This window comes from Mya arenaria, chromosome 12, assembly GCF_026914265.1.
Source record: "Mya arenaria isolate MELC-2E11 chromosome 12, ASM2691426v1".
NCBI classification, from domain to species: Eukaryota; Metazoa; Mollusca; class Bivalvia; order Myida; family Myidae; genus Mya; species Mya arenaria.
Genome location: NC_069133.1, coordinates 40,537,301 through 40,592,643, shown reverse-complemented (window position 1 = coordinate 40,592,643; position 55,343 = coordinate 40,537,301). Strand labels below are relative to the sequence as shown.

General features: G+C 36.3%; 3 protein-coding genes across 8 annotated transcripts; 2 read left to right on the top strand and 1 right to left on the bottom strand.

Annotated features, from left to right (window-relative positions):
• Window positions 1–15,820: 15,820 nt before the first annotated feature.
• Window positions 15,821–38,933, bottom strand: LOC128211935 (polycomb group RING finger protein 1-like). Of its 2 annotated transcripts, XM_052917085.1 has the most exons (8): window positions 38,811–38,933; window positions 36,511–36,613; window positions 35,390–35,542; window positions 34,522–34,587; window positions 33,905–34,007; window positions 29,084–29,225; window positions 28,364–28,444; window positions 15,821–16,888 (listed from the first exon to the last, which is right to left on the bottom strand). In XM_052917085.1, the coding sequence occupies exons 1-8, from the start codon at window positions 38,850–38,852 to the stop codon at window positions 16,844–16,846; spliced, it is 735 nt and encodes a 244-aa protein (XP_052773045.1). In that variant the 5' UTR covers window positions 38,853–38,933; the 3' UTR covers window positions 15,821–16,843. The 2 variants fall into 2 exon arrangements, with proteins under 2 accessions (XP_052773045.1, XP_052773046.1); XM_052917086.1 differs by lacking the exon at window positions 28,364–28,444.
• Window positions 19,745–23,208, top strand: LOC128211933 (uncharacterized). 5 transcript variants are annotated; one of them, XM_052917081.1, is made up of 3 exons: window positions 20,280–20,731; window positions 20,957–21,031; window positions 21,247–23,208. In XM_052917081.1, the coding sequence occupies exon 3, from the start codon at window positions 21,261–21,263 to the stop codon at window positions 22,602–22,604; it is 1,344 nt and encodes a 447-aa protein (XP_052773041.1). In that variant the 5' UTR covers window positions 20,280–20,731; window positions 20,957–21,031; window positions 21,247–21,260; the 3' UTR covers window positions 22,605–23,208. The 5 variants fall into 5 exon arrangements, with proteins under 5 accessions (XP_052773040.1, XP_052773043.1, XP_052773041.1 ...); XM_052917080.1 differs by lacking the exons at window positions 20,280–20,731; window positions 20,957–21,031 and adding an exon at window positions 19,745–19,852; XM_052917083.1 differs by lacking the exon at window positions 20,957–21,031 and having other exon boundaries at window positions 20,279–20,731.
• A 37-nt stretch (window positions 38,934–38,970) lies between the features above and the next one.
• On the top strand, window positions 38,971–54,316 carry LOC128210235 (exonuclease 3'-5' domain-containing protein 2-like). Its single transcript, XM_052914449.1, has 12 exons — window positions 38,971–39,107; window positions 39,631–39,797; window positions 41,123–41,277; window positions 41,961–42,083; window positions 42,548–42,659; window positions 43,180–43,339; window positions 43,928–44,031; window positions 45,032–45,209; window positions 45,580–45,745; window positions 50,526–50,723; window positions 52,200–52,331; window positions 53,054–54,316. The coding sequence occupies exons 1-12, from the start codon at window positions 39,047–39,049 to the stop codon at window positions 53,274–53,276; spliced, it is 1,779 nt and encodes a 592-aa protein (XP_052770409.1). The 5' UTR covers window positions 38,971–39,046; the 3' UTR covers window positions 53,277–54,316.
• The last annotated feature ends 1,027 nt before the right edge of the window (window positions 54,317–55,343 follow it).

Below are 55,343 nucleotides of genomic sequence, written 5' to 3'. Positions count from 1 at the left end.
CGAAGCAAGGGCTTGAACCTTACACTCATAAGGTGATTATCAAAGCAAGGGCTTGAACCTTACACTCATAAGGTGATTATCAAAGCAAGGGCTTGAACCTTACACTCATAAGGTGATTATCAAAGCAAGTGCTTGAACCTTACACTCATAAGGTGATTATCAAAGCAAGGGCTTGAACCTTACACTCATGAAGTGATTATCGAAGCAAGGGCTTGAACCTTACACTCATGAAGTGATTATCGAAGCAAGGGCTTGAACCTTACACTCATGAAGTGATTATCGAAGCAAGGGCTTGAACCTTACAATCATGAAGTGATTATCAAAGCAAGTGCTTGAACCTTACACTAATAAGGTGATTATCAAAGCAAGTGCTTGAACCTTACACTCATAAGGTGATTATCAAAGCAGGGGCTTGAACCTTACACTCATGAAGTGATTATCAAAGCAAGTGCTTGAACCTTACACTCATGAAGTGATTATCAAAGCAAGGGCTTGAACCTCAGACTCATAAGGTGATTATCGAAGCAAGGGCTTGAACCTTACACTCATGAAGTGATTATCGAAGCAAGGGCTTGAACCTTACACTCATAAGGTGATTATCGAAGCAAGGGCTTGAACCTTACACTCATGAAGTGATTATCGAAGCAAGGGCTTGAACCTTACACTCATGAAGTGATTATCGAAGCAAGGGCTTGAACCTTACACTCATAAGGTGATTATCGAAGCAAGTGCTTGAACCTTACACTCATGAAGTGATTATCGAAGCAAGGGCTTGAACCTTACACTCATGAAGTGATTATCAAAGCAAGTGCTTGAACCTTACACTCATGAAGTGATTATCAAAGCAAGTGCTTGAACCTTACACTCATAAGGTGATTATCGAAGCAAGGGCTTGAACCTTACACTCATGAAGTGATTATCGAAGCAAGGGCTTGAACCTTACACTCATGAAGTGATTATCGAAGCAAGGGCTTGAACCTTACACTCATGAAGTGATTATCGAAGCAAGGGCTTGAACCTTACACTCATGAAGTGATTATCGAAGCAAGGGCTTGAACCTTACACTCATGAAGTGATTATCGAAGCAAGGGCTTGAACCTTACACTCATAAGGTGTTTATCAAAGCAAGTGCTTGAACCTTACACTCATGAAGTGATTATCAAAGCAAGGGCTTGAACCTTACAATCATGAAGTGATTATCAAAGCAAGTGCTTGAACCTCAGACTCATAAGGTGATTATCAAAGCAAGGGCTTGAACCTTACACTCATGAAGTGATTATCAAAGCAAGGGCTTGAACCTTACACTCATAAGGTGATTATCAAAGCAAGGGCTTGAACCTTACACTCATAAGGTGATTATCAAAGCAAGGGCTTGAACCTTACACTCATGAAGTGATTATCAAAGCAAGGGCTTGAACCTTACACTCATAAGGTGATTAACAAAGCAAGGGCTTGAACCTTACACTCATAAGGTGATTATCGAAGCAAGGGCTTGAACCTTACACTCATGAAGTGATTATCAAAGCAAGGGCTTGAACCTTACACTCATAAGGTGATTATCGAAGCAAGGGCTTGAACCTTACACTCATAAGGTGATTATCAAAGCAAGGGCTTGAACCTTACACTCATAAGGTGATTATCGAAGCAAGGGCTTGAACCTTACACTCATAAGGTGATTATCGAAGCAAGTGCTTGAACCTTAGACTCATGAAGTGATTATCGAAGCAAGGGCTTGAACCTTACACTCATAAGGTGATTAACAAAGCAAGTGCTTGAACCTTACACTCATAAGGTGATTATCAAAGCAAGGGCTTGAACCTTACACTCATGAGGTGATTATCAAAGCAAGTGCTTGAACCTTACACTCATAAGGTGATTATCAAAGCAAGGGCTTGAACCTTACACTCATAAGGTGATTATCAAAGCAAGTGCTTGAACCTTACACTCATGAAGTGATTATCAAAGCAAGTGCTTGAACCTTACACTCATAAGGTGATTATCGAAGCAAGGGCTTGAACCTTACACTCATAAGGTGATTATCAAAGCAAGGGCTTGAACCTTACACTCATGAAGTGATTATCAAAGCAAGGGCTTGAACCTTACACTCATAAGGTGATTATCGAAGCAAGGGCTTGAACCTTACACTCATAAGGTGATTATCGAAGCAAGGGCTTGAACCTTACACTCATAAGGTGATTATCAAAGCAAGGGCTTGAACCTTACACTCATAAGGTGATTATCGAAGCAAGTGCTTGAACCTTACACTCATAAGGTGATTATCGAAGCAAGGGCTTGAACCTTACACTCATAAGGTGATTATCAAAGCAAGGGCTTGAACCTTACACTCATAAGGTGATTATCAAAGCAAGGGCTTGAACCTTACACTCATAAGGTGATTATCAAAGCAAGTGCTTGAACCTTACACTCATAAGGTGATTATCAAAGCAAGGGCTTGAACCTTACACTCATGAAGTGATTATCAAAGCAAGGGCTTGAACCTTACACTCATGAAGTGATTATCGAAGCAAGGGCTTGAACCTTACACTCATGAAGTGATTATCGAAGCAAGGGCTTGAACCTTACACTCATGAAGTGATTATCAAAGCAAGTGCTTGAACCTTACACTCATAAGGTGATTATCAAAGCAAGTGCTTGAACCTTACACTCATAAGGTGATTATCAAAGCAGGGGCTTGAACCTTACACTCATGAAGTGATTATCAAAGCAAGTGCTTGAACCTTACACTCATGAAGTGATTATCAAAGCAAGGGCTTGAACCTCAGACTCATAAGGTGATTATCGAAGCAAGGGCTTGAACCTTACACTCATGAAGTGATTATCAAAGCAAGTGCTTGAACCTTACACTCATAAGGTGATTATCGAAGCAAGGGCTTGAACCTTACACTCATAAAGTGATTATCAAAGCAAGGGCTTGAACCTTACACTCATGAAGTGATTATCGAAGCAAGGGCTTGAACCTTACACTCATGAAGTGATTATCGAAGCAAGGGCTTGAACCTTACACTCATGAAGTGATTATCAAAGCAAGGGCTTGAACCTTACACTCATAAGGTGATTATCGAAGCAAGGGCTTGAACCTTACACTCATGAAGTGATTATCGAAGCAAGGGCTTGAACCTTACACTCATGAAGTGATTATGGAAGCAAGGGCTTGAACCTTACACTCATGAAGTGATTATCGAAGCAAGGGCTTGAACCTTACACTCATGAAGTGATTATCAAAGCAAGTGCTTGAACCTTACACTCATGAAGTGATTATCGAAGCAAGGGCTTGAACCTTACACTCATAAGGTGATTATCAAAGCAAGTGCTTGAACCTTACACTCATGAAGTGATTATCAAAGCAAGGGCTTGAACCTTACAATCATGAAGTGATTATCAAAGCAAGTGCTTGAACCTCAGACTCATAAGGTGATTATCAAAGCAAGGGCTTGAACCTCAGACTCATAAGGTGATTATCGAAGCAAGTGCTTGAACCTTACACTCATAAGGTGATTATCGAAGCAAGTGCTTGAACCTTACACTCATAAGGTGATTATCGAAGCAAGTGCTTGAACCTTACACTCATAAGGTGATTATCAAAGCAAGTGCTTGAACCTTACACTCATAAGGTGATTATCGAAGCAAGGGCTTGAAACTTACACTCATAAGGTGATTATCGAAGCAAGTCCTTGAACCTTACACTCATGAAGTGATTATCAAAGCAAGGGCTTGAACCTTACACTCATAAGGTGATTAACAAAGCAAGTGCTTGAACCTTACACTCATAAGGTGATTATCAAAGCAAGGGCTTGAACCTTACACTCATGAGGTGATTATCAAAGCAAGTGCTTGAACCTTACACTCATAAGGTGATTATCAAAGCAAGGGCTTGAACCTTACACTCATAAGGTGATTATCAAAGCAAGTGCTTGAACCTTACACTCATGAAGTGATTATCAAAGCAAGTGCTTGAACCTTACACTCATAAGGTGATTATCGAAGCAAGGGCTTGAACCTTACACTCATAAGGTGATTATCAAAGCAAGGGCTTGAACCTTACACTCATGAAGTGATTATCAAAGCAAGTGCTTGAACCTTACACTCATAAGGTGATTATCGAAGCAAGGGCTTGAACCTTACACTCATGAAGTGATTATCGAAGCAAGTGCTTGAACCTTACACTCATAAGGTGATTATCAAAGCAAGGGCTTGAACCTTACACTCATAAGGTGATTATCGAAGCAAGTGCTTGAACCTTACACTCATAAGGTGATTATCGAAGCAAGGGCTTGAACCTTACACTCATAAGGTGATTATCAAAGCAAGTGCTTGAACCTTACACTCATAAGGTGATTATCAAAGCAAGTGCTTGAACCTTACACTCATAAGGTGATTATCAAAGCAAGTGCTTGAACCTTACACTCATAAGGTGATTATCAAAGCAAGGGCTTGAACCTTACACTCATGAAGTGATTATCAAAGCAAGGGCTTGAACCTTACACTCATGAAGTGATTATCGAAGCAAGGGCTTGAACCTTACACTCATGAAGTGATTATCGAAGCAAGGGCTTGAACCTTACACTCATGAAGTGATTATCAAAGCAAGTGCTTGAACCTTACACTCATAAGGTGATTATCAAAGCAAGTGCTTGAACCTTACACTCATAAGGTGATTATCAAAGCAGGGGCTTGAACCTTACACTCATGAAGTGATTATCAAAGCAAGTGCTTGAACCTTACACTCATGAAGTGATTATCAAAGCAAGGGCTTGAACCTCAGACTCATAAGGTGATTATCGAAGCAAGGGCTTGAACCTTACACTCATGAAGTGATTATCAAAGCAAGTGCTTGAACCTTACACTCATAAGGTGATTATCGAAGCAAGGGCTTGAACCTTACACTCATAAAGTGATTATCAAAGCAAGGGCTTGAACCTTACACTCATGAAGTGATTATCGAAGCAAGGGCTTGAACCTTACACTCATAAGGTGATTATCGAAGCAAGGGCTTGAACCTTACACTCATGAAGTGATTATCAAAGCAAGGGCTTGAACCTTACACTCATAAGGTGATTATCGAAGCAAGGGCTTGAACCTTACACTCATGAAGTGATTATCGAAGCAAGGGCTTGAACCTTACACTCATGAAGTGATTATGGAAGCAAGGGCTTGAACCTTACACTCATGAAGTGATTATCGAAGCAAGGGCTTGAACCTTACACTCATGAAGTGATTATCAAAGCAAGTGCTTGAACCTTACACTCATGAAGTGATTATCGAAGCAAGGGCTTGAACCTTACACTCATAAGGTGATTATCAAAGCAAGTGCTTGAACCTTACACTCATGAAGTGATTATCAAAGCAAGGGCTTGAACCTTACAATCATGAAGTGATTATCAAAGCAAGTGCTTGAACCTCAGACTCATAAGGTGATTATCAAAGCAAGGGCTTGAACCTCAGACTCATAAGGTGATTATCGAAGCAAGTGCTTGAACCTTACACTCATAAGGTGATTATCGAAGCAAGTGCTTGAACCTTACACTCATAAGGTGATTATCGAAGCAAGTGCTTGAACCTTACACTCATAAGGTGATTATCAAAGCAAGTGCTTGAACCTTACACTCATAAGGTGATTATCGAAGCAAGGGCTTGAAACTTACACTCATAAGGTGATTATCGAAGCAAGTCCTTGAACCTTACACTCATGAAGTGATTATCAAAGCAAGGGCTTGAACCTTACACTCATAAGGTGATTAACAAAGCAAGTGCTTGAACCTTACACTCATAAGGTGATTATCAAAGCAAGGGCTTGAACCTTACACTCATGAAGTGATTATCGAAGCAAGGGCTTGAACCTTACACTCATAAGGTGATTATCAAAGCAAGGGCTTGAACCTTACACTCATAAGGTGATTATCAAAGCAAGTGCTTGAACCTTACACTCATGAAGTGATTATCGAAGCAAGTGCTTGAACCTTACACTCATAAGGTGATTATCGAAGCAAGGGCTTGAACCTTACACTCATAAGGTGATTATCAAAGCAAGGGCTTGAACCTTACACTCATGAAGTGATTATCAAAGCAAGTGCTTGAACCTTACACTCATAAGGTGATTATCGAAGCAAGGGCTTGAACCTTACACTCATGAAGTGATTATCGAAGCAAGTGCTTGAACCTTACACTCATAAGGTGATTATCAAAGCAAGGGCTTGAACCTTACACTCATAAGGTGATTATCGAAGCAAGTGCTTGAACCTTACACTCATAAGGTGATTATCGAAGCAAGGGCTTGAACCTTACACTCATAAGGTGATTATCAAAGCAAGTGCTTGAACCTTACACTCATAAGGTGATTATCAAAGCAAGTGCTTGAACCTTACACTCATAAGGTGATTATCAAAGCAAGTGCTTGAACCTTACACTCATAAGGTGATTATCAAAGCAAGGGCTTGAACCTTACACTCATGAAGTGATTATCAAAGCAAGGGCTTGAACCTTACACTCATGAAGTGATTATCGAAGCAAGGGCTTGAACCTTACACTCATGAAGTGATTATCGAAGCAAGGGCTTGAACCTTACACTCATGAAGTGATTATCAAAGCAAGTGCTTGAACCTTACACTCATAAGGTGATTATCAAAGCAAGTGCTTGAACCTTACACTCATAAGGTGATTATCAAAGCAGGGGCTTGAACCTTACACTCATGAAGTGATTATCAAAGCAAGTGCTTGAACCTTACACTCATGAAGTGATTATCAAAGCAAGGGCTTGAACCTCAGACTCATAAGGTGATTATCGAAGCAAGGGCTTGAACCTTACACTCATGAAGTGATTATCAAAGCAAGTGCTTGAACCTTACACTCATAAGGTGATTATCGAAGCAAGGGCTTGAACCTTACACTCATAAAGTGATTATCAAAGCAAGGGCTTGAACCTTACACTCATGAAGTGATTATCGAAGCAAGGGCTTGAACCTTACACTCATGAAGTGATTATCGAAGCAAGGGCTTGAACCTTACACTCATAAGGTGATTATCAAAGCAAGGGCTTGAACCTTACACTCATAAGGTGATTATCGAAGCAAGGGCTTGAACCTTACACTCATGAAGTGATTATCGAAGCAAGGGCTTGAACCTTACACTCATGAAGTGATTATCGAAGCAAGGGCTTGAACCTTACACTCATGAAGTGATTATCGAAGCAAGGGCTTGAACCTTACACTCATGAGGTGATTATCGAAGCAAGGGCTTGAACCTTACACTCATGAAGTGATTATCGAAGCAAGGGCTTGAACCTTACACTCATAAGGTGATTATCAAAGCAAGGGCTTGAACCTTACACTCATGAAGTGATTATCAAAGCAAGGGCTTGAACCTTACAATCATGAAGTGATTATCAAAGCAAGTGCTTGAACCTCAGACTCATAAGGTGATTATCAAAGCAAGGGCTTGAACCTCAGACTCATAAGGTGATTATCGAAGCAAGTGCTTGAACCTTACACTCATAAGGTGATTATCGAAGCAAGTGCTTGAACCTTACACTCATAAGGTGATTATCGAAGCAAGTGCTTGAACCTTACACTCATAAGGTGATTATCAAAGCAAGTGCTTGAACCTTACACTCATAAGGTGATTATCGAAGCAAGGGCTTGAAACTTACACTCATAAGGTGATTATCGAAGCAAGTGCTTGAACCTTACACTCATGAAGTGATTATCAAAGCAAGGGCTTGAACCTTACACTCATAAGGTGATTAACAAAGCAAGGGCTTGAACCTTACACTCATGAAGTGATTATCAAAGCAAGGGCTTGAACCTTACACTCATAAGGTGATTATCGAAGCAAGGGCTTGAACCTTACACTCATAAGGTGATTATCAAAGCAAGGGCTTGAACCTTACACTCATGAAGTGATTATCAAAGCAAGGGCTTGAACCTTACACTCATAAGGTGATTATCGAAGCAAGGGCTTGAACCTTACACTCATGAAGTGATTATCGAAGCAAGGGCTTGAACCTTACACTCATAAGGTGATTATCAAAGCAAGGGCTTGAACCTTACACTCATAAGGTGATTATCGAAGCAAGGGCTTGAACCTTACACTCATAAGGTGATTATCGAAGCAAGGGCTTGAACCTTACACTCATAAGGTGATTATCAAAGCAAGTGCTTGAACCTTACACTCATAAGGTGATTATCAAAGCAAGGGCTTGAACCTTACACTCATAAGGTGATTATCAAAGCAAGGGCTTGAACCTTACACTCATAAGGTGATTATCAAAGCAAGGGCTTGAACCTTACACTCATGAAGTGATTATCAAAGCAAGGGCTTGAACCTTACACTCATGAAGTGATTATCGAAGCAAGGGCTTGAACCTTACACTCATGAAGTGATTATCGAAGCAAGGGCTTGAACCTTACACTCATGAAGTGATTATCAAAGCAAGTGCTTGAACCTTACACTCATAAGGTGATTATCAAAGCAAGTGCTTGAACCTTACACTCATAAGGTGATTATCAAAGCAGGGGCTTGAACCTTACACTCATGAAGTGATTATCAAAGCAAGTGCTTGAACCTTACACTCATGAAGTGATTATCAAAGCAAGGGCTTGAACCTTACACTTATAAGGTGATTATCGAAGCAAGGGCTTGAACCTTACACTCATGAAGTGATTATCGAAGCAAGTGCTTGAACCTTACACTCATAAGGTGATTATCGAAGCAAGGGCTTGAACCTTACACTCATAAGGTGATTATCAAAGCAAGGGCTTGAACCTTACACTCATGAAGTGATTATCGAAGCAAGGGCTTGAACCTTACACTCATGAAGTGATTATCGAAGCAAGGGCTTGAACCTTACACTCATGAAGTGATTATCAAAGCAAGGGCTTGAACCTTACACTCATAAGGTGATTATCGAAGCAAGGGCTTGAACCTTACACTCATGAAGTGATTATCGAAGCAAGGGCTTGAACCTTACACTCATGAAGTGATTATCGAAGCAAGGGCTTGAACCTTACACTCATGAAGTGATTATCGAAGCAAGGGCTTGAACCTTACACTCATGAAGTGATTATCGAAGCAAGGGCTTGAACCTTACACTCATGAAGTGATTATCGAAGCAAGGGCTTGAACCTTACACTCATAAGGTGATTATCAAAGCAAGTGCTTGAACCTTACACTCATGAAGTGATTATCAAAGCAAGGGCTTGAACCTTACAATCATGAAGTGATTATCAAAGCAAGTGCTTGAACCTCAGACTCATAAGGTGATTATCAAAGCAAGGGCTTGAACCTCAGACTCATAAGGTGATTATCGAAGCAAGTGCTTGAACCTTACACTCATAAGGTGATTATCGAAGCAAGTGCTTGAACCTTACACTCATAAGGTGATTATCAAAGCAAGTGCTTGAACCTTACACTCATAAGGTGATTATCAAAGCAAGTGCTTGAACCTTACACTCATAAGGTGATTATCAAAGCAAGTGCTTGAACCTTACACTCATAAGGTGATTATCAAAGCAAGTGCTTGAGCCTTACACTCATAAGGTGATTATCGAAGCAAGGGCTTGAACCTTACACTCATAAGGTGATTATCAAAGCAAGGGCTTGAACCTCAGACTCATAAGGTGATTATCAAAGCAAGGGCTTGAACCTCAGACTCATGAAGTGATTATCGAAGCAAGGGCTTGAACCTTACACTCATAAGGTGATTATCGAAGCAAGGGCTTGAACCTTACACTCATAAGGTGATTATCGAAGCAAGGGCTTGAACCTTACACTCATGAAGTGATTATCAAAGCAAGGGCTTGAACCTTACACTCATAAGGTGATTATCAAAGCAAGGGCTTGAACCTTACACTCATAAGGTGATTATCAAAGCAAGTGCTTGAACCTTACACTCATAAGGTGATTATCGAAGCAAGTGCTTGAACCTTACACTCATGAAGTGATTATCGAAGCAAGTGCTTGAACCTTACACTCATAAGGTGATTATCAAAGCAAGTGCTTGAACCTTACACTCATAAGGTGATTATCAAAGCAAGGGCTTGAACCTTACACTCATAAGGTGATTATCAAAGCAAGGGCTTGAACCTTACACTCATGAAGTGATTATCGAAGCAAGGGCTTGAACCTTACACTCATGAAGTGATTATCGAAGCAAGGGCTTGAACCTTACACTCATAAGGTGATTATCAAAGCAAGTGCTTGAACCTTACACTCATAAGGTGATTATCAAAGCAAGTGCTTGAACCTTACACTCATAAGGTGATTATCAAAGCAAGGGCTTGAACCTTACACTCATAAGGTGATTATCAAAGCAAGGGCTTGAACCTTAGACTCATGAAGTGATTATCAAAGCAAGTGCTTGAACCTTACACTCATGAAGTGATTATCGAAGCAAGTGCTTGAACCTTACACTCATAAGGTGATTATCAAAGCAAGGGCTTGAACCTTACACTCATAAGGTGATTATCGAAGCAAGGGCTTGAACCTTACACTCATGAAGTGATTATCAAAGCAAGGACTAAATTCTTGCACTCTTGAGGTGATTATAAAAAGGAAGAACTTAATTCTTGGGCTCCTGACTTGATAATGAAAACAAGGACTTAATTCTTTACAACTCGCAACATAGTCATGCAATCCAGTCCATTATTCGTTATTCTTCCGATATATCTGCATTATTATTTATTAGCCAGAAAGTATTTGTCGAGAAGTGCCTACATAATTATGATCAATAACTCAATATGTATCTTCAAGTTCTTCTGAATTATTCATACCATGCTGCACTATATATATATATATATATTGACTTGGCATTACTTTCAACACAATGCCAGATTAAGTTTATCAAACCTTTCTGCTACAAATCTGTCTTAAATGGTAGGTGACCTGCTGGAACTGACCTCTCTTACTTATCTGAAGGTTGGTTTAAAGTGGTTGGATTGAGTTTCATGTAGTATAATGAGTACTTGGTCTGACATATAATGGTTTTCTTTCACCATAAGGAAGCCAATGCACATGTCATGACATGTTATGTCATGGCTGATAATTTTCTGATGAGTATCAACTTCTACACAGTGGTTAGTTCCCATTCAGTCCTACAGTATATGCAGCTTCTGAGCATCAAGCTGATGCTGGGCTTATCAGTGGAACTAACCTGCCAAAGCTGTAAACTGACCACTTGACCCCGTCCCTGCAGAGAGCTGTTTGCTGACTAATTTGAGCAATTCTTGTCTTGAGATTTGTGTAATTTTATTCACTTGCTTGATAGAGTGGGTAGTATTGCTCTACAGTAACACATATGATGTGATGATGATCGATACCACGTTTCATGACCCTGTTCAAAACCATGAAGAATTCATTTAGGTCAAATACATTTTATCCTTAGATATAAAATAGTAATTTGGTTAGTTCTAAACAAAACAATACGGCACTGATTAAGAAACAGGAGATGTTAGTAAAAAATATTAGAAAAATATATGTTGAAAAATACCACACTTAATAATTTTTTAAAGTTAGTTTCCTGTGAGACCTCTCAAAGCAGTGAATTAGTTAAACCAATAATATAAATAATATTTATAAAGAATATGGGCAATGCATCTAGATAAACAGATATACAAAAAGATAAAGGTCAACTGAAGTGAATACCAATATGTTTTTGATAATATGACAATGGGTAAGTAATGGCAACTTTCAAGCAAGCCTTTATAGTTATTGATCCTTATATTTTTAATAGAAATCAGACTTTCTGTCCATCGGTACCAATGATTTCTGATCAATAAAATAAGAACACATGGGCTCAGAGACCTCAAACTTGGAAGGCAGGTTGAAAATGACCAGCTTACGAACCCTATTGACTTTGGGGTCAGTGGGTCAAAGTTTAGGTTGCAGTGACCTCAAGCAGAATATCAGTAGTGATCATTATCTGTAGAAACTATGGACTGGGGACTTCAAACTTCATAGGCAGGTTGGTGTGACCTGCAAATTCTATTGACTTTAACATCAGTGGTCAAGTTTGTGGTGACCTCGAGCTGAAAATTTGAGAACTAAAGAATGCTTAGAATGAATTAGATACCTCAAACTTGGTAGGCCCAAATACTAATATCTATCTGTCCAATGAGGCCTTGGGGGGCATTTGTCACGATCCTGTGACAGCTTTAATGTTTAAACAATTTATCCTTTTTTATAAGTTATCAATCAGAAAAAGCTTTTTGATAACAAGGTCACCATAACTGTAACCTTTGACCTACTAAACTCAAAATCAAAAAGGGTCATCTGCTGGTCATGACCAACCTTGCTACCAAGTTTGAGGAACAGACCAAAGCCTACTCAAGACCTCAACCTGACAATCTTGTTGTGTACAAGGTCACCTCTGACAAACTGATGTCAAAATTCATATGGGTCATCTGCTGATCATGACCAACCAACCTACCAAGTTTAAGGACCTTAGGCCCAATCATTTTCTAGATATCAATCAGACAATATTTTGTCGACCAACAAGTCTACCAATAAGTATAAAGCAGTATCCTCCCACTGCTTCAAATTGGGGTTATAATAAATTCCTTTAAAAGTCCAAATCCAGTTATTTTTCGTTTGTAGTGGCATTGAGCTTTACTGCTCGTCATAGGAGACTGATGCAGGATGATCAAGTCCCATCCTTCTATAATTTATACAACTTTTTGTAGCATGATACAGCCTTGATTTTCTGCATTTGTTTAAATAATTGGATATTTGCGCTACTGATACATTTGGATCCAAAACCCTGAAATCATTTCAGAACCTGCCATACAAGAACTATATATAATCTTTCTGAAAAACATGTTATATGATATCTCTGCTTATATATGCCAAATAATTTTCCCAAACATTTACATATTGATTGTTGAAAAATCATTAACTGTTTGAATGCAATTTCATCACCTTTTCAGACCGAGCAGAAAAATATCTTAAAAATATTGTAAAACACCCACAGACTGATTGCTGAGAAAAGAATGTCTGACATACATACTTTATTCTTGACATGCACTTATAATATACGTCAACTGAAATAAACACTACCTTGAGCTATGAAATTGCATCATTACTTTTGCCTGTGAATTCGGTGTAAACAAACAGTCCTTGAAAATAGTGTATTCGGAAAAACAGGAAAAACAGCCAAGTTTTAATTAGAAGAACATAATAATTACGAAAAAACTCAATGAATCAGAAGGGTGGGACACCAATTTATCTTATGATTTGAACGAGGCGGTACTTATTTATTATTCAAGGAAATTAGGCATTTTTATGTTTGTGGTAAAACATGGTTTAATGTTTTTTGAATACAATTTAAAACTTCTTCAGTTTTTAAGTGCTATAAAGTCAATGTGCGACCATGACCTTGAAACAACATCTTGAACATTCATTGCACACCATGTTTCAGTGTGGTACATTGAAGGTATTTGAGGTACAATAAAGCTTGTCTTTTCAACAATCCATTGGCAATTATGCCGAATTCGGATGCTTGGTGACTCTGTATAATATTGGTATATGTGCAAGGGTTATTGCTTGCTAGTAATGAAAAATAAAAAAGGCAATTTTTCACTATTAAAGTTGAAAATTGTTACTAAGATGCTTATTGAATATGGCCCCAGTTCCATTGAACTCTTTTTTCAGGGACTGTTCCAAGGCGGTAATCCGATCATTTAACAATACGGCAATTTTGGTGAGGGGGTGGTTAGTTTGTTGTGTTTGTATTTGTGTATGTGGTGTGATTTATTGTTTTTGTCTTTATATATGTGTGGGTATGTGATGTTAATACACTATGTTTGCGTCTATAGTTCATTGTCATTTGGGCCCTTGCCTTGTGCCCCAAAACAGGGTTTATTTTTTAATTATCGACTACTGGGCTTGTCCCTGTATTTTTCATTGTATTATTGAGGCTGTTTGTAATCCTGCTCCCAGGCATCCAATATTCTCATCATTGTTCATTGGAAACCTTTAATAATACAATGAGTAATGGCCCTATGGTATTTCTATTTCCTTGTGCACTTAATGTTATTGTGCAGTCATGAAAAGTACACTTTTGAATCTTTGATGCAACATTGAGAGTGATCATGCCATTCGCATGCTTCTTGATTTTAAAGCTGCACTCTCACAGATTTACTGTTTTTACAACTGTTGAATTTTGTTTGTCTTAGAATGAGCCATTTTTTGCGTAAATATCTGCAAACCAGTGATATAAGGCTGCTGACAAAAGGTCAGATCGCAGATTTTCATAATTCCATTCGAAAATTAATATTTTATTGCCAAAAGCGTTATAAACGGTTCTAAGAAAAATGCATTAAACATTATTTTAAACTTTATATTATTATATTTTAACTTAAACATTAAAATCTGTGATCTGATTTTTTGTCAGCAGTCTTATATTACTGGTTTCCATACATTTTCGCCTAAATTGGCTCGTCCCAAGACAAAAAACTAAATAGTTGTCAAAATGTTCAATCTGTGAGTGTGTAGCTTTAAATAGAACAAATTGAATTGAAAGGTATCTGGGACACAATACCAATAATTTCAGATGCCAGGTGACCTATATTTGAATGTGTTTAATGTGTATACAAAGAGTTTGTATCAATTAAACAGAAAATTGCATTAAAAACAATTGTATTAAAAACAATCTATTTTTGCCTGGAAAGATTGTAAAATTTGTCTTTACGCATCTGATTTCAGTTGAAATAAAGTACAAACATCCAAATGCGATCACCTTATTGATGCTGTATTGTCGGTCATTTATTTAACATATTTATTTAAACATTATTTACTTATAAAGGATTGTGAAGAGAGTTACATTAACTCATGCAAAGTCACTCTCATTGGCACGATGTTGTGCAAGAGTGTGGTCTTGTGTTGTGGGGGAAAGCGTAGTACCTGGAGGAAACTCACTTGTCCAGCTTGATGAACACAAACCAAACATGCGCCCAAGCTGGGAATTGAACCCAGGTCACCTTGGTGAGAAGTGAGTGCGCTAACCACTGCACTAACATGAATGGACAACCTAATACATATCAGTATTCTGCAACTTGCAATACCCTTTTAAATGATGACAATACTTTAAATAAATGGGACTTCTGGCCATCAATATTTCACAATATTGCCATTGGTTCAATAAAATGGCAAGTTTATTAAATTTGTTCATGTTTGATTACTTGAATTTGATAATTAAAAGAAAGAAAATGAGTTACATAACAAATATGACCTTTGTCGTATTTTTTGCTTTCGTGTATTTATGTACTTGTATAATGGGCCTGTGGGCTGTTTCTACTAATAAAAAAATGGAATTAAAACTAGAAATGTGTCCATAGGACACGGATGCCCCCACTTCGGTTTTTTGTCACAGAAAATAAGCCATAATGATTTTTGAAGTATTTTTGGCAAAAAAGGGCCGTAACTCCTAAATGACTAAAGCGATTTCCATGACTATCGAACTTGATCAAGATATTATGGTCACAAACATGTGTTTAAAGTTTGGTGAGGATTGGACAAACAGTTTTCAAGAATTAGATCGGAAACAATCTTCGGGACGTATTTTTCAAGTCTTTTTTTGCAAATAAAGGGCCGTAACTCCTAAATGACAAAAGCGATTTCCATGGCTAAGGAACTTGATCAAGATATTATGGTCACAAACATGTGTTTAAAGTTTGGTGAGGATTGGACAAACGGTTTTCAAGAATTAGATCGGAAACAATCTTTGGGACGTACGTACGTACAGACAGACAGACGTACGTACGGACAAGGGCAACCCTATATGCCGCCACTTTGTGGGGGCATAAAAATGGCACACATGCAAAGTTGTTTATTAATAAACAAATAAATAGACTTAAAATCAAAACAATACTTTAGAAATATCTTGAACACTGAAGAGCTGAGACAATAGCTCACATTCTAAAGTATCAACATTTATAAACAACAAACAACAGCAATAACAATAATTATGATCTTGGCAAACAACACTTTGCATACATTTCTGAACTTCTTCTGACGAGAATTAATCATGACAGACATATATTGTGGCAACACTTTTCCAGATATTGTGAATGAGCCTTACTTTTTTTCTTTCTAAAAACCAATTGTTCAATTCTTAGAATCCAAAAGAATCACCCTAATAGACACTTTGACATCTTTACAAAGAGACATTAATGCATCACTTGAGTGACTGATAGCTTTAACTGAATTAAGTTTCTTGGTATCCAAAGAAACTCCTTCATAGACACTTTCATATTGGTCCATCTTCACAAAGAGAAATAAATGTGTCAGTTGAGTGTCTTAAAGCTTGAAATGAATTAAATTCTCTAAATAATTTAAAAGAGGGGAAGTTGTTCTTCCTATTACACATACAATGTATGATAGCACCTGGATGAACAATTTGGTAGAAGGCCACTAAGTCAATAATAAAAATAATATGCCCACCTTCGGGGGCATAATAAAATTATTCTGGCAAGTGTTCAGAAATTTACTCCTGAAAATGTAACATATGTACTTCAAATTTATCAGAATGTTAAGTCCCTATAAGGATCCATTTAATGGTTACTGTTTTAATGCAATGATACACTACCTGTATAAACTGATAACTATGGCAGAAACACAGTATTATGAAATTTGAGCAGTTTTCGGTTCTCTGTAACCATGACGATTTGTTTACAAAAACGAAGTTTTGGTTTCCATGAGAAAACATCCTGGTTTCATTGGCAACATATCTTGGTTCCCATGACAACACATCCTGGTTTCCATGGCAACACATCCTGGTTTCCATGGCAACACATCCTGGTTTCAATGGCAACACATTTTGGTTTCCATGGAAACCTCATCCTGGCACTGACAATCGGTAGAAGAGCACCATGGGGCTGGGCTGTAAAATAAGAAAACAGGTAAGCTTATAAAAAGAAATAATGACCTAAGGCAGGGTAAAGATAAAATACCCATAGAAAAAAAAACAGTACCTCTCCCTCAACTTCTGAATAGGCAGAAATATTCAAATCCATCCAAGGCGTATTTTGTCTTACACCATGTCCAGATAATTCATGTAAGGATAGAGTAAAACAAAGTAAGGTTGATGTAATATGAATGTCTGATTAAAACAAGAGCTGTCACATACATGATGTAAATTTGATAAGATCTGACATGGATCTGATGTTGGATAACTATCAAAATATACATTTTTGTATCTTGAGACACATGCTGTGATAGAATTACTAGTTAAGACACAAATTATTACCATGAAATTCCTCTAAGGCCCGTATGACCTCTAAGCATGAACTTGACCTTTGAAGCAAGAGTGAGTATGCTATACATGGCACACTTTCCAATGCTGCTGTTTAATCTAAATCTAATTGAAAGTGACAAGGTTACAGCTTATTATTATGAAACCCCTATCAGGTCCCAATGACCACTCAGAGTGACCTTGACCTTTAAGATAAGAGCATGCATGCTATTTACGACACACCCTCCCATGCTGCAGTACAAAACTGTTCAAGTTTGATTGAAATTCCACTGAAGCTCAGTGTGATTTTTGCCTTAGAGTTGAGAGCTTGAATACTCAGTGTGACACACCTTCTCATGTTGTTGCAAATTCCATGAAGTTTGATCAAGATTGTAACATACATGCCATATCCCCCGGAATTTCGATCCATCCCCCGATCTCTCGGCGGGAGATTAAAATCCCCCGGAATTTAATTTTTTTTTTTTTTTTTTTAAATTTTACATCAGGCAATAATGACAAAGTGAAACCAGAGTATGTAAGTGAAACTCTCAAAAAGAAAACTTTTACAACAAGTGATCAATTAATTTGTAGTAATTATCAAAGGCAAAGAAATATTACTCTTTTGGAAGGAAGAAATTAATAATATTTATTCTATTCTCTTATTGTCTGAAAGTCATCAAAGCTGATAGAATTAAGCACAATTTTTTTAAAGACTTTGGAGGAAGGTAAATTTAATTTAATTGTCTCGAAAACATATTTTTCCAACGACGTATTTTGTTCTGCAAGTGCATTACAGTATGACATGACAGTGTATCATAAAAATATGATAAATCATGACATAAAATAATTCTGTATAATGAAAAAGTTAAGAGGTTTTCAAAGCAAACTATATGTGAATACATTTTTTCATACTTGCGTCTAAAAATACTTTAAAATTTCGCCAACTTAGACCTGCTAAAAAAATCCCCCTGAATACAACCAAAATCCCCCTGAATTTTCAGCCTTTTGAACAAATCCCCCTGAATGGTCTCCAGAAAATATGGCATGTATGTTGGAATAAAATTGAAAGTTAGTCTCAGCAAGACTTGACAGCAACAGACTGACATACAAATGAACAGTGGGATATCGATATTCCTATCTTTGCGGGCAAAATAAAAAAAAAGACTCAAATAAAAAAGGGATTTCTTGTACAATGTTTGTTCTCTGTATATGTTCTGATGTAAAGGCCATTAAAATAAAAAATAACCTCTCATGTATATTAAGGCCAATCAAAGAAATTTCAATAGGACCTCACAAAGTTCCCCCAATTATGATTATGAAAATTACATGTGTATGAATAGTTTCGTTTAAGAGAATTTTAAACTCATCTCAGTGAGATATATGCCTTTAATATCCATCTCTAACAGAATATTCATTGTAATGCAACTATGAATCCAAACATCTATCACTGCTTGGCCTGACACTTGACAACTTGGCAATGTGACAATTTATCTCACTATTGTACTAAATTTCGTATCATTCATTTCTAAATAATCATATCTTGACACTCACATACACTATACTAAATGTACTCACATATATATATATATATATATATATATATATATCTTTTCATTGCTAGCAATAATTGACTGTTGAAAATCTGATTATTTATCTGGGGAATATGACTGATTTTCAAGATTTCTTAATCAATTTTATCCATAGCTAAAACATAAGTAATTTCTAATCTTATGTGCTTAAGTTATGTTAATTTTATCTAAATAATAATTGGTCACTTCGGCAAGCTGATTCGTCATATCAATCAATACATAATGATTACTCTTAAAATCTTCCAGTTTCGGAAATCTCTTAATCTCTCTTTCGGAGATTACTTAAAAGCCACATGTTTTCATAATAAGTGTCATTTTAACAACGCACTATTTTGTTTTATGACATCATTTTAACATCGCACAACGATACTTGTTATGATGTGACGTCACAAGAGTGGAATATGGTCGTATTGCACTGGAGTGGAATACGAACTATTGAATTTTGCGATATGTATTGCATGTGGATTGATATTATCTTCACTTTTTCAAGCTGTATTTTTATTCCTGCTAATTCAAACTACCATAAACCTTCTTAAACACAACCTTTTTTACTCTATTTTTAACTTTGCTTTTGAAAGTTGAAGTTTAACATATTTACAATTAAAGGTAAGGTTATAATTTTATAAAATCATAATGAAAAAAGGGAGCTTTAAATATTAATTTAAATCAAAACATTTTTTTCTCTTGTAAGCAAAAGTTGTAAAAAGTAGATATCCAAATTAGTTTGGTATTTTTGACAACCAAATTTTATTTATATTATTCCAATTCATATGAAAAAATCAAGAAATATAATTTTAAAATCACAGAAATCCAATTATTCTCACGTTTGTCAGTTAAATGATTATTTATTTTTTAGCATTAGATGTTTTCTCTGATAAGATAAAGTTCAGAACTCACTGTCTCTTTTAAATACAGAAGCTTAGGACAGTAAGTGAAATGGAAAGTTTGATGACCTGGAGGTTTATATTTCATCATTTAACACACACAGAGAAGGAGGTAGGAATGGAGGATAAACTGTCAGAAGGTGAGTTGTTTAAACATGGTTTGGGTGACTAATTCATACTTATTTCTTTTAAAACTGTAATATTATTGTCTCATAAATATTTTATGACAAACCTTTTACACCAAAATAATCTTTGAAAAATGTATCATTTTGATATTGGTGATGAACATATTTCCTTAATCCTTAAAAAACATAAACAAATGTTATCAGAAGGACTGAATTATTCACCCTACAATGTATCATGTCTACACAGGTGGGAGGCTTTTAGAGAGTGGGATGTGATAAAATAGCTTTCCACTTCAGAACAATGTTTTACTATTGTGATACAAGGATAGCAATAATAAGGAAACCAGTACACCAGTCTGTGTGTGTATGTTTGGTGTGTGACCATCTGGCTACAGTCAGTCCATGGGCCAATACAGGTGGTGGGCTGGGAGAGTTTGGGGGAATGTAATATAAAAACTTTAATTTGGAACACAATTTTACCATCTTGTTACAGGAACAAGGGGATGGGTAACCAGCTAGGCTGCGGTCAGTCCATGGGCCAATACAGGTGGTGAGCTGGGAGAGTGTGTGTGTGTTGGGGGGATGAATGTAATGTAAAAACTTTAATTTGGAACACTGTTTTACCATTTTGTTATAGGAAGAAGGGGATGGGGGACCAGCTAGGCTACAGTCAGTCGATGGTCCAATACAGGTGGATGGTTGAGAGATTTTGAGGAATGTAATATATTAGCTTTAATTCATAACACTGTTTTACCATTTTGTTTCAGGGGCTAGGAGAGAGGGGAGCAGTGATAAAGATCAGGAGTTGTCTGTGCCCTTGTGTGCTGTTGGACCAGCTAGGCTACAGTCAGTCCATGGTCTATAACAGGCGAAGGGCCTAGAGAGTTTGGGAATGTAATATAATTGCTTTAGTTCTAAACACTGTTCTACAATTTTTTACAGGGGGAATGGTGGGGAGATGCAATGATAGTGATCAGGAGTTGTATGTGGGTGTGTTTGGTGTTGCACCAGCTAGGCTACACTCAGTCCATAATCCAATACAGGTAGAGGGCTTGGAGAGTTGGGGGAATGTAATATAATAGCTTTAATTCTAAACACTGTTCAACCATTCTATTACAGGGGGAACTAGAGGAATGAGCAGTGATGAGGAGTTGTCTGTGCGTGTGCATGTGGTGTTGGACCAGGTGGGCTACTGTGAGTCCATGGTTTTTAACACTGTTCTACCATTTTGTTACAATGGGAATGGTGGGAAGGAGCAAATTGATAGGAGTTGTAAGTGCTATTTTTTGAGGTGTTGGACCTGCTGGGATACAGTTTGTCCATGGTCAAACAGAGGTAGTAGGTTGAGAGTTGGGGGAATGTTATATGATAGCTTTAAGTCTTAACACTGCCCTACCATTATGTTACAGGAAGAAGTGGAGGAATGAGCAGTGATGAGGAGTTGTCTGTGCGCGTGTATGAGGTGTTGGACCAGGTGGGCTACAGTCAGTCTATGGTACAACAAAGGCGGGAAGCTGCGAGAGAGAGGGATGTGATAATGAACGGAAAAAGAGAGGAAACAACACAGCTAACTGCAGGCAGTAAGGGTGAGGGATTTGCAGCACCATTTGAAAGTGACACTGATCGTGTGTTTCTATACAACTATGCAGTTTGTAGAAAACCAGGTAATGATTCCATGAGTTTGCCTGACACCCAATATGAGTTCACCATGGATGGTGAACACTGCCACCCTGGGCACTTCAGACAGGAACTGATACACAAAGGGACTAAGGAGAATTCTAACATTCAACAGGCATTGTTTGTCAATGACAAAAGCAGAACATTAATTTCAAGTGAACTGTACAGGACATCTTTCATTGAAGATAAAACTAAGGAAACAGTTTCTGGACCAGCCCTGACAGGTAGCGATGAAAATCAGAGTTGGGATATGGTGTATGCATTACGCTGTACCAGTCAACAACAGCTGCTCTCAGAGTGGATCAGCAGACCAAGACAGCATAACTGGCCAACGCCTGACCTGGTAGCAGAGGCGTCCAAACTAGAGGCCCAAATGGTCCCTGTGGGCTGTAAAAGTAGTGAACATAAAGACATTGAGTGGAGAGTCTGTTTTATCCCCAGTGAACAAAGGCTGACTGACAGCTGGGATGAGAACCAATACAAAATATACATCCTGCTGAAGTTGATTACGAAATCCCAGCTGAAACCAATATCTGATGAAATATCATCTTTCCTTTTAAAAAATATCATGCTGTGGTACACAGAACAGAATCCAACAGAAATGTTCCAGACAAAAAATTTACTTCAAAATGTTATCTCATGTTTGAGGAATCTCCAAGAAGCCATAAAAGTCAACCAACTTCCCTACTACATGATCCCTGGCAGAAACCTGCTGACCGGCAGAATAAGCCCAGAACAACAACAGCAGCTGATTACGAAGCTTGACGAGCTTATACAGGAAGGTCCTTGTGTCGTACTGAGATGTCCAAAAGTACATGCAGCCCTAGAGATGTCTCCAGCTGCGCTGGCTGAGAAGGGCAGCTGGAGGGATGAGGTGGAGAAGCTGTTTCTGAAGACGAGGAACATATGGTGGACACACTGGAGGCCTGACATGAAGAAGGAGGAGATTGACCAGATCGCACAGAGTGATCCACAGTACATGAATGTTCGGGAGGGGATGTGTGACTTGCTATGGCCACAGTGGAGGGAGTACCAAGGAGATGATAGGAGAGATATATTGAATAAGAAACGGGCTGAAGCTTTAGCGTAGCTTAATCAGTGTGTGTATACAAAACATTTAATCCTGTTTTAAGGAGCTTTAAACTTTTTTGAGAAATTGGGCCCTGCAGATCTACACTACTACTGTCTATAAGACTGGGTTTGTGACATTTTTAGTCATTTGTCTAAAGTTGTCCTAAGGTGAGGCAGTGCTAAAGAATAGACATACATGTAATATAAAACAATAAATATCAGCAACAGAGTGGTCAACCAAATGGCCACAATGTGAACCCAATATACATGCCTTCAAATCTTGTTTTCAGGGGTATAATGATGATATGTAAATAAAACATTCTTAAATTAAAAAACAACAACACAAACTTGCTTAAAATACTGCCCCTCAAGTTTGAAAATACCCAATTACATTTTGAAAAAAAAATATTGGAACACTTGACTGCTCAAGAGAAGTAAACCTGAATTGCTTAAAATAAAAGTAATTAGTGAATGGCTGTTCTTGTATATTTCATACTTTGTGAAATAACTATGTTGTAAATGTACCATGTACATTAATGTATACTTGTGTTCTGTGTTAGGACTACCTCAACTAAGTGTTTGTCATTAACATCAAAGTACAGAATAAAACCACTTCAAACTGATGTTTCTTAATCCGTTTCTCATCTGTTACTAAAGGGGAATAACCCAACCAGTAATTTATCAAGAGAGTTTGTCTATGATACATGGGTTTTCTGAGTATCAAGGTATTCATTCACGCAGGTCAGAGACCGTGATATCTCAAGGTCATATACAAATGTAGCTTAATTAATAGAGCCATATGATTTGCATGCATGGTGTCCATGTTTTGGTTCCCAGACTAGTTGCACACTTTTAAGACCCAGTGACATATATAAGGGCTAAATTAAAAGGTTTTGAAAGACCAGGCCATAAGAATACCATAAAAACTACAAAAAAAACATATTGCCCTTAATACATCAAACAAACCTTGTATAACCAGTACATGAGGTAGACTGGTTTCATGGACATACCTTGTTATACCAGTACATGAGGTAGACTTGTTTCATGGACATACCTTGCTATACCAGACTGGTTTCATGGACATACCTTGTTATACCAGTACATGAAGTAGACTTGTTTCATGGACATACCTTGCTATACCAGTACATGAGGTAGACTTGTCTCATAGACATACCTTGTTATACCAGTACATGAGGTAGACTTGTCCCATGGACATACCTTGTTATACCAGTACATGAGTAGGTAGACTTGTTCCATGGACATACCTTGTTATACCAGTACATGAGGTAGACTTGTTTCATGGACATACCTTGTTATACCAGTACATGAGGTAGACTTGTTTCATGGACATACCTTGCTATACCAGTACATGAGGTAGACTTATTTCATGGACATACCTTGTTATACCAGTACATGAGGTAGACTTGTTTCATAGACATACCTTGTTATACCAGTACATGAGGTAGACTTGTTTCATAGACATACCTTGTTATACCAGTACATGAGGTAGACTTGTTTCATAGACATACCTCGTTATACCAGTGCATGAGGTAGACTTGTTTCATGGACATACCTCGTTATACCAGTACATGAGGTAGACTTGTTTCATGGACATACCTCGTTATACCAGTACATGAAGTAGACTTGTTTCATGGACATACCTCGTTATACCAGTACATGAGGTAGACTTGTTTCATGGACATACCTCGTTATACCAGTACATGAGGTAGACTTGTTTCATGGACATACCTCGTTATACCAGTACATGAGGTAGACTTGTTTCATGGACATACCTCGTTATACCAGTACATGAGGTAGACTTGTCTCATGGACATACCTTGTTATACCAGTACATGAGGTAGACTTGTTTCATGGACATACCTTGTTATACCAGTACATGAGGTAGACTTGTTTCATGGACATACCTTGTTATACCAGTACATGAGGTAGACTTGTTTCATGGACATACCTTGTTATACCAGTACATGAGGTAGACTTGTTTCATAGACATACCTTGTTATACCAGTACATGAGGTAGACTTGTTTCATAGACAGACCTTGTTATACCAGTACATGAGGTAGACTTGTTTCATGGACAGACCTTGTTATACCAGTACATGAGGTAGACTTGTTTCATGGATTTACCTTTTTATACCAGTACATGAGGTAGACCTGTTTCATGGATTTACCTTGTTATACCAGTACATGAGGTAGACTTGTTTCATGGATTTACCTTGTTATACCAGTACATGAGGTAGACTTGTTTCATGGATTTACCTTGTTATACCAGTACATGAGGTAGACTTGTTTCATAGACCAACCTTGTTATACCAGTACATGAGGTAGACTTGTTTCATGGATTTACCTTGTTATACCAGTACATGAGGTAGACTTGTTTCATAGACCAACCTTGTTATACCAGTACATGAGGTAGACTTGTTTCATGGATTTACCTTGTTATACCAGTACATGAGGTAGACTTGTCTCATGGATTTACCTTGTTATACCAGTACATGAGGTAGACTTGTTCCATGGATTTACCTTGTTATACCAGTACATGAGGTAGACTTGTTTCATGGACATACCTTGTTATACCAGTACATGAGGTAGACTTGTTCCATGGACATACCTTGCTATACCAGTACATGAGGTAGACTTGTCTCATGGACATACCTTGTAATACCAGTTAATGAGGAGGTAGACTTGTTCCATGGACATACCTTGTTATACCAGTACATGAGGTAGACTTGTTTCATGGACATACCTTGTTATACCAGTGCATGAGGTAGACTTGTTTCATGGACATACCTTGTTATACCAGTACATGAGGTAGACTTGTTTCATGGACATACCTTGCTATACCAGTACATGAGGTAGACTTGTTTCATGGACATACCTTGTTATACCAGTACATGAGGTAGACTTGTCTCATGGACATACCTTGTTATACCAGTACATGAGGTAGACTTGTCTCATGGACATACCTTGCTATACCAGTACATGAGGTAGACTTGTTTCATGGACATACCTTGTTATACCAGTACATGAGGTAGACTTGTTTCATGGACATACCTTGTTATACCAGTACATGAGGTAGACTTGTTTCATAGACATACTTTGTAATACCAGACTTGTTTCATAGACATACCTTGTTATACCAGTACATGAGGTAGACTTGTTTCATGGACATACCTTGTTATACCAGTACATGAGGTAGACTTGTTTCATGGACATACCTTGTTATACCAGTACATGAGGTAGACTTGTTTCATGGACATACCTTGTTATACCAGTACATGAGGTAGACTTGTTCCATGGACATACCTTGTAATACCAGACTTGTTTCATAGACATACCTTGTTATACCAGTACATGAGGTAGACTTGTCTCATGGACATACCTTGTTATACCAGACTTGTTTCAAAGACATACCTTGTTATACCAGTACATGAGGTAGACTTGTTTCATGGACATACCTTGTTATACCAGTACATGAGGTAGACTTGTTTCATAGACATACTTTGTAATACCAGACTTGTTTCATGGACATACCTTGTTATACCAGTACATGAGGTCGACTTGTTCCATGTACATACCTGTTATACCAGTACATGAGGTAGACTTGTTTCATGGACATACCTTGTTATACCAGTACATGAGGTAGACTTGTTTCATGGACACACCTGTTATACCAGTACATGAGGTAGACTTGTCTCATGGACATACCTTGTTATACCAGTACATGAGGTAGACTTGTCTCATGGACAGACCTTGTTATACCAGTACATGAGGTAGACTTGTCTCATGGACATACCTTGTTATACCAGTACATGAGGTAGACTTGTCTCATGGGCATACCTTGTTATACCAGTACATGAGGTAGACTTGTCTCATGGACATACCTTGTTATACCAGTACATGAGGTAGACTTGTCTCATGGACATACCTTGTTATGCCAGTACATGAGGTAGACTTGTCTCATGGACATACCTTGTTATGCCAGTACATGAGGTAGACTTGTCTCATGGACATACCTTGTTATGCCAGTACATGAGGTAGACTTGTCTCATGGACATACCTTGTTATGCCAGTACATGAGGTAGACTTGTCTCATGGACATACCTTGTTATGCCAGTACATGAGGTAGACTTGTCTCATGGACATACCTTGTTATGCCAGTACATGAGGTAGACTTGTCTCATGGACATACCTTGTTATGCCAGTACATGAGGTAGACTTGTCTCATGGACATACCTGGTTATACCAGTACATGAGGTAGACTTGTCTCATGGACATACCTTGTTATACCAGTACATGAGGTAGACTTGTTTCATGGACATACCTTGTTATACCAGTACATGAGGTAGACTTGTTTCATGGACATACCTTGTTATACCAGTACATGAGGTAGACTTGTCTCATGGACATACCTTGTTATACCAGTGCATGAGGTAGACTTGTCTCATGGACATACCTTGTTATACCAGTACATTAGGTAGACTGACATACCTTGTTATACCAGTACATGAGGTAGACTTGTTTCATGGATTTACCTTGTTATACCAGTACATGAGGTAGACTTGTTTCATGGACATATCTTGTTATACCAGTACATGAGGTAGACTTGCTTCATGGATTTACCTTTTTATACCAGTACATGAGGTAGACTTGTTTCATGGATTTACCTTGTTATACCAGTACATGAGGTAGACTTGTCTCATGGACATACCTTGTTATACCAGTACATGAGGTAGACTTGTCTCATGGATTTACCTTGTTATACCAGTACATGAGGTAGACTTGTTTCATGGATTTACCTTGTTATACCAGTACATGAGGTAGACTTGTTTCATGGACATACCTTGTTATACCAGTACATGAGGTAGACTTGTTTCATGGACATACCTTGTTATACCAGTACATGAGGTAGACTTGTGTCATGGACATACCTTGTTATACCAGTACATGAGGTAGACTTGTTCCATGGATTTACCTTGTTATACCAGTACATGAGGTAGACTTGTTTCATGGATTTACCTTGTTATACCAGTACATGAGGTAGACTTGTCTCATGGACATACCTTGTTATACCAGTACATGAGGTAGACTTGTTTCATAGACATACCTTGCTATACCAGTACATGAGGTAGACTTGTCTCATGGACATACCTTGTTATACCTGTACATGAGGTTATTCCAGTATATGGGGTAGACTTGAATGTTTGGGAAAATTCTTAATTCATAAACATACCTTGTTATACCAGTACATGAGGTAGACTTGTTTCATGGATTTACCTTGTTATACCAGTACATGAGGTAGACTTGTTGATGGACATACCTTGTAATACCAGTACATGAGGTAGACTTGTTTCATGAACATACCTTGTTATACCAGTACATGAGGTAGACTTGTTTCATAAACATACCTTGTTATACCAGTACATGAGGTAGACTTGTTTCATAGACATACCTTGTTATACCAGTACATGAGGTAGACTTGTTTCATGGACATACCTTGTTATACCAGTACATGAGGTAGACTTGTTTCATGGACATACCTTGTTATACCAGTACATGAGGTAGACTTGTTTCATGGACATACCTTGTTATACCAGTACATGAGGTAGACTTGTTTCATGGACATACCTTGTTATACCAGTACATGAGGTAGACTTGTCTCATGGATTTACCTTGTTATACCAGTACATGAGGTAGACTTGTTTCATAAACATACCTTGTTATACCAGTACATGAGGTAGACTTGTTTCATAGACATACCTTGTTATACCAGTACATGAGGTAGACTTGTTTCATGGACATATCATCGTCAAGTTCCACTTTTCCAACCAACATCTTTAACTGTCATAAAGTATAAAACGTTAAATGATCGCCCTATTTTTTGTAGCAGGAAATCAAAAGCTATATTCTTGGTGTTAAGAGGTACACTATGTTTTGATATTGACTGCACAGTTTGGTTTAGCTAATTTGCAATTGATTGTAAAAATAAACGGTTTCAGATACCTGGCATGTGTACAAGGTTTCATTTAAATACCTTTAAGTTTAACAATTTTTGTGTTAAGGATTAGGTTAAAGTTTTTCCTCCCTGATATTGACAACAACACCAAGGATATCCCATTACCTCGACTTAACCATTGAAAAAACAGCTGAGCCAAAAGTGAATTTCTCATCCTGGGGAGTAGATATTTTTTGGTGAAAAACAGACAGATAAATATGTATTTCCCCTTTTTTGTTTTTGTCTAAAAACGGACAATTTGACGGTCTGGACCAAATTTGACAAAGCCGGACCGAGTTCGGTACATAAAATGGCTAAAAATTGGTCTGATTTTTTTTTTTAATGATTTCGGTCAAAAGCGGTTACGGTAAGTCCATAAAAAATGTAGAAACTGTTATATGCGAACATTGTTTGCATTTCACCAATATTTTGTGTCAAAAAATAATTAACATTTACACTTTTAAAAAAATATAATAGCTATTTACGTTGAGCTGGTCTGGGATATCCAGTTTTCGTCTGATAATGGCGATAAGATGAGCTATCAAAACTCGTATTGAACATCTGACAAACTTCTTCTCCATTGATCGTAACTTGTATGTCATGTCTGCTAGTTCAATTTGCTGAGCACTGAAAGAAAATATTACTGATGTTTGAGAAATACAACATCTGAACATAAAGAGAGAAATGGCACAAGTGTCTGTCTCTCTTCAAGGGGTCCTGGGCTTAAGCCCCACCAGGAACTGTATTTAATATATATATCTTAAGGTAATACTCTTATTCAAAATCAATACAAACACTTGTATAACAAACATAAACACTGATTCATAAACATTTAACCACATACTAAATAAGGCATTTATGGTAAATATTAATTACTGATAACAAGATTGTAACTGTATATCTAATAGCTGAAAACGCACAAATATTAAATGACTGGTGAGTGCTTAAAGATTTACAGTTATCAGCTATCATCACACAGGTAGAAATACTGTGTTTTCAGCACCTTTCTTTCAAATTAAACATGGTATCTTTCATAAGAACCATTGTTTTCAATTTCTATTCATCCTTTACGGTAAATTAAACCAATTGTATTAATTGTGCTACTGCTTATTTGGGAGTAAGAGTGCTTCTTTAAGATTATTTTAACCTTTAAATAAGTCGTTTTATTTTTAGATTTGTCCTAAGTCTTACCAAAATCTAAGAATCTAGAAACGTAATATTGGAAAAAATCTGTAATTTCAACTAAGTTCATTTGTAAAAATTAAGGAATCGTTTACCTTCTTAAAATATTATATTAAACAAGAGGGCCATGATGGCCCAAAATCGCTCACCTGAGTAAAAGAGTTTAACCTTTGTTATTAATATAGCTTGTTTCTCAAAGAATATTGAACAAGAGCTGTCAAAATATGTGACAAATGCCCCCCAATGTGACATTGATCTATGAACAAGTACATAAAAAGTTGATCTTGCCTTAATGTGTCAAATACATATTGCAAGTTATATTAAATTGCCTCTGAGCATAGAAAAAAACCCAATCATACTAAATGACAGCCAACACTCTTTATGTCCTCATATTCAGCATTCCATTGTGAATAAACCTTAGAGGTAGGAACATGCGTCTTGCACACGACACGTTGTCTTGGTATGTCGAAAACATATGGCAAGTCATTTTAAAATCTGTCCATATAAGAGAAAGTCACAGCGAGGACATGACAGCCAATATTTTCCTTCAGGTTGCCATGGCAACCAGAGTTCTGCATGGAATTTTTTTTTTTTGAACAATTTTGAAAAAGCACCAACCAAGGATCATTTCTATGAAGTTTCATCAAAATTGTCCAAGCGGTTTAGGAGAAGAAGATGATTGTAACCAATTGTTGACACTTTTCCTTTAGGTTGCCATGTCAACCAGAGTTCTACATGGAATTAATTTCTTTGAACAATTTTGAAAAAGCACCAACTAAGGATCATTCCTATGAAGTTTCATCGAAATTGTCAAAGCGGTTTAGGAGAAGAAGATGATTATAACCAATTGTTGACATTTTCCTTTAGGTTGCCATGGCAACCGGGCCAAACAAAATTATGTGAACAAATTTAAGAGAGGTCCATGCAAGGACACTTCAAACCAAATATGCTGAAGATCTATCAAGGGGTTCATGCGAAGAAAATGTTAAGTTTTTTTTACTAATTTTAGCTCTGGTGGCCCTTAAAACGGGCCAAACAAAATTATTTGAAAAGACCTGACAGAGGCCCATGCTAGGATGCTTCAGACTTGAAGATCCATCAAGCAGTTAATAAGATCAAGTTGTTTAAAGGTTTTTCTATTTTTTGCTCTGGTGACCCCTAAAAGGGGCCAAACAAAACCATTTGAACAAAGTTGAGAGAGGACCATGTAAGTATGCTACTTATCAAGTATGGAGTCATTCTGACCTTTACTTTCAGAGGAAAAGACGTTTAAGTGACAAGACAATGTAAAAACAAATGACCCCTGAGCAAGGCCAATTTGACCCCAGGACAATAATTTGAATACCTTTGGTGTAGGTCCACTAGGTAACACTATATACCAAATATGAAAGCTCTAGGTCTTATATTTTGGAGAAGAGGATTTTTAAAGTTTTATTATATAAGACTATATAAAAATATTGAAAACCTAAGCCTATGAACACGGGGCGTGGCCAATTTTGACCCCAGGGCTAAAGTTTGAACAATCTTAATAGTGGTCCAATAAACAATGCTTCATACCAAATATCTAAGGCCTTCGCCTTTTGGTTTCGGAGAAGAAGATTTTATAAGTTTTCATCATATACATATATAAGGAAACCCATGACCGCCCGGGTGGGGCCATTTTTTGACCCCAGGGCCAAAGATTGAACAATATTGGTACAAGTCAACTAGATGATATATCATGCCAAATATCTAAGCTCTTGTCACTACTTGATTTTACGTGTGTATCTATATATGTATATTTGTTATTAATTGTTGTATGTGGCCCATATTGAAAATTGGTATGTGTACTAAATATGTTATCCAGTTTAAATTAAGACGTTACTTGTCTTTGTGAGTTCGGAGAAGATTTTTAAGTTTTCACTATAACACATATAGAGAAAACCCATCAGCCCCGGGGTGTGGCCAATTTTGACCCCAGGGCCATAATTTGAACAAACTTTGTAGAGGTCCACTAGACGATGAATCATGCCAAATATCTAAGGCCCCGGGGTGTGGTTAATTTTGACCCCAGGGCCATAATTTGAACAATCTTTGTAGAGGTCCACTAGACGATGAATCATGCCAAATATCTAAGCTCTAAGCCACGTAAGTTCAGAGGAGATGAATTTTGAAGTTTTCACTATAAACATATAGAAAAAACCCATGACCCCCCAAGGGGGCGGGGCCAATTTTGACCCCAAGGCCATAATTTGAACAATCTTTGTAGAGGTCCACTAGACGATGAATCATGCCAAATATCTAAGCTCTAGTCCAAGTAAGTTCAGAGGAGAAGATTTTTGAAGTTTTAACTATAAACATATAGAGAATACCCTAAACCCCCGGGGCGGGGCCAATTTTGACCCCAAGGCCATAATTTGAACAATCTTTGTAGAGGTCCACTAGACGATGAATCAAGCCAAATATCTAAGCTCTAAGCAACGTAAGTTCAGAGGAGATTTTTGATTTTTTTTAATATAAACATATAGAGAAAACCCATGACCACCCAGGGGCGGGGCCAATTTTGACCCCAGGGCCATAATTTGAACAATCTTTGTAGAGGTCCACTAGACGATGAATCATGCCAAATATCTAAGCACTAGTCCAAGTAAGTTAAGAGGAGAAGATTTCTGAAGTTTTAACTATAAACATATCAAGTACACCCATGACCCCCCGGGGCGGGGCCAATTTTGACCCCAAGGCCATAATTTGAACAATCTTTGTAGAGGTCCACTTGACGATGAATCATGCCAAATATCTAAGCTCTAGTCCAAGTAAGTTCAAAGGAGAAGATTTTTGAAGTTTTCACTATAAACATATAGAGAATACCCTAACCCCCCGGGGCGGGGCCAATTTTGACCCCAAGGCCATAATTTGAACAATCTTTGTAGAGGCCCACTAGACGATGAATCATGCCAAATATCTAAGCTCTAGTCCAAGTAAGTTCAAAGGAGAAGATTTTTGAAGTTTTCACTACAAACATATAGAGAAAACCCGTGACCCCCCGGGGCGGGGCCAATTTTGACCCCAAGGCCATAATTTGAACAATCTTTGTAAAGGTCCACTAGACGATGAATCATGCCAAATATCTAAGCTCTAGTCCAAGTAAGTTCAGAGGAGAAGATTTTTGAAGTTTTAACTATAAACATATAGAGCATACCCATGACCCCCCGGGGCGGGGCCAATTTTTGACGGGCCATAATTTGAACAAACTTTGTAGAGGTCCACTAGACGATGAATCATGACAAATATCTAAGCTCTAGGCCAAGTAAGTTCAGAGTAGAAATTTTTTTAAGTTTTTTTAGAGAAAACCCATGACCCCCCGGGGCGGGGCCAATTTTGACCCAAGGGCCATAATTTGAACAATCTTGGTAGGGGACCATTTGGTGATCCTACCTACCATATATCAACGGCCTAAGCCTTGTGGTTTGGGAGAAGAAGATTTTTAAAGTTTTTCCTTTCCATTGCCATGGCAACCAGAGTTCTGCATGGATTTCAATTCTTTGAACAATTTTCAAAGGGGACCACCCAAGGAACATTCCTGTGAAGTTTGGATGAAATTGGCTAAGCGGTTTATGAGGAGATGTCGTTTAAAGTAAAAGTTTACGGACGGACGCCGGACGGACGCCGGACAAATTGTGATCACAAAAGCTCACCTTGTCACTATGTGACAGGTGAGCTTAAAATAAGATAACAGTATTTTGTGGAGAATTTGTTTGTTTTTCCAAAAATTATCTGCTCCTGACACTCTGGGGTATGCATCTTTTACAGGGACGTGTATATTTTCAAAAATTCTCATAAAGGACACTAGTAGGAAGAACTTGTTTCAACCAAGATATTGGACTCAAGGAATTTCATATTGCAGGAGAAGGTACTGCTTCCAGGAAACATACTTATGAAATTATTAGCTCAATGAGCTATTTCTGACATGAATAACAAACATCCATAACATATCAAAACATAAGAGATGGTGACCTTGAAATAAAGCATATATTTTTAAATAGGTATAGAATTGGAACAATTATTTACAAAAGGAAAAGCCAATTCTTATAAATAAAAGTATTTGATATATGTTACTACATATATAAAAGTAAACACAGCATTACCCATATTTCTCAAGGCATAAGCATATCTGCTCATCATACTGATACTGGTGGGCATTTGGGTTGGTCAACACTGTGGTCAGTTTGGGTCCAAGGTTTTCCTCAACTGTCAAAATAAAAAAATGTGAAAAGGAAGTATGGATTCAATTTTTTTTAATACTAGTTAAAACAAGAGCTAGACAGAGTGAATGCCAATGATTGTCTGTTAATATTTGTTCCAGTTTTACAAGGGGCATACAAATACAGTTATTAAAACCAGAGTTATGGGCCTTTTATTTAGATATGCATAGTGGCTCTGGGTACTAAGTTTCATTTTTATGTTTTACTCATCAAATCAACAGGAAGCACATGATTTGTGTAAAGTTAAAAAAAATGAGCCTTTATTAATGTGTTTATTTTAATTAATACAAATGTGGCCACAATTCCCCAGTTATACTAAGAGCCAAAATATGGCTAATATTTTAATCTGTACACAAATCATATATTTTTATTTTGCTTTGATCATTAAAAGTCAAAAGGAGTAAATATAAAAATGCAAAAAGATAAACAAAATTTTTTTGGCATCAACCTATATTGTTACCCATTAAAAGGCATGTCTCTCTCTCTCGTTATCAACTTACCATGTGTCTTTTTCTTGAGCAGCATCCCTCGTGAACGATAGAACTCCTCTCGTCTCTGTTCTTCATCTGAAACAGAATTTACAAGTTATTGTTTGACAACAATAAAACACAACTAAAGGCAATGAATTTGCTAAAATAGAGTTATGTTTCCTGTACACTTAACTTTCTCTTATTTTTCTATAGGATTGTATAAAGTTTCATTAGACTCTATCTAGTATTTTTCAAGATATGCTCAGGAAAAGAAAAAAGTAAGGGCAATAACTCTGTAATGAGCTAAAATAGAGTGATGGTTCTGCACTTCTTCTCATTTTGTTCTATCATTGTATGAAGTTTGATTTAATTCCATTTATAAATTGCAACGGACCAACCGATTGACCAACCAAATGGGTGACACCAATATATACAGGGTGACTATAATATATTGGTTTATAGAGCCATACACTATAATTTATTGTCAACATGTAAATAATTTCTTTTATTAGACAATTGAATGGTTAAAAGACAATTTGTCAGCGTTATTTTAAGGGCTAATTCTGAAAACATATATTTTTTTCCCCTGGGAAAAATTCATCTTCAAAAAAAGAAGAAGTTTTTTTGGAAAAACATTGACTTCTGAACACTTAACAGATGCATCAATAAAGTGTCATTCATGAATATGTCAATAGCTTTGTTTAAAAAAAAGTTTGAAAAAAAGTTGTACATTATATGGATTATGTTAGTATTTTCCCGTTTTTGCCAAAAAGACGCTAATTTTCAAAAGGCCCAACACCCTTAAAAGTGGAAAAAACACTGTGATGTAACTTATAAAAGAAAAGCAGCTTGTGCAAAGTGCATGTTTGTAGTATTATGAGATCATAGTTCCACTTACTTTCAAAAAGACCAGGTACCAGTTTATAGACAATGTCTTGGAGTGTTCGGTCAGCCCGGAGGTTGAGCAATGGTTGTGTCTCATGCACTTTGATACTACATGTTGGGCATAGCTTGCTGACTTGGAGGTGCTTAACTATGCATTTCTTACAGACTGAAATAAAAAGTAACAAAAGTTGTGTAGAGCAAGTGAGCAAATTTAGAGTATTGGAGTGACATGCAGGAAATCTTAGACTTTTTTTTCGCGTAACATGTTTAACAAGCCCAGCTTTATAAAAATTCCAAAATTAGTGGACTCATGCTCATTTCAACCATCGTGTTATGCTCCTTGATGCTACATCTACATGAAGAATAAAGCTTGCTGGTTTGAAGGCACTTAACTATACACTAAGGGGTCATCTTATCAGCAAGCATGACAAAAAATAGTGAGATCAAGAAATATGGATGAATACTAGGCAGGTATCTGTTTTCAAATTTAAGATATAAGTTTCAAATTTAAATATATCTGAGGCACTTCATGCCGAATTATTTGATGCAATATTATATTACGCTAAAACCATGAAGAAAATATTTGAAAAACTTATCTTATAATACATGAGCAGGTTAGATATCCCCAATTACAGACTGAAATGAAATACTTCCATCACATTGCACACATTCACAATCATTCCTGTACAAAAAATGCAGCAAGGCTTCTTGATGCCAAACACTAAAATCCACTTGTTTTTATGAAACCAGGCAGACACGTCAATAAAGCAGTTAAAGGAGGCGTCAGGTTAACAATATTTTTATCAAACTTATGAATAGAAAAAAATATATTTCTGGTAAATATCATTACATACTGTTTTTTAATAAATTTGATTGAATTAAGATTAAAAGTTTACTTGATTGGCTACAAAAATCCCCCCCCCCCTCTGAAGCCCCACAAAGGTGCTGCCATTAGTACCTGCAAGGGGGCCTGGGGCAGCCCTCTTTAACCCCGGACACAGTGGTAACAATTTTTCAAAAACCTTAGAGAACCCTGAAAAACAATCTTGGCTTTGCTTCTCTTAAATTTCCTTTCTCTCAGCACTTTAACTATCAGTATGATAATTTTCTTATAATAACAGACCATTTGCTTACATGTGTGAAGGCATTCTACAATTGTGGTGGCATCAATGAAGTACCCAAAACACAGGGAGCAGATGATATGTGGATTAACATCTGTCATCCGGACTATGATGTCCTGAAAAGCAAAACATAATTTCATTTCAATCCTTGCTGTATTAAGTCTTAATCAGAACCTTCCCAAATGGTGTCGGGGAGGGGGGTGGTTAGAATAAATCATAACATACCATAAATGACCGCAATATATATTTCGGATATATAAAACTGGTGCAATAAATATATGACATGTGTCATAAATATGAATAACATTGAAAAAGTGTGAGAAGAAGAATAGGTTCATAAACGACATTGAAAGCAATAGTTCAGAACAGGGCAACAAAGCTGGTGTATTATAATGTAAGAAACATGTCATATATTGAAACATTTAAAGCTTTGAAATTACCATCGCTCTCATACATGATATTTCGAGGAGATTTTATTGAAGTTTATAAACTTATGAATCAAAAAGAAAACATAAATTATGAAGTTTTTTTCAAATAATTTATCAAACAACTTGGGGACATGGACAAAATCTGAATAATGAAAAGTTTAAAAAAACAACACTCAGAAGCACTTTTTTCAAATAGAGTGGATTGCCCTTCCAGCAAAAGTGATAACTGCACCATCTACAAATACTTTCAAAAACCGGCTAGATAGCTACATGCACCTGATAAAATATACTCAGTTTATCCGATAATACCTGCGTATCTACTCATAAGAGGGTTACATAAGTTAATGAACCAAATTGCGACCCAAACTTCAGAGGTAAGAGAATATACGAGAGTTGTCCGGAAAGTTTTGAGACTGTGTCTATATTTCAAAATATTTTTAATATAAATCAACAAACAATAAACAGCTGTGTATATAGACTATTCACGAGTTTCCTTTTGAAAAATAAAAATAAATAATCTCAAATTAAGGAAGGAAATGGTTGTCAAGACAACCCATCTAGCGCTTCACGGAGCACTTTGAAATTGACGTTTTCTGAAAATTGTTCACAATTTATATATACTACTCCGTCTGAATAATAGACGCCAAAACGTCACGTCAAAACATATGACGACAGTATGACGTCAGCTGCATCACTAAACAAATTATTGACGCAATCTAACAGTAGACATGGTTGTAACGATCAGCGGAAGTAGAGAGGTATTTCGAAGATGTCGGAAAAAACCCAACGTTAACGTCACACACGGAGCAGCGCGCTATGATCAAACACTGTGTTCGCAGCGGAATAACTACAAATACCTATACGTTTCTAACACGGGATAAATCAAAGCCAGCATGTTCAAGGGCTTTGGTATTTCACTGGTATGGACGTTTCAGTGACGAGCATGGAAATGTGTGCGATTAGAAGCGGAGCGGCAGACCGTCGGTCGTGAGTGAAATTGACGTAAATTCAGTGCAGGACATGTTACAAGAAGACTGGCGGAGGACAGAGAGGGAAATTGACGAATCCGTTCAGCTAAAAAGAACAGTTGTTCATAATATCATAAAAGGGTGGTACGGACAGATATTCAAGCAATGAGTTGATTTTCACCGTAAGTGTGTACGTGCAGAAGGAGCGTATTTTGAAAAACTGTAAATGACGTGACGCAATGGGACAACGAAGTGCTCCGTGGCTTGTAACCTGTACTTTTTGTAATGTTTGTTGAATACGTTCACTTCGTAGTATATTGTTGAAACTTTCAGGATTTGTTTATACGAGATACGATTGACAGCTGATAAAATTTTAATTGCATCCTATGAGTGGTAAGTTTTTTATGAATGCAGTCTCAAAACTTTCCGGACAACCCTCGTAATGTAGTTTATGGACCAAAGGTACTGTGGCAGTGCAATACACAATGCACCAGTCAATTGTAACCACTGCCCCACGATGTCCGGGGTATACCAGGGATAGCTGGGGAAATCGGCCATGTTTTACCCATCAAGGTGGCCCTGCAGTGCGGGGTGAGTTCGGTGGTTTTTTCTTTGTGCCAGAAATAGCAGTGGATGGGCCCAATGTCCCTTGGGTGCGGGGCCTTACCTAATGTCACTTGGGTGCGGGGCCATTTAGCAGTGATTTTACCAGCAGTTCATCACCGAAGGACGGGGATTTTACCCGGGCTTGGCTGGCCCAAAAGTCAAAGTCCCCGCTATTACCCGGACCGAGGGCAGGGGTGCCGTGGTTACAATTGACTGGTGCACAATATGAACACAATTCACTCTTGAAACAGTTTTCATGTAAAATCAAGGGATATAATGTCATGTTAAAACTATACTAGATATTATATCACCTCCTCAATTCCAACAGGATACAATGAAAGATTGGAAACCATCTTTCGTTGTTTGAAACTACATATATAGTTAATTTTAATGAAAATGTGCTAACAACAAAATGTATGCAAACAAATGCTTTTATCACAAGACAAAATTATTTTAAGGACCAAGATGGCTGCGCCCATGAACAAAATTGCAAAACATTACACTATCCTTGGTATATAAGGACAGGAATATAAATATTTAACTAAAAATGTCATTTTCCAAAGTGTCACTGTATTTTAAAGTTATTATTTCATCAGCTGCTGTAATAGGTAAGTTTTTTGCTATTATTTAGACTTGAACAACAAATTTAGTCTATCCGAATTTCCGAATAAATTCGGATAATATGTTGATATTTTTTTATTTCAGTGTCATTTAATTATTATGGGAGTTGATTTACAAAAAATGATTTGATTTATTCATTTTTTAATAGAGGGTTTAAGATTTCATTCATTTCTATGTGTGTCACAGATTATACTTTTCTTCCCTATACATAAAAACTCTACCAATTATATAACAATATAAAGAAACTTTCCCCTTTCACATCTGTGTCTGTCAAGTGACCTGGTTTGCAGTCAATAGCTAATAAACATTTAAACACTATATGTAGTGTAGAGCTATATACAAGGTAATATGACTGAAAGTTGGGAAATAGTTTCAAATTAAAAGTGGAAGCAAACAATTTCTTAACAACTGCATGGGTCTTTTACATTTTATCTGCTTATATTTTCTTAATTTGAAAATATAATAGATCATGTTGCCTTTTAAAGAATTAATACTTTTATTTGTTATCAGGTGCAACATATTTAATCTGCCACCTACACAAACGTAAAAAGAGAAGAAATGGTGATTCATGTTGGGAATTCCGAGAAAGAGACAAGAAAGATATCAAAATTGTCTCCAGTGTTGAGGAATGGGAGAGTGTCTTCCCTGTTCTGTCCTCAAAATGTTCCGTAATAAAGGTAAATGATAATTAATATTTGTAGAATGCAATAATGAAAGTTATGTTTCAGATTTTGTTTATTTAAAAAAAATAGTATTTCAATGTGGAAAACTTGTGACCACTGAAATGACTTTTAAGTCTGTGGTCATAGCCAGGCCACTTTCTAGCTAAAGAGTCAAGCACCATGATGCTCACATTTTTCATTAATTTTTTATTTTTGGTAATAGTTTTCTTCCACTTTTGCAACTAAGACGTTACACACAAGTGTCTGTCTGTTTCACTTACTACACCCAATCAGTAATGATCACTTATGACTCTAAACCAAGGGTTTGCAAGCAATAACCCACCCTTTTCTTGGTCGGTAAAAACAGATGACCCATCCTGGTCAATAATCCTTATAAATTGGACAATTCTGGGAAACACTTGGTAATATGAAAAATCAGAAAAATGCTTACTGGTAAAATGAACAAAACCTTGTACTTAGTACAGAATACCTTTTTATAAAGACTTTATACATGTTACCACACTGTTTGAGAGTCCTTTTGACAAGATACTATCATACACAAAACAAGAGTTGAACTGACATCTTTAGGCATTTTTTAACTTAAGTCAATTTTCTAAAATGGTCTTGGTCAATTTAAAAGAAAGGTACAAGTGTTTTTAATGTAAAAAAATGTAGATTAAAGAGCTTTACACCAGATTGGCACCAAAAAAAGTTTTTTTTCTGTAACGAATCTCGGACAAAAAAAATTGAGTTGGAGACTGGCTTCAAACTGGAGTCGCCATAATTGCAGTCCAGTGTTGTATCCACTGTGCTACGAAGGCTAACCCTAAACGGTTGGAATATTTAAGCTATATAACTAACTTGGTAATATCATGTGATAACATCGACTAGCAAATCACGCATAAGGAATTTATTCTACTAGGTAGACATACCTAGTAATCTTTATTTATGGAAAAATACAAAAAACTGCGAAAAGTGAGGTAATTGTGGTACTTCAGTAAGTAAGTTTTAATGCAGTGTACACATCGATACCAAGTTTATGTCAGTTTTCTACAACTTTCTTTTTTTCGCTTTTTCATCATACGGAGTACAGCCCCTTTAAATAACATTAATGAAAATATAGTATTTAAGAAATTATTGTGTTATAATATTATGTGTCCAGTGAGATAAGGTAAATGACTTAAGTTAGAAAGTTCTTATTGATGAGATTTTTATGAATACTGCCCCTGAAATATTTTCTAATAGATGTAACATAATTATGTAATTATTAATTTTTATTTACAATACATCAGTCAAAACAGTAAATATGAGCTTTTTATTCTTCTTTATTTATGTTACAGGGTGTGGGCTTTGACTGCGAGTGGGTGTTCTCCAGAAGTCGTTCACCAGTGTCATTAGTGCAGATAGCGACTGTAGATGGATTTTGTGTTCTTGTCCGTATACACTTGTTCCGCCGTATTCCACAATCACTTAAAGATTTTCTGGCTGATAAGAGGTAATTTTATGTCTAAATCCATGTCTATTCTTTACATGATAAATATAAGTTATAAGACTTGTAGCACAACAATAATACTGTATGTGTAACTTGTAATGTTACCAACTTTTGTACGCTAATTGTTTTAATTTGTGTGTGAAATAGTTAGTCTTTGATCTTAAGGAGTTAAATTTATCATCTCCCTTGCAGCATGCTGAAGGTGGATGTGGCATTTCTAGATGATGGGAGAAAACTCTTTAAGGATTATGGCTCTTTTTATTGTATCCCCCTTTTCATTTTCTCAAGCTGATGGGAGAAAACTCTTCAAGGATTATGACCTTATCTCCCTTTGCAGCATAAGCAAGGTCAGCGTGGCATTTGAGATGATGGAAAAAAACTCAGCAAGGATTATAGCTCATTTGTTCTTATCTCCTTTTGCAGTGTACTGAAGGTGGGTGTGGCATTTCAAGATGATGGGAGATAACTCTTTGAAGGATTATGGCTCATTTATTCTTATCTCCATTTGCAGCATACTGAAGGTCAGGGTGGCATATTGAGATGATGGGAGAAAACTCATCAAGGATTAAAGCTCATTTGTTCTTATCTCCTTTTGCAGTATACTAAAGGTGGGCATGGCATCTCTTGATGATAGGAGAAAACTCTTTAAAGAATTACGGCTCATTTATTCTTATCTACCTTTGCAGCATCCTGAAGGTTGGCGTTGCATCTCGGGACGATGGGAGAAAACTGCTCAAGGATTATGGCCTGGCTGTCTCAGGCTGTGTAGATCTCAGACATATCATATCCAGGGTGCCTTCTGTAAAGTGGTGTGTATTTTTTATTTAAAAAATGTATAAATTTGCTGTTAAGAGCAATACGTTGTATAGAAACAAACAAAAATGAAAATATAAGGATGATTTATTTCCTTTTCTGGTGTGTTCCTACAGTCATGACCTTGAAGTCCAAGTAGCACATCAGTTCTTCTTGGGAAAATTACAAGCTAAATGCATACAATAGTTCATGCTGCATAAACTAATAAACTACAGTCAAAACCCGTTGGCTTTATGTTGCAGGGCTCGATTTCCTCATTGGCTCGAACTTGATGTAAACAACTGATTTAATTTACTCAATGTAAGCATAACCGCTTGGCTTGACATTTGCGAGGCTCCAAGTATTGTGGATGGTCCCTGGGAAATCAAGCCAACATATCTCGACTGTATTGTTATTAAAAAAAAGAAAAAGAAAATCTTTAGATAAACCTACCTATGCTGGCTTATATTTTGTCTAACAGTTCATCTCAAGGCCTGTCTGGTCTGGCGAGCTCCTTGCTTGGTATTCGGATGGTGAAGGACCATAACATTCGCTGTGGGGACTGGGAAGCAGAAAGCTTTTCACAGGCTCAGGTAAAGTCAGCCATTCTATAAGATTTAAACTGTGCATACGTCTCTAGCAATGCATGGCTCATGTTTACCAATGGTCTTAAGGGTTTGGACTAATAAGCTATAGGAAGGTGCTGCACCCTGTCTTTTTTTTGTTAGCACCCTTCTGCCTTTATGGTGACCCACCTCACCATCCTTTTATCTTCTTAGAATTAAATGCTTTAGACTTGTCCTTTTAACTTCTGTTTTTATTATTTTTTATATTTGATTATAAAAGCATACAAACTTTACATATGATGATAAACATTACTTAAATTCAACACTTTCTGTCAAGTTCAATATGTTGAAGTTCGTCACAGCCCATTGCAATGTGCCATTTTAACCCTCAGCAGCCTGTCCCTTTTCTGCAACACCCTGCACTTTTTAAAAACACAGCTTAAACCCTAGTCTCATTTAGGGTTAATAACAAAAAATTGGCAAGTGTCTGGCACCTATAAAGTTGTTATCTTGTTCTTCTAGAAGTTTTTATGACTTTAATTTTCAGGTTAAATATGCTGCTGATGATGCTCTTCTTGGACTAGATGCATTCCTTCAGCTAGTCTGGCTGAAATTTGGTGACACAGCTGGTCACAACAGTTACTATGGCAACTCAGTAACTATGGCAAAAGAGGATTTTTGGATAAGAGCAAGGTCACTGTGTCAAGGTTAGCCAAATTTGTTGTTGTAGGTTTCAATTACTGTGAAATCATCTCTTTTCATGCTCTTTTTTTTTTTTTGAACTTTTTAAATATTTAGAAAAAGGTATTTTTTTACGAAACTGAAACATATGCTATGCAGAGAGAGCTTGACCTTTACAGAAAGGTTAAAGCAACTGCATACTTCTTAAATGCTATGTAAGAACAAGCAGTAGCTAAACTGCCATTGGCTACTAACACTTTGAGATTATTTGAAAATAAGGTTAATTCAAATGTTTTTCTGGAAAAATAATTTCAACGAAATTGAATTTTTTGATTGTGCGTAGAAATTTTTTAAGAGTCAACCTAGTATATTTCAATCTAAATGATTTCACTATTCACTATTTCATTATGAGTGACCTTTACTAGGTTGACGCTTACAAAATTCTACTTATCATAAAAAAATTCATATCTATCAGAAAAATAAGCCATTTTGAAATAAGCCGTTTTGAATTTATTTTCCTACTAAATTTGGCTAACTTTGTTATGACATACCAAATGAATATCTCTCCAAAATGTAAATGGCGCAGAATTAATGATTGCAATTCAATGATTCAGGAGTTGTAGATGCGACATTCAAATTGAAGAGGTCTCGCAACATGAGGGAGAGCACAGCACTCAGCTCCGATGAGGAAAATGAGCAAGGAACCAGCAATGATCAGGTTTACTTTTGTTTTATCTCACGGATAATTTTCAAGAAGAATAACTGACACCATATGTTCGCATAATGCTAGTCGTCTCCAGTGTGATAGTCTATGAACAGTTGTGCCCCCTTGACCCGAACTCCCAGGGACCTGCGAAAATACCTTGAACCTCAGAAAATAGAGCCAAGCGGAAATCGGTCCTTTACATCTTGTTTAAGCCAACAAGGAGTTAGAGCTGCGAGGGGTTTGACTGTATAAACTTTGTTGAATTTGGACCAAACTTTAAATACATTTTCTGTTTTTAAAAACTTAAAGAAAAAAAAGCGTCTTTTCATTAAGAAAAAGAAGCGTATACGCTTGGGCATATCTCAAAACTATTTCAAGGTATTTCACATGAAACTTAGTCCACATGTTGCCATTTGCAATACGGACATGTGTACATGGAGCAAGGCCCATTATTCAGTTCAACTGTGGTTCTTGAATGATGACCCTTTTCGACAAAAAAGCAAAACTGACTTACAGTGGATTTGGAATGCAGTGGTCTTCTTTGAAGATGTTCGACTAGAAAGAGAGTCCTTGGGGCTGTTTCATAAAACATCTTAAGTCATATCTTAACTGAATTTGAAATCAATAAAGGTTTCATGGTCAAATAAAAAGAGCAATTTAAGTCTTTTTATTTAAAATTAAAATAAGTGTATTACATAGAGTTAATGAAAATAAGATGGTTTACATATTATTTTGTCATTTTATCAAATTGCATGTGAGATATTTTACTAAAGGGAACTGACTTAAGTTAATAATGATGTTTTATCAATATTAGCCCAGGGGTCCATTACATCAATCATCTAAGTAGCGATTTGGTACCTAGGAGCGACTTTCAACAAAAGTAGTGAACTAGGTACGAAACCACTCATAGAATTCTTGATGAAATAGCGTCCTGATACATATTTTTGTTCAGCCCTTTAATAAAAACATAAGGTACTTGAAAATCGGTGAGCATTTCAATGCTGTATTACAGACATCAACATTCCGGACATCGTCACAAAACGGAAAAACCAATCAGTCAGGTAAAAAAGCGTTTATGACACGACAACGTCCCCTGTACTACAACTGTCAACTCCTTGCACCTGACGGGGATTGTCTAACGCTCTGTGATATACGCAAGGCAGAATGGTACATCAGGCAGGAGCTTGGAGGTAATTCAAAAAATATTCGTGGATGTGTATTATAGGCATATGGGTTTAATGGTAAAATTGGTGGTTAATGTGCAATGACTTGAGTAAAGAATGATGTATAGTGAAAATACTTTGGTACTATGTAGCTGTCTGATATGGAGACGTTGTTTTAGATTTTTGGTTTTTCTTGAGCTCTATTTCACTTGTTTACTTTGCAACTATATAGAAAATTAGAAATAGTTTTACTTTTGCTGTGATTAATGTTGCTATACAAGAAGCAAAATAGTTTTTTTTTCTTTCAGCTAGCAATCATTGTCACAGTTTTGTTTTGTTTATTTTACATTATAATTGAGTCCAATTTTGTTCAGAAAAGATTATTTGTCTGTTTCAGACAAAGTGAGTGATGATCCATTTACTGTAAAACTGCGGTTTGAGCCAAAGAATCGGCCGACCAATAAGAAAGATTACTACCTTCAAGAAAAGGAAAACACATGCGTGGTTTGTGGTTCCCATGAGGATTATGTGAGAAAGCTGGTGGTACCCCAGGAATATAGAAAGTAAGGGGAGAGAATTAGTTGAATTAGACAGGGTTGCGAAACACTAATTGCGTCATTCGGAACTCCTCGGCCATTTTCCATGGAAAACAACCTTTGATGTATGCCGTTACATCAGTAGAAGTAGTTCGTAATTTTTTTAATGATAGTATTAATTAGTTGGATTAATGTAGTGTTTGAACATGTATGTTGTATATCTGGTTAAAACTGATTGTCAGTGAAGCTTGTTATTGCATAAATAGTTAAGATATCCAAGAGTAAGTCATTCAGTTTAACTGCTAAATTGAAATTACTACACGATCTATTAGCAGCGTAGTTAAAATGTAAAGATTTCTGACATTGTAATCAGTCCATATATATTCGAGGTTGTTTTTGAATGGAAATTGGCCAAGAAATTCATAATGTTATTGTATGTGTATTTTTGGACTATTTTTTGTGCACTATGTCATCCAGATTTGTGTACATTTCAATTTTTCAAATACAGAATTACATGTACATTAAGATAAGGAATGTGATATACATGTATATATATATATATATATATATATATATATATATATATATATATATATATATATATATATATATATATATATATATAAATATATATTGAAATCAGCAAACCTACCCTTAGTAGGGTAAAATATTTTGCAAACGACTTAAACTCAATGGCAGTTTTTATCTGTACATGTAGCTAGCATACAAGTTCAAGTACATGTCATGATTTGCAGTCTCTCAAAGTATCAGTGATTAAGGAACTTAACCCTGGTTTAAGTTCGATGGATTAAATCGATATGAAAAGAATATTATGCAAATTTTTATTTCGCATAAACACTTTGATCAGTTTTCAATGGTTGTTGTCTTTAATGATTTTAATCCCTTGGTTGTCTATTGTGCGTCTGGATATTTTTTCTGATTTATTTACACATCAAAAGCAAAAATATACGAAACAAGCACATTTCATAAAAACATAACACATGAAATATAAACGCAGCACTGAACAAATAGATAGCATATAACATGAATAAAGCATAAATGAAAGATACAACAAGCACATCATTTGCACTGCAATAAAACAGTGCACGTCATACAAAAGAATACAGCTTAAAAAAATGATGTGATGTTTTTCTTGTTGGTTGTGTTTCGGAATTGTCCCATCATATAACGATCTTGGTAATCAAGTTTTTTTTGCTCAAACAGTTCAGCCAGTTTAATTTGATAAAAGTGATGTCACCAATCAAGCAAAGATAACCCATTAGCGCCTTGTGTGATATCGAGCATAGCAAACAAAACAAGGTGTGTAATTCTTACCTGGGACCTCAAAAATGACATCGAGCCAAGCAACAAAAAAACAGAGTGTGAAATCCTAAACTGATAATGTGAAAATGACATTGAGCATGGCAAAAAATCAAGCAAAATTTTATATGAATTTTAAGTAAAAAAGAAGCAGTCCTTTGCATCCAGTTTGAGCTAACAAGGAAATTGATCTAAGCGAAATGGAACAGGTTGGCTGTACCAAACTGGTCAGCTATAGATCCCTAGCTTTATTGCTTCAAGGTTTAAAATGGTTTGTTCACCATAAATTATGGATGAAATTGACTTTTTGTACAAACTACCATTTTTTCAATGAATTATGGATCCTTTTCTTGTCCAGATGATACTTATGACATGTACAATAAATTTAAAAAAAAATGATACACATGTTTGACAGTATTAAATCATGGTCAAGGTTGACCTGTTGATGGAGTTATTGCACCTTTTCAGTGAAATAGGTTACAGTTCCTACGTCCATGTGGTGTGTGTGGGTATTCGTCACTCCTGTGACATCTCTAGTGAAAGTCATTTGAAATATAACAGTTAACCAAATCCAGATTCAAAAGTTCATGCGATAACAAGTTATGAAATAAGTAGTTCAACAATTTTTCCTAAGTAAAGGAGACGAATAACCCTTCAACTTAATGGGCATCAACCCTTTTTTGTTGTTTAATTTATTCAGTGTTGCGATTGGCAAATTTCTTAAAGGCTCAGTCGCTCAAAAACTGAAACACACTGCCATGCTGATTGTCTTCAATAACTGCAAGTTGGCTGCTTTCACTATCAAAGTAGACATTCTCTATGCAGTTATTTTCCATCTCTTTTTTCAGTCGAAGTATCGTTCTATATTTCACTCCATTTTGCTCAAGTTGAAGAATTCGTCCCTTACAGGCAATGTAAATGTTTTCCTCGTTATCAGTGATTAACCCTTTTGGTGAAATCATATCCTCTGAATGAAATTTGAATAATATGGAACCTTTTGTGTCAAAGGCATACAAGACGTTTTTCTTAGTGTCTGTAGCATACAAAATATTTTCTTCAGTGTTCGAAGTAAGGTATTCAGGCTGCTCGAAGAGTGGAAGTCCCTCTTGATCATACAAAATTTGCAGTTTCCGCCTTCCATCCAAAATATAACATTGGATTTGCCATGCTGTAGTTAAAAAATTACTGTCAACCTTCTGTACCAGAGCTAAGCCATTATCAAACTTGGTGATTCCATAACCTTGACCTGGTGTGTTAAAGGCAACTGAGGCAGACCTCATGCCTTCATCCATCTTGCAAACCTTTTTGCAGAAAGTAGAGGTAAAATAGGTTAACTGTTTCCCAGCTGCAAAATATATGTCTCTGCTGAAATGATATGAACAGTTATAATTCCATGCTCCTTTTATTCCCTTTATGGATGACAAAATACTGTTTTCATGTCCTGTTATAGTTTCATTCACGGCAATATCACTCTTAACTATTGTCTCCAGCAAAAATCGGACACCAGGCTTTGATGTCTTTTTTTGCGTATTAAATCCAATTAATATTTTAGTATTATCATTTGTATGGTATGAGGATAATAAAGCTAACTTTCTGTTCTCCAGTTTTGCATTTCCGCAATTAGTTACCTTATGGACTTTGGTGATTCTTATTTTTGCGTGCACTTTTAGACATTTGACACAAAAGTATTGTTTGCATTGTGAGCAATGTTTAATTGCCTTCTGCTTAACATCACAGATGTCACAATCCTCATTGTCTTCTGCAGAAGTACTTGACAACCAGAAGTCTTCCTCAAGTGTTTGTGTAGCCATATTTGAAACACTTTCCTTGCATTCTAGTGCTGGTTTGTCCGTGTTTAAAGCATCTTCCTGGCATTTTAGTTCTGGATTGTCAATGTTAAAAGCATCTTCCTGGCATTCCAGTGCTGGTTTGTCCATGTTTAAAGCACTTAACTGGCATTCAAGTGCTGGTTCACCCATGTTCAAAGCACTTTCCTGGCATTCTAGTGCTGGTTTTTCCATGTTGATAGCACTAATGGTATTTCTAGTGCTGGGTTGTCTATTTTTAAAGCACTTATTATATTTCTAATGCTGGTTTGTCCATGTTTAAAGCACTTTCCTGGCATTTCTATTTCTGGTTTGTCCATGTTTTAAACACTTTCTTGGCATTCCTAGTGCTGGTTTGTCCATGTTTAAAGCACTCTTTGCATTCTAATGCTGGTTTGTCCATGTTTAAAGCACTAATTGTATTCTAATGCTGGTTTGTCCATGTTTAAAGCACTAATTGCATTCTAATGCTGGTTTGTCCATGTTTAAAGTAGTTAAGCACTAATTGCATTCGTTTGCTGGTTTGTCCATGTTTAAAGCACTAATTGCATGTGTTTGCTGGTTTGTCCATGTTTAAAGCACTAATTGCATTTGTTTGCTGGTTTGTCCATGTTTAAAGCAGGTTGTGTGCAGTTTGATGTCAGTGTTGTGTGATCTGACACTTTTTGCCTAATTTCTTCTTGTTTTTGTTGCTTTAAGTAGTAACAAATAAAGGTTGCCACAATAATTTGAGGATTGCATCTTCCTTGTTTTAAAGTTATTGAGGTTTGTGTGATATTTTTTTTAAGTTTCAGTAAATCCCTGGTCCAAGCTAAAATTTGATAAAATGTCAATGATTTACATGAACACAAACCTACTACAGACTACAAAATGTCTAGACAAGACTGAAGAAAATCAATGTTTGAAAGATATTCAATATGTAATAAAAGTGGGCAAGATCTCAGTTGAAGTTTTTTTCAAGTTTTGAAAGAATCAAATTGGATGGAAAAACTGCAGCAATATATGATAAGATATTTGCTTTATTTACACTGAAAGCTGTCATTGAACAAAAACTATTCTAAAGGAATACTGCTGGTCTAATCAATATTTAATGAAAAGTATGGAAAATTTATTGATCGCAAATAAAGCAAGTACCTGATGCATTGTAAAAGTTTAAAATTGAAAATTCATAATAAATTGAAATTTGAATGCAAGAGTGTGGCACTAAATACCGTAGATCTCAGAAATATTCTTTGTCTATGAAATAAATGTGCTTGTAAAATTAGGTTTGTGTTGCTTGCAAAGCTTGGCATACATATGGATTTCTTTGTCCGGCTTCAACGTCCTTGATATCAATGTCCCACTTTCATTCCTATCAATAACTTGGAATGTTTTTCAGTAGAGTCTTCAATCTTGGTATACATATTGACAATGGTCAGTTGGTGACCCCTAGTGACTTTAGGGTCAGGTCAGTTAGGTGAAGTTTATTGTGACCATTACTATAAATATAATGGGTGAATGTACACTGTTTTAGCAAATTACTTTATCTTAATAAAACTTTTATAGCAAATAGTTATTCTGCTCACTACAAAATGATGAGAGAATTAATACTTTTTTAGATTTTTTTATTATCCTAATAAAACATGTAACATTTTGTTTCATTTAATATTATTATTCTGCAGGTATTTCCCAGCCATTTTAAAGGACCACTCCTCCCATGATGTACTATTATTGTGTATAAACTGTCACCTCCGATGTTCGGATTATGAGACTACCCTACGCTTACGCCTGGCTGCCGAGTGTGATGCTCCTCTGGATTCTGGGAGAGACTCCAAGCGTCACATTGACCAAGATTTGGCGAAGATCTCCTCTGCAGCAAAGTAAGGATTAAGGATGTTCCTTTTTGAACCAGGTTTTTAACAAAAACAAGGTTATTAGAATGGGGATGCCGGAAGGCCGTCAAACATTGGTTTTCACCCAATAACTTAAGCTTAAAAATAGAAAAAAATATCTGTCCACTAACTTAAGTTAAAATTGATGGATATTGGCGAGAGTTGGTGTGTTAGTAGCTTATTTGAAGAGCTAGCTTGTTTTTGCTTTTGAGGAGAATGTGGTCAAGGTCAAGGCTACTGTAACTAAAAATAGCAAAAAGATGATTTCCGCCCAATTACTTTAGATTGAGTCGATGGATAGTGATGAAAGTTGGTTTGTAGGTAGCTAATGTGAAGAGCTAGCTTAGGATTGCCTTTGAATGAATAAAGATAAAGACTGCTACCTTTTTCTAACTCATACAAGAAATTAACTGAGTTCTGCCCATATTACAATTCTGGTTTTGTCACACTGCAACACTTCTAGTTTTTATAAATACAATAAAACCATATACTATACACGAAATAACATTTTGGAAGGTTAAGGTTAATAAAAAAAATGTTGATAGGACAACAGTATTATTTACAAACTTTTAAACACTCAGGCATGCACACTTTTAACTTACACTGTATGATCGCAGAGTCGGTTTTCATTTAAGTGACAATCTGAAAACATCAATACATACACATGTATAACAACCATGTTTTGACTTATAAACCTTTAACTACTTACTAAATAATGCATTAATGGAAAATATTAAATACTGATAACAATATTGTAACCGCATATTTAATAGCAGAAAACGCACAAATATTAAATGATTGGTGAATGCTAAAAGATTTACTGTGATCTTCTATAGTCTCATAAGGAATAAATACCGTGGTTTATGCACATTTCTTTCAAATTAAACTTGGTATCCTTCATAAGAACCGTTGTTTTCGACATTCATTCACATTTGTTTGAATATTAAAACAATAGTATCAATTGTGATAAATCTTATTTGGGAGTTACAGTGCATCTTCAAACATTTTAAGTCATTTCCCAACTTCACTCAATTTCTTAAGTTAAGTATCTCACTGGTCTTTTTCTATAATAACCATATAATATCTGAAATACTTTTTCATTGATTTTAATTAATATACAAACTTTTATGTTATAATAACACTTATACATTTCTGTTAATTTGGGTTCAAAAATCTTAGGAAAATCGACTTAAGTTAGGAAATGACTTAAGATTTTTTTTGCGCATGGCCCCAGGACTCCTTGAGTATGGGGTAAATATAGCAGCCACCTGGACATAAACGTCCGGTCAACGACAACTCGGGTCAAAGGGATTCCTTACCATTGATAGGCTAGTGAATATTCTCACCTTTCAGACTTTTTATAGGTTAGGTTCAGAGTATCTTGGTGTTTTACTGTGAAGACACTGATATACATTTATACACTGATATACATTTAGACACTGATATACATTTTCCTTATTTCAGAGCATTATTAAAGAGTCGGGATCAGATTCCAGAAGATAGAGTTGCTCATCTTGAAAAGACGGTGAAAAACTTTTATGGCGTCAAATCCTTGCCAGTTGAATTGTTGGAAGATGCAGTTGCCATGGAAACAAGGTATTTTATGTATTGAGTTAATATACATTAAAGTTTTAAATGTTGTCTTAATAAAATTGAAACCTTGTAGAAGTTTAAGACTGATGGGTCAATTGTTAAAAATTTTGGAGTGAACTTATTTTAGTTGTTGTAAATTTGTGGAGTGATCTTATTGTAGTTGAAAAACTGATTGTTCAGATACTTGGTTGACTTATCACCATGAAGTGTGCTAGTGACATATATAATTTTCATGAGCAAAAGCCAATTAGTTCAGTTCAAGAGTAATGTGCCCTTTAATGTAATTTACCATTTCAATGGTTTTCGCTTTATTGACAAGTTTAAGCCTTCTATAGGTGACCCCCCCCCCCCAAAAAAAAAATAATATATATATATATATTGGTACACCACCTCTGTTAATTGATCTTAATCTTATTGCCTAATTGTCTTATCAGATCTCCAATCTGAGTATCCTGTTGTGCAGTTTTGGATGTGTTATTATAAAAATGGACCCATAAATGGCCCTGAGCCAATAAACGAATACACAGGAATTTGGCCCCTACTGTGACACAAATGCAATTAGCAGGAGATGCTCAGCAGGGGGTTATCATGCCAAACAGTCCTTAAACTAGGCCTTTAAGGGAATTTGTGGAGCGAACAACTGCCTTTAATGTCAACAAGAGGGATTATTTTGTAATTTGATCCACATGTTAACCGTGATGTGTTAAAGTGTTTTTCTATTCCAGGGTGCGAAATTCACAGTACGTCCCCCATGGACAAAAAGTTGTACAGTTCTATATGCAGAAACATGGTGGACTATTGGAGTTTGAAAAACTGTGGCGAGTACATTTTGTGGAGGCCATGCAGCCACAGTTTCTTCCATATCTGTGGTCTGTGGAACATAAGCCGGAACGAATGATACCGGTCCTGGACGATTTGGATGGGTTTAACAGCCTAGAGAAGGAGTGAATTAAAAGGAATGAATTGATATTATAATGTTATTAATTAGGTGATTTCATATTGGCCTAGTTATTTTTCCGAGGTTAGCTGTATTTGCCTGGGCCTGAAAGGGCGAAGGCAAATACAGCTGACCGAGGTCAAATAACTCAGCAAATATGAAATCACCTAATTAATAAGTATTTTGTTAATTAACTATAACGTATTGTTTGACATTTTGGTTAAAAAACATTCTAATAACTTACCTCAAGTTTATATTTGAAGCCCGTTTATTGCCGATTCATTCATTGTGTCTGCGTTTCTAGACTTTACTGATTTTGACATGCATCCTTTAGTGACATTGCACATACTTACAAATAAAGCCCTGTACAGTCTAAGGAAGCATGTCTTTTCATCTTTATTTCATAAGATGTGTGCCAAAATGTCAAATGTTGCATCCATTCCATTTTTTCAGTGAACACAAACATTATAGTCGTAAAATCCACCAATAGGTTACTAAATACAAATGTTATATCAAACCTTACAGAATGGTTGAAGAATTTAATGGGCTAGTAATTTCAAATAGGTTTAATCAAAGCACATTTTTTTTCACAACAGTCGTAATACGAAAAACAAAATGTCTTCCTTTGAAAAGAATTTCCAACATATCTCTTATATAAGGCGAGTTTCGACAGCAATTGAAAATGGTCCATTTCTCAAATCCTATATTTGGCGAGTTTTGTTGCCAATCAAAACGGAGGAAACTCATATTGGCCGAGTTTTGTTTTGTATTTAGGCCCATTACGACCCTTATCTGTAGCGCTGGAGATTGTCCCCGTATCGCATCAAATATGTAATAGTTGATTAATAAATATATATATTGAAGCTAATTTTTAGCATTGCAGCATTCCCTGAAGATTTGTCTGACCTGTAGATATCAATATGTTCAAAATAGAGAATTATAGTTATTGGATGTAAATATTTTTGTTACACTGTTAAACTGTTACTTATTGTATGAATTTTTTTGTATGATCCTATTTGGGGAGAATAAAGATTGAGGGTGGGGTTGGCGGGTGTGGATGGCTGTTGTTAATGAGTTATAAAATGCGTTAATCCTCTTTGGGGGGGATATTGAGGGGGAGGGGGGATTTTAATGTGAAAGTTATAATATGTGGAGAATCATAGCAAGAATGAAACAATATATCAGTCCATAGAGAAGGAGCCTACTTGTCTAATGCTGTTACTATATAAGCGCTTTTCAAAACTTTGTGAACCTGTTACATATATATTTTATTTAATAGTGAAATTTTGACAAAATACTTATGTCATGATTTTTATCAGGAATTCTGCTCTTCATATGCAATATTTTTTCTTCCATAGTATTATTAGTTTTTCAATATCTGCTTTTACTGGGTATTTGAATAAAGTGACATTTTAGGAAGTAATACTGAAAATTTCATGGTGACATCACATAATTATATTGCGTAAGACACGTTTTTACATGTGTGACCCTGTATTGTGCATTTTAAATACTAAATTCAATGTCACACGCATGACATAAAAAAAAATGAAAAAAGTCTACAAACTTCTTTAACAGCTCTCATATGCACATGTATGTCTATAAGACATGTCAGAACATCATTTAATAGTTGTCATAGTAATATAAAGTTTTTGCATAAAGTTTGTTAACCAATTAAAATCAATTCCTTTTTTAGCAAGTCAATTATAATACTTCAATTTCCAAGATATAGTTTCAAGTGATTGACTTTAATGTCAAAGAAATTCTATTTTTCAAATTTGAACCAGTTTTTGCAGTGTATGTTATAATACTGGCTTTGTTTAAATGTCTCATTCTTGTTTGCAATATTATTGTTTTTGTTTTAGCCACTAGTTTTTTTTTTCATTATTTGTGTCTTTGTTATACAGTTTTTATCGATTAACTTTTAGTCATAGCAATGTTGCATTTTGTTTGTACAATTGTAATTATGTGATGAAGAAGATATGAGTGTGTATATTCGATATGGAACTAAAATGAGATATTTTAGCTGTCAAATTATGATGCTAACCAAAACCAGTGACAAATATATTGTTAACAAGCTT

What these genes read in the sequence shown, in the direction of transcription:
- LOC128211933 (XM_052917080.1), top strand. Translation starts at nt 19,765, where the DNA reads ATGGAAAGTTTGATGACCTGGAGGTTTATATTTCATCATTTAACACAC. An exon ending in GGAGGATAAACTGTCAGAAG is followed by an intron (nt 19,853 to 21,246) that starts GTGAGTTGTTTA and finishes ATTATGTTACAG; the next exon opens with GAAGAAGTGGAGGAATGAGC.
- LOC128211935 (XM_052917085.1), bottom strand. Translation starts at nt 38,852, where the DNA reads ATGGTTTCCAATCTTTCATTGTATCCTGTTGGAATTGAGGAG. An exon ending in ATCCTGTTGGAATTGAGGAG is followed by an intron (nt 36,614 to 38,810) that starts GTGATATAATAT and finishes TTTGCTTTTCAG; the next exon opens with GACATCATAGTCCGGATGAC. An exon ending in ATATCCCAGACCAGCTCAAC is followed by an intron (nt 28,445 to 29,083) that starts GTAAATAGCTAT and finishes ACTTTATGACAG; the next exon opens with TTAAAGATGTTGGTTGGAAA.
- LOC128210235 (XM_052914449.1), top strand. Translation starts at nt 39,047, where the DNA reads ATGTCATTTTCCAAAGTGTCACTGTATTTTAAAGTTATTATTTCATCA. An exon ending in CAAAATGTTCCGTAATAAAG is followed by an intron (nt 39,798 to 41,122) that starts GTAAATGATAAT and finishes TTTATGTTACAG; the next exon opens with GGTGTGGGCTTTGACTGCGA. An exon ending in GTACCCCAGGAATATAGAAA is followed by an intron (nt 45,746 to 50,525) that starts GTAAGGGGAGAG and finishes ATTATTCTGCAG; the next exon opens with GTATTTCCCAGCCATTTTAA.